The sequence below is a fragment of the Cetorhinus maximus genome, chromosome 7, assembly GCF_964194155.1.
Source record: "Cetorhinus maximus chromosome 7, sCetMax3.hap1.1, whole genome shotgun sequence".
In the NCBI taxonomy this organism is placed as follows: domain Eukaryota; kingdom Metazoa; phylum Chordata; class Chondrichthyes; order Lamniformes; family Cetorhinidae; genus Cetorhinus; species Cetorhinus maximus.
In genome coordinates, this window is record NC_135885.1 from 71,466,700 (window position 1) to 71,538,788 (window position 72,089).

The following is a 72,089-nucleotide window of genomic DNA, read 5'->3' on the forward strand; positions in this document are numbered from 1 at the left end:
CATACCAATTGAAAATATAGGTTATGCCAGTTGTTTAAAGTTTCCCTCGGGGTTTTAAATAACTCAGCCATTAAAAGCTACATAACAGTGGATTTACAAACTCTCCAAAAACTAAGGGTAGCACGTGGAGGTGGTGGGTCGAGGTTACTGCTTGGCAGAACAGAACGAGCCAGAGGCTTTGCAGCGATTGCTGGCTTCCCCCGTGTCCAGGGTGCAATTGACTGTACACATCAACGTACCAGCAGGTGAGCCCGGTGCCTTCATCAACAGGAAGGGCTTCCACTCCATGATCGTGCAGATAGTGTGTAATCACAGGATGCTGATTCTGCAAGTCCGTGCAAGGTACCTAGGCATCTCCCATGATGCTTACATCCTCAGAAATTCCCAGGTGCTGGGGCTCTTCAGTGCTCCAGCCCAGCTGGATGGATGGCTGCTGGGTGACAAGGGATATCCCCTCAAAAGGAGCAAGCATGGTGCTCGGCCATGAGGCTCATTGCATCGGTGACCGTCAGCGAGGACTCCTCCAGCATGGGCACCATGCCACGCATAGCCTCATGTATCTCTGTCAGGTCCTCCCACAGACCCTGCTGCCAGCGTTTGCTGCCTCACGGTCGACTCCAGAAGCACATCATCAGCCACTGACTGAGCTTGTGCCTGGTCCACTGCAGTCCACCGACTGCTGGCGCCATGGGCTCTCTTTGTCTCTGCTCGCACCTCAAGCGAGTATGAAGTGCCCTCACCGCTGTGCCCCGGGACACTAGCCGATGATCTAATTCCCACCAAGGGTTAGTATCTGCGCTGGTGCCTGCCTAGCAGAGAGGGTGTGACGCTCATGAGTCCAATTGTTCAGGGCCCTTAGGTATGAGAGGTGGCCCCTCTGCCTCCTCCTCCTGGCCCTGCTCCAGTGATGCTAAACAGAAGAACAAGGACATTTGATTAGTTAAAGTGGAGACAATGTCATTGTGCATCCCTGTCCCCTGGATTGTTATGCACTCATCCTGCCATAATCAATGGTCAACCCATATTGCAAACTTCAATCACTGAGCATTCAGCACTGCCATGGCTGCTGGAACACACACGGTGACCCCAGTGCTCAACAATCTTACCTCCCCGTGGCACCCCAACCTCACTGCCACCGGTGGACCTGGGCACATGGCGCCTCTCTAGATCCATCGCCTCCTGTTCGTAACTGGTGATGATGGCCAACTGGTCCTGGCCTCCGCCAGTCCGCATCCACTCGGCGGAATTGTGTGCAGTCTTCTCCTGAAAAGGAGAGAAGAGCATTGATTAGTCCAGCCTGTACCTGGGTTCCCATCATGTCCCTGCCACCCCAGCCAGAGTGGGACATTGCAGGGCTTCAGTGCTTCATCACCTCGCAGCTGCTGCACACTCACACCAAGAGGCCAGGGCTGACCACCCCCTTGGCCACATGCTGCCTCCATCACATTTGGCAGCACACAGTTTCACCTTGCAAAGCAAGAACACACAAGCACGTGGAACACCAAGGGCAGCAGATGGATGGGTGCCCCACCACCTGGAAGCTCCCCTCCCAGCATGTCAGCAGCCTGACTTTGATATGTTTCGCAGTTCCAGCACTGCGCCTAGGTGCAGATCCTTGAGGTTGTCCCCAAAACAGTACTGTGGGTGTCAGTCTAACACATGCCGCGGGTGCAGAACCCATCTCGGCACTACCCTCTCAGGGTGAACTAGGCACGGTTAATATCTGCTGGCCCACCCAGCGAAGGACACATGCTGTTAAGGATTCAATGCTGTAACTGAACTCAGAGTTGCGTGCGGGTGGGGTGCTGGGGGGAAAGCCTACCTGCTGTGTTAAGTGGCCTCTGTCAACATGGTATTCACCCTTCCTGAACGCAAGAGGTCGTTGAATTGCTTGCGGCACTGGACCCATGTGCATCATACCATGGGAGCTGACTATGTCTGCCACCTCTTCCCAAGCACAATTGGTCAGATTGGGGGGGGCTCTGCTTCCCATCCCTCGGAACGAGGACCTCCTACCGTGCTGCCATCTCCTCCAGGAGGGCACCTAGACTCATCAGAAAACTGAGGGGAATACTGCCCCCTTGCCCTACCCTCCTGCCTGGCCTGTTCTCCAGCAGTGCTCTGGGGAGTCCTTCTGCTGGCCATGATGAAGAGCCTTCGCAAGGTTGCCAGCACTCTATTTGAACAGGCTGCCGGGTCGCCATTGGACCCGGCTATCATTGCACTCCCACTGCTGCCCGCCCGCTCCCGCTAGCCTCGGGAGCTGTGCTTCACGCTGGGCGGCCTTAATTGGTGATCAGCTCCATGCCCACGAGAAAATTCTCCCCATAGACTTTAAACAGACATCAGGAAAATCACATTTGACCTTACAAATTCAAAATGAGGCTCCTTTTACTTTGGTTCCATTGCACAGTTGTTGTAGGCTTAAGGCTGGTTAAATTGTACATGCCTCTGATCTACACACACAAAACTCATCTTGGTTTATACCTAGCTTTCCTTTTGAATGTAAATTTTCCATTGTATTGCTAGGTTTATTAACTTTACCTCTCCTAACAATAATCCTTTCATTCCACCAATTTTATTAGTAACATAAACACATTACTTGGTGTCTCCTAGCTAGGTGCAAGATTTTACCCATTCTTTTGAATGGTTCATTCAACAAATGTAAATGTACTCTTTATTTCGTTTATCTAATTAATACCTGAAACTGCTATACATCAAAGCACCCAGATTGGTTGGCTTTAATCCAATTAAGCCACACACAGACATACACATAGGCACAGACCCTACAACAAGTCCAATTTAAAAATAATTTTCAATAACATTATTCCAATAACAGAAACATTATACACAGTCATATCTCTTCGTGACACAGTAATGATGCCTTCATTTTAAGAAAGTCTACCATGCCATCTTTATTTTCTAATATTAGAGAATCGAGGTTGGACCCTGGGAAAATGCTAGCGCCTTAGCTCATGATCTCTTTGCAACGTCTCCAGACACCAGAAGAGCACAGATTCACTCCATGACCCCAGTGCCAATATCGTTTATTATAGTCTCAGTTTTGGCTCAGTGGTAGCATTCTGACTTCAGATGAATGATTAAGGGTTCAAACCTCACTCCAGGCATACGAGCATATAATCTAGGCTGACACTTTAGTGCAGTAATCAGTCTCTGATTAAATGTTAATCTGAGGCAACGTCTGCCTTCTTAGATAAAAACCATGACATTATTCAAATAAGAGATGAAGAGTTCCTCTGGCCAACATTTATTCCACAATTAACATCACTAAAACCGATCAGTGAGTCAGCAGTCTTATTGTATTTCAAGGACATTGCCGCAAGCAAATTCACCACCATGTTTCCCTGCATTATATTAATGGCTAATGGTGTTTTGGGCATCCTTACATAGAAACATAAAAAATGGGAGCAAGAGTGGGCCATTTGGCCCCTCGAGCCTGCTCCGCCATTCATTATGATCATAGTTGACTCTCCATCTCAACACCATACTCTTGCTCTCTCCCCATACCCCTTGACACCTTTAGTGCCTAGAAATCTATCTATTTCTTTCTTAAATATGTTCAGTGACTTGGCCTCAACAGCCTTCTGTGGTGGAGAATTCCACAGGTTCACCACTCACTCTGAGTGAAGACATTTCTCCTCATCTCAGTCCTAAATGGTCTACCCTGTATCCTGAGACTGTGTCCCCTTGTTCTAGGCACCCAGCAGCCAGAGGAAATATCATCCCTGCATCGAGTCTGTTGAGCCCTGTCAGAATTTTATATGTTTCAATGAGATCCTCTCTCATTCGTCTGAATTCCAATGAATACAGGCCGGGTCAACACAGCCTCTCCTCATATGAAACCCTGCCATCCCAGGAATCAGTCTGGTGAACCTTTGCTGCACGTCCTCTATGGCAAGTATATCCTTTCTTAGGTAAGGAGACCAAAACTGCACACAACACTCCAGGTGTGATCTCACCAAGGCCCTGTACAGCTGCAGTACAACATCTTTGCTCCTGGACTCAAATCTCTTGCAATGAAGGCCAAAAGCTATTTGCCTTCCTAACTGCTTGCTGCACCTGCGTGCTTGCTTTCAGCGACTTGTGTACAAGGACACCCAGGTACCTTCGTACATCAACATTTCCCCCAATCTATCATTTAAATAATACTCTGCCATTCTGTTTTTCCCTACTGAAGTGGATAACTTCACACTTACCCACATTATACTGCATATGCCATGTATTTTCCCACTCACTCAAATTGTCTAAATCACCTTGAAGCCTCTTTACATCCTCCTCACCACTCACATTCCCACCTAGTTTTATCACATCCTTTATAATACTCTAGCATTTTCCCTACTATTGATGTTAGGATAACCAGTGTATAATTCACTGTTTTCACCCTCCCTCCTTTTTTAAATAGTGGGGTTACATTTGCCACCCTCCAATTTGCCAGGACTGTTCCAGAATCTATAAAATTTTGGAAGATGACAAGCAATGCATCCACTATTTCCAAGATCACCTCCTTTAGTACCCTGGGATGTAGATTATCAGGCCCCAGGGATTCATCGGCTCTCAGTCCCATTAATTTCTCCAGCACTTTTTTTTTTCTAATACGGATTTCCTTCAATTCCTGCTTCTCACTAGGCCCTTGGTTCCCTAGTATTCCTGAGAAGTTATTTGTGTCTTCCTTCATGAAGACAGAGCGAAAGTATTATTTTAATTTTTTTTTATTCGTTCACAGGATGTGGGCTTTGCTGGCTGGGCCAGCATTTATTGCCCATCCCTAGTTGCCCTTGAGAAGGTGGTGGTGAGCTGCCTTCTTGAAGCGTGGCAGTCCCTGTGGTATAGGTACACCAACAGTGCTGTTAGGAAGGGAGTTCCAGGATTTTGACCCAGCGACAGTGAAGGAATGGCAATACATTTCCAAGTCAGGATAGTGAGTGACTTGGAGGGGAACTTCCAGGTGGTGGTGTTCCCATCTGTCTGCCGCCCTTGTCCTTCTAGGTTTTAGTGGTCGTGGGTTTGGAAGGTGTTGTCTAAGGAGCCTTGGTGAATTCCTGCAGTGCATCTTGTAGATGATACACACTGCTGCTACTGTGAGTCGGTGGCGAGGGAGTAGATGTTGAGGGTGGTGGTTGGGGTGCCAATCAAGCAGGCTGATTTGTCCTGTATGGTGTCAAGCTTCTTGAGTGTTGTTGGAGCTACACTCATCCAGACAAGTATGGAGTATTCCATCTCACTTCCGACTTGTACCTTGCTGATGGTGGACTGACTTTGGGGAGTCAGGAGGCAAGTTACTCGTCGCACGATTCCTAGCATCTGACCTGCTTTTGTAGCCATAGTATTTATATGGCTAGTTCAGTTCAGTTTCTGGTAATGGTAACCCCTAGGATGTTGATAGTGGGGGACTCAGTGAGGGTAGTGTCATTGAACATCAAGGAGCGATGGTTGGATTCTCTTTTGTTGGAGATGGTCATTGCCTGATACTTGCGTGGCACGAATGTTATTTGCCACTTGTCAGCCCAAGCCTGCATGTTGTCCAGGTCTTGCTGCATTTGGACATGGGCTGCTTCAGCATCTGAGGAGTCGCAAATGGTGCCGAACATTGTGCAATCATCAGCGACATCCCCACTTCTGTCTTATGATGGAAGGAAGGTCATTGATGAAGCAGCTGACGATGGTTTGTCCTAGGACACTACCCTGAGGAACTCCTGCAGAGATGCCATGGAGCTGAGATGACTGACCTCCAACAACCACAGCCATCTTTCTTTGTGCTAGTTATGACTCCAACCAGCGGAGAGTTTCCCCCCTATTCCCATTGACTCCAGTTTTGTTAGGGCTCTTTGATGCCATGCTCAGTCAAATGCTGCCTTGATGACAAGGGCAGTCACTCTCACCTCACCTTGGGAGTTCAGCTGTTTTGTCCATGCTTGAACCAAGGCTGTAATGTGGTCAGGAGCTGAGTAGCCCTGGCAGAACCCAAACTGGGCATCAGTGAGTAGGTTATTGCTAAGCAAGTGCCACATGATAGCACTGTTGATGACCTCTTCCATTTCGTTACTGATATTGGAGAGCAGACTGATGGGGCGGTAATTGGCCGGGTTGGAATTGTCCTGCTTTTTGTGTACAGGACATACCTGGGCAATTTTCCACATAGCCAGGTAGATGCCAGTGTTGTAGCTGTACTGGAACAGCTTGGCTTGGGGCGGGGCAAGTTCTGGAGCACAAGCCTTCAGCACTATTGCCGGAATATTGTCAGGCCCCATAGCCTTTGCAGTGTCCAGTGCCTTCAGCCATTTCTTGATATCACGTGGAGTGAATCAAATTGGCTGAAGACTGGCATCTGTGATGCTGGGGACTTCCAGAGGAGGCAGATCTAGATCATCCACTCAGTACTTCTGCCTGAAGATTGTAGCAAATGCTTCAGCCTTATCTTTTGCACTAATGTGCTGGGCTCCTCCATCATTGAGGATGGGGATATTTGTTGAACACCTCCTCTAGTGAGTTGTTTAATTGTCCACCACCATTCACAACTGGATGTGGCAGGACTGCAGAGCTTAGATCTGATCCGTTGGTTGTGGGATCGCTTAGCTCTGTCTATCACTTGCTGCTTATGCTGTTTGGCACACAAGTAGATCTGTTTTATAGCTTCATCAGGTTGACACCTCATTTTTAGGTAAGCCTGGTGCTGCTCCTGGCATGCCCTCCTGCACTCTTCATTGTGCCAGGGTTGATCCCCTGGCTTGATGGTAATGGTAGAGTGGGGGATATGTCAGGCCATGAGGTTACAGATTGTGATTGAGTACAATTATGCTGCTGCGGATAGCCCACATGGATGCCCAGTCTTAAGTTGTTGGATCTGTTCAAAATCTATCCCATTTAGCATGGTGGTAGTACCACACAACACGATGGAGGGTATCCTCAATGTAAAGGCGGGATTTCGTTTCCACAATGACTGTGCGGTAGTCGCTCCTCCCGATACTGTCATGGACAGATGCATTTGCGGCAGGCAGGTTGGTGAGGATGAGGTCAAGTATGTTTTTCCCTTTTGTTGGTTCCCTCACCACCTACCGCAGACATAGTCTAACACCTATGTCATTTAGGACTCAGCCAGCTTGGTCATTAGTGGTGCTGCCAGGCCGCTCTTGGTGTTGGACATTGAAGTCCCCCACCCAGAGAACATTCTGCACCCTTGCCACTTTCAGTGCTTCCTCCAAGTGATGGTCAACATGGAGGAGCACTGATTCATCTGCTGAGGGAGGGCGGTACGTGGTAATCAGCAGGAGGTTTCCTTGCCCATGTTTGACCTGTTGCCATGAGACTTCACAGGGTCCAGAGTCGATGCTGAGGACTCCCAGAGCAACTCCCTCCCGACTGTATACCACTGTGCTGCCACCTCTGCTGGGTCTGTCCTGCCGGTGGGACAGGACATACCCAGGGATGGTGGAATCTGGGACATTATCTGTGAGCTATGATTCCGTGAGGATGGCTATGTCAGGCTGTTGCTTGACTAGTTCGTGAGACAGCTCTCCTAATTTTGGCACTAGACCCCAGATGTTAGTAAGGAGGACTTTGCAGGGTCGACAGGGCTGTGATTGTCATTGTAGTTTCTAGTGCCTTGGTTGATGCCGTGTAGTCCATCCGGTTTCATTCCTTTTTTGTGTCTTTGTAGCAGTTTGTTACAACTGAGTGGTTTGCTAGGCCATTTCAGAGGGCACTTTCAACTCAACCACATTGCTGTGGGTCTGGAGTCATATGTAGGCCAGACCAGGTAAGGATGACAGATTTCCTTCCCTAAAGGACGTTAGTGAATCAGATGGGTTTTTACAACAATCAACAGTGGTTTCATCAACATCATTGGACTTTTAATTCCAGGTTTTTATTGAAATGTTTTATTTAATTGCTTTGCCATTTCCTTGTTCTCCATTGTAAATTCTCCTGTTGTGGATTGTAAGGGACCTACATTTGTCATCACTAATCTTTCTTTTTACATACTTGTAGAGGCTTTTACAGTTCACTTTTATGTTCCTTTCAAGTTTAGTCTCACTCTATTTTTCCCCTCTTAATCAATCTCTTGGTCCTTCTTTGCTGAATTCTAAACTGCTCTCAGTCCTCAGGCTTGCTAATTTTTCTAGCAACTCTGTATGACTCCTCTTTGGATCTAATACTATCCTTAATTTATTTTGTTAGCCACGGTTGGGCTGCTTTTCCTGATGTGTTTTTGCACCAGAAAAGAATGTACAACTATTGCAATGCATTCATTCGTTCCTTAAATATTAGCCATTGCCTATCCACCATCATGCCTTTTAATGAAGTTCCCAAATCTATTGTAGCCAACTCACCCCTCATACCTCCACAGCTTCCTTTGTTTAGATTTAGGACCCTTGTTTTGGATTGGACTACTTCCCTTCCCATCCTAATAAAAAATTCTATCATATTATGGTCACTGTTCCCTAAAGGACCCCGCACAACAAGATTATTAATTAACCCATTCTTTTTGCACAATACCAAATCTAAGATATCTGTTCCCTAGTTGGTTCCTCGATGTACTGGTCTAAAAAAAAAATCTCATACACACTCCAGGAATTCATCCGCCACAGTGTTATTGCTAATTTGGTTTGCTCAGCCTGTATGTAGATTAAAGTCATTCATGATTACTGTAGCACCCTTGCTACATGTAATCTCTAATTTCCTGTTTTATGCCATCCCCCATATTAACATTACTGCTTGGAGGCCTATGGTCAACTTCCACCAATACTCTTCACCCCTGTTGCTTCTCAGCTCCACCCATAAATGGTGTTACATAAGTGCAAGTGCTTTCTTAACTGTAATAAGCCCCTGATTCAAATATTTGTTACTAAATTGCACCTTCTGTGTGCTTTATGCTTGGCCATTTAACCTGTTGCTACTTTACTGTGCAATCTTTATAAGAAGGCTGGCAGAGAGGCTCTTGTAATTATAAGAACATTGGGGTTGGTATGCCAACAGATATGTCAAGGAACCAGCCAAATCCATAACTTTCAGTGACACTACTTGGTCATGGGTTTACCATTTAAATTTAACACCTACTCCTCTCAGACAAACAGTCTCCCTGTGCCTGGAAACAGGAATGGTGGCTGTAGGATGTGGAGACAATTAAATACAACCCCAATGTCATTTTAAATCCCATCTGCACTATTCCCGCCAAACATTGGGGCAGGGTGGTTTAAAACGGCCCTTAAAACAATAGTTTAGCAGATTTAGCCAAATTTCATGAGTCAGGTGAGATGGCCTTAATTGCCATTCCATTGGCAAGTGCATCAACACTTCGGCTGCCTTTGAAGGCTGATCAAAATCCTAACAACTTTTGCCAAAACTTTAGACATAAAGGACCTGATGGTACCATTCACAGAAAAACAGTGAGGTGTCTTGGTTTGCCGGCTAGCGTCCCTCCTTCAACAAGCCAGAAACAGCCTAACTGGTAAATAATCTCTGCTCTTTGCTGATTTCGATGTGCACCAATTGTTGCTACATTTTGCTATTTCACAGTAGTGACTGTGTTTCCTTTTTTTGTGAAAACTTGAGAATCTGAAATGCACCATATAAATATTAGTTTTTTTAATTCTTTCTTTGAATATCTTTTTGTGATGAACAAAGTGTTGATATTATACGATTAGTGTTTAGCTCCTGAAATGGGGTTCAATCATTTTAATGACAGCATATCACGTATGGCATATATCAGATAATCACAGGTATAGTGTCTACATTGTTGCTGTCATTGCAAACAATTGTCCAGGTTTTGCAGTCAGCAGTGAAGGACGACGCATCACAACTACAGCTACAGCTACTCACAGATTTTCTGTGGGGTTTTGCAGTGGAATATTAAGATAATTAGTGTTTCTTTTCAGTGTGGCATCCTCTACCAGGGATATTTGGCATGTGTAACAAGGGCAAGCAACAGCGTGCCTCTTCAACCAATCAGATTGAAGAACCTTCATTGAGCCATACAGTCTAAACCACAAAGTATAAATTAGAATAGTTAATTCAATGTAAAATAATGTAATGTAAATAAAGGAAATAAAAGAAACAGGAATGAAAATTTTTTTTAAAAAGATTTTAATTCAAATATCCCATAATTAACTTCTGAAGGCATGAGACTCCACATTTCTAAAATTTAAAGGGCACCATGAGACGGATTCTTTCCTTATCCTTCATGCTGCATAAATATATGCTGTAAATTGCTTAAAATGAGGGAATAGTAGATCAACTAGAACCTCACAAATGTCAAGTGCAAAGGTCCATCTCCTTAATCACTGAAATTTAATGATAGCGGAATAAACAGAGCCAAAACCGGTACAGGAACTAGAATGAATTAGAGTCAAAATAAATACAGAAACAGAAATAAGGAGCAAGAAAGAAAGAGTGTTGATGAAGAGAGAAAGAGGGAGAGAGAAAAGAACCAAAGAGGAAAAATAAGAAGAAAATGTAAAAAATTCAAATTTAGAAGAAACATCTAGGAACAATTTGTTACCTGTGGAAGTGATACTCCATAGTTTTATGGTTCCCCTCCTTGGCCTCCAAGTTTGAGTGACATGTCAGAAGCATAAATCATGTAACTGTCTGGGTTATTGCAACATGAATTATCAGCCCTAAATGACTGAGTCAAGATTAATCCCTATTCGACATTTTGTAGCTACCCAATGAGTATTAATGATGAAGTTAATGGTGAGCTCCTCTTTTTGGAAAGCTAATTGTGGAGCAGTGCAAATCATCCAGCAATTTGTGGCAATTTGCAGCTCATGGTGTACCTTTTCCTTGTCACAACTTGCTGGATTTGGCATGACCTGTGAACTCACCATTATTTTCCAACAACTTTTGGCCAAGAGGTGTTTTCCTTTCTGTGTGGTCCGAATTTTATCCTTTTGGCAGCTTCGTATGATATTAATATCTTATTTTTCAGACTTTAGGTTTGGATTTGAACCTCCAAGCCATGATTCTGAATATTTACTTTGGCTCAGTCTAACGTAGTACAGTTGAAAATATGTTTGCCCACAAGGTAGTTGTTTTCTGTTACATTTTCATCTCAAGGTAATAAAAACCTTTTGTAAACTCTTCCCAGGCACAGAAACAAGGCTACTGCAATTGAAGCAAATAATGGAAAGCTTCTATTGACAACAAAATTGAGCAACAAAGGTCCAGTAACTGTGTTGTACCTTTTACTGCTTAATTATATTTTTACAGCAGTCAGGTTCATTGTCTTGCCCATTTATTTTGCTCCAGTAGCTTCTGTCTTTGGTATCTTACTTCAGCACTTTATATCTAATGTGGTTTGGCCTGATAACATTTCTAGATCAATAAAGTATCAGACATTGTTACAGTGAGTAATGACAAGTCATAAAGCTGTCCTTCTCCAACAATTAAAACAATTTTATTACAAAATAAAACCTTGTTTTTTTATTTGAGTTTCATTTGCATCACATTAAATCATTTGCTATTTTGTGCATGTGCTATTGAAACAATAAAAACTCTCTTTCTAAAACTACAAAAGACCAATGTGTCTGTCAGTCCAAAGCCAGCTGAGTTTGTATCATTTATTGCAGTAACTACAGAAAAAGTGTTAACTGCCATGGAGTCTGACAAAAACAAAATGTAAAATAGTATCATCACATTGCATGATGATGCCTGAAGAATTAGCATTGAATTAGGCTGCAGACACAAAGAGCATTGCTTCCTGTCTTCTGTAATTTTAAAAGTAATGAATAGTGAAAGTTTGGAAAAAGCACCATGGGTGAATCTTCTGTTTATTGATGCTTGAAGCAATCTTTCCAGCACAAAGGGGATTGTAGAATTAGAAAAGGGAAGCTTGATTTGTGAATAATTATTAATAGAATCACAGAATTGTTATGGTGCAGAAGGAGGCCATTCAGCCCATTGTATCTGCACCGGCTCTCTGAGCATTTTAACATAGTGCCAATCTCCTGGCTTTTTCCTGTAAACCTGCATGTTGTTTCTAGTTAGCCATCCAATGCCCTCTTGAATGCCTCAATCGAACCTATCACCACCACATTTCCAGGCAGTGCATTGCAAACCCTAACTACTCGCTGTGTGAAAAAGTTTTTTCTCACCTCGCATTTGCTTCTTTTGCAAAACACCTTATAACTGTGCCCTCTGATTCTCGATCCGTTTATGAGTGGGAACGGTTTTTCCCTATCTACTCTGTCCAGACCCCTCATGATTTTGAAAACTTCTATCAAGTCTCCTCTTAGCCTTCTCCTCTCCAAGGAAAACTACCAACTTCTCCAATCTTTCCTCATAACTGAAGTGTCTCATTCCTGAAACCATTCTTGTAAACCTCTTTTGCGTTCACATCCTTCCTATAGTATGGTACCCAGAACTGTACACAATACTCCAGCTGAGGTCTAACCAGTGTCTTGTATAAGTTCATCAAAACCTCCCTACTCTTATACTCTATGCCCCTATTAATGAAGCCTAGAATACTATATGCTTTAGAAATAGCTCTCCCTACCAGTCTTGCCACCTTTAATGACTTATGTACATATACACCCAGGTGTCTCTGCTCCTGCACACCCTTTAGAACAGTATCCTTTATTTTATAGAGTCTCTCCATGCTCTTTGTACTGAAGTGTATCATCTCACATTTCTCTGCATTGAACTTCATCTGCCACCTATCTGCCCACTCCACCAATGTAATGTGTCAATGTTCTTTTGAATATCTGCACTGTCCTCCTCACAGTTTACAATTCTGCCAGGTTTTGTGTCGTCTGCAAACTTTGAAATTGTCCCCTACACACGAATATATCAGGAGAAACAAGCGTCTCAATACTGACCCCTGGTGAACTCCTCTGCAAACCTTCTTCCAGCCCAAAAAATACCCATTAATCATTACTCTCTGCTTCCTATCCCTCAACCAATTTTGTATCCACATTATTACTGTCCCTTTTATTCCATGACCTATAACTTTCCTCATAAGTCTGTTGATTGGCACTGTACCGAACACCTTTTGGAAGTCCATATGCACCACATCATCAGCCTTGCCCTCATCAACCATCTCTGTTACTTCTTCAAAAAACTCCAGTAAGTTAGTTAGACATGATGTTCCGTTAACAAATTAATGCTGACACTTTCAAATCAATCCACATTTTTCCATGTGACTATTAATTCTATCCTGAATAATTGTTTCTAGAAGTATCCTCACCACCGAAGTTAAACTGAGTGCAGGGCAGATCTTTACAACCTTTTTTGAACAAGGGCGTAATGTTTGCAATTCTCCAGTCCTCCAGCACCTCCCCAGAATCCAGGACACATTAAAAGATTATTGCCAGTGCCCCTGCAATTTCCTTCTGCAATACAGAACTAATGCAGCATTATACAGTTGTAGATTCATATCGGGTAAGCTGTAAATACCTTCTCAAGTTCAGTGGCTTCAGTCAATTCTCTAAGCTGGCTGTACGTCTTACTTTTATAAATGACATCCCCTAGTTTACGTCTTACACATGACATCCTAGATGATTGTGACAAATTATCCCTCCTTATCCTTCTTAATTTGACTGCAGACTTTGACATGGTTGACCACACCATCCTCCTCCAATACCTATGCAACATCATCTAGCTGGGGGAGACTGCACTAACCTCATTCCATTCTAATCATAGCTAGTGAATCACTTGCAATGGCTTCTCTTCCCATTCGCCCACTGTTATCTCCATTGTCCTCCAAAGATTTGACCTTATCCCTCTCCTATTTCTCATCAACATGTTTCTACTCCATCATCCAAAACCACAACATAAATTTCCATATGTACACTGATGACATCCAGCTCTACCTCACCACCATTTCTGTTAGCCCCTCCACTCTCTCCATATGACTGCTTGTTCAACATCCAGTACTGGATGACCAGTAATTTCCTCCAATTAAATATTGGGAAGGTCCCCATCCTAAACTCTGCTCCCTAGCCACCAATTCCATCCTTCTCCATGGCAACAGTCTGAGGCTGAACCATACTGTCTGTAACTATGATAATTGACCAAGGCAAAAGCATCATGGATCAAACTTCTGTTTATTGATCCTTGCAGCAATATATCCAACGCAAAGGGGATTGTAGAATTATAAAAGGGAAATTTGATTTGTGAATAGTCATTAATAAAGAACTATTGCAGCATTATACCGTTGTAGACTCATGTCAAATAGGCTGTAAATACCTTCTCAAGTTCAGTGGATTCAGCCAATTTTTTAAGCTGTCTGTATGTCTTACTTTTGCAAATGATATAACGTCTTACACATAACATGAGCTTCTGACCATATATCTGTGCCATCACTCGCCTCCACAACACTATCAGGTTCTGTCCTGCCTCAGCTTATCTGCTGTTGAAACCTTCGTCTATGCCTCTGTTACCTCTAGATCGACCATTCTTATACATCCCTGGCCGTCCTCCCAAATTCTAAACTCTGTAAACTTGAGGTAATCCAAAACTCTGCTGCCTGTATTCTTATTTGCACTAAGCCCACTCACCTATCAGCTTCCCTGTGCTCAGTGGCCTACATTGACACCTTGTTAAGTAATGTCTTGATTTTAAAATTCTCATCTTTGTTTTCAAAACTTACCATGACCTGGCCCCTCCCTATCTCTGTAATCTCTTCCAGCCCGACAACCCCCTGAGATATCCGTGCTCCTCTGATTCTGGCCTCTTTAGAACTTAAAGTGCTCCACCATTGGTGGCCATGTTTTCAGCTGCCTGAGCACGAAGCCCTGGAATTTCCTGCCCAAAGCTTCCTGCTTCTCTACCTAACTTTCCTCTTTTAAGAAACTCCTTAAAACCTACCTCTTTGATCAATTATTTGATCATCTTCCACAATACCTCCTTAAGTGGTTCAATGCCCCTGTGAAGCACCACAGGACATTAAATCAAGTGAATGGTGTCACATAAATGTAAAACTGCTGTTGTAGTTATGGAAGTTGCTCACATTTGTATAATAGAAACAGTAACATGGCTATGGTTGTTGAAGGTCAGTAATCTCAGCTCGAGGACATCACTGCAGGAGTTCCTCAGGGTACTGTCCGCGGCCCAACCATCTTCAGCTGCTTCATCAACGACCTTCCTTCCATCATAAGATCAGAAGTGGGGATGTTCACTGACGATTGCACAATGTTCAGCACCATTCGCAACTCCTCAGATACTGAAGCAGTCCATGTCCAAATGCAGCAAGACCTGGACAATATGCAGACTTGGGCTGACAAGTGGCAAGTAAAATTTACTCCACACAAGTGTCAGACAATGATCACCTCCAACAAGAAAGAATCCAACCATCATCCCTTGATGTTCACTGGCATTACCATCACTGAATCCCCCACTATCAACATCCTGGTGGGGTTGCCATTGACCAGAAACTGAACTGGACTAGTGGCTACAAAAACAGGTCAGAGGCTAGGAACCATGTGACAAGTAACCCACCTCCTGACTCCCCAAAGCCTGTCCACCATCTACAAGACACAAGTCAGGAGTGTGATGGAATACTCCCCACTTGCCTGGATGAGTGCATCTCCCACAACACTCAAGAAGCTTGACACTGTCCAGGACAAAGCAGTCCACTTGATTGGCACCACATCCACAAACATTCACTCCTTCACCACCGACGCACAGTAGCAGCATTGTGGACCATCTACAAGATGCACTGCAGGGGTTTACCAAGGCTCCTGAGGCACACATTCCAAACCCACGACCAGTACCATCTAGAAGGACAAGGGCAGCAACTAGATGGGAACACCACCACCTGGAAGTTCCCCTCCAAGTCACTCACCATCCTGACTTGGAAATATATTGCCGTTCCTTCACTGTCGCTGGGTCAAAATCCTGGAACTCCCTTCCTAACAGCACTGTGGGTATACCTGCACCACATGGACTGCAGCAGTTCAAGAAGGCAGCTCACTACCACCTTCCCAAGGGCATTTATGGATGGGCAATAAACGCTGGCCCAGCCAGTGAAGCCCACATCCTATGAATGAATAAAAAAAACCCTGCTAGATGCCTAATTGAAAGGTTACATCTGGTCAGTTGTTTATAAGGTTCAACTGCAACTGCATCCTGGAAAATTAGACACTGCATCAGATCAGGCTGCACAGCCTACATTCCGCTAACGGATTCCATCTTTGCAAAAATGTCAAAGTAGACTTTCATAGTTTATATTCCATTTGGGACACCCAGTTGTCCACATGCACAGGTCAGGAAAATGTGGTGGAAGACCCAGGTTTTCAGATATTTAATGCTTGCCTGGGATTTTGAGCATTTTTCTTGACAGCTTAGTTTGCATCTGCAGTAGACATTGGCCAGCCTGTGGCTTGCAGGTGAGGTGAAAGGTAGCATTTCCAGCCTCCTGCCTTATTGGATGCACCCCCCTCCCCCCCAACATCCCCCAATCTCTTCTGACTTCAAGCTGCAGATGGTGTAAACATGCTCCTCATAATTACATAATTACACCCATTGCAAGGACAGGCATGTCATAGTCCTCCGCAATTCCATGGAGTTGGGCCAAGTTTTCAATGCGTTGTGGTGCACAGCACCTCAGAGGAGCTGTGAGCCATAGTCTGCATGAGGGGACCTTTTAAAGGATAAGTTCAAAAGGTCCTCCTCCTGTGCTCCCCCCCCCCCCACCCCACCATGCCAAGGTACGTGCCACCATCCCCTATGGCCCCTCATGCCCCCATGCCAAAGTCTGCCCCCACTCATCCACTCAGCCCCTCATGCACCCATGCCAATGCACTCCCATAGCACCTCATGCCCCATGCCAAGATATGACCCTGCTCATCCTCTATGTCTCCTTATTCTCTCATGCCAAGCTATAGCATTTCCATGCCCATTCACCCACTATACACTGTATTGAACCAATAAACAATCACTCATGATAACTTTCCAATTTCTTTAAAAAAAACTCCTATTTACTATAGACCAATAAAATTGTCAGTCATTCAGACTCTTTAAAGTTTCAATAGCTGAAACTGCAAGCACTTGAAACCTCTTTATCTTGTGTAAATATAAATATTCTGAAATTGACAACATGGATCAGAGAACCAGAGCTGTCAAACAAGGAATATTTGCCCTGGGGGTCAGGCTAATCGATTTCTGGGTTCTCAGCCAAGTCTCATTATGTATTCTTTACTGAGTGCCCAGACATCCATTAGAACACTAGAACACCTGAGCCCCAGGGAAAACATTGCTTGATTGGCAGCTTTGGTTCTCTGATCTCTTTTACCAATTGCACAATGTTTATTTACACAAGATAAAGAAGCTTTAAGTGCTTGCAGTTTCAGATATTGATTCTTGTATTGGGCTATAGTAAATAGGGGCTATTTTTTAAGGAAGTGGAAAGTTATGAATTAATGACTGCTCTTTTAAAGCTTTTATTGCACATCCTAATGTCACTATAGGATACATTGAGGGGGGTATAGGGGGTGGGTGAGGGGAATGAAGTGGCATGGATAGGGCATGGGAAGTGTGTGGAGAGTGAGTGGATGTGAGGACCTGTTTTTATTATAACTGGGACAATGTCCCACCACACCGAACTGGGCCTTTTAAACAGCCTGCCTCCACACCTGGCAGCCCATCTGGCTGCCTCCAAAACTTTTCCCAGGTTAGCTGGCCTGAGCCCAGCCTGCAGCAGCACACCGCACTGCCCCCGCACGCACCCCACCCCCCCACCCCCCACCCCCCACAACCAACCCTACAATGTAAACCCTATCCTTGCAGACAATTTCTCCTTAGGCGGGAGGGCCAAGCCTGGAATTTTCCTGACTCCTGCTACCTGCCTCGTTGATGAAAATTGAAGCCTATCACTCAATCTCACACTCAGAGCCATCAGCTCAGATACTAAGCCTACACGTATTTCACAGGGTGATTTAAATGCAGGATATGCAGGTAGTGAGACATCAAGCATAAGCAGGCTGCACCAGGGTAGTCACTGTCTAGGTGCAGTGGAAGCTCAGGCTTGTTCTTGCTGCCATGCAGCCTCAGACTGCTGCCATTATGGTTTCTAATACTCAAAGGGGCTTGTAAGGTCTCACAGCAGTCCAGCATTCTGTACTCCAACACATTGCTAGGATTGCTGAGGCACCATCTTGGGGAGTGGCAGTGACTTTGTGGAGCATGAACTTGTTGTACTCTCTCAGCATGACAGCATTCATCCTCCTAACACTGCCACTTTACCAGGGCCCTTGCTGTTGCCTGTCAGACAGCTAGCTCAGGTCACTGCCTCCCATGTTGAATTGTTGCAGTCCACAGACAGGCCATCTCAGCCCAGAGCTGCTCAAGGTCACCCTCAAAGTTCATCTCAGTTTGGCCCAGTGAATATCAGCAGCCTTTCACCAGCCATGCTGCAGCCACAGGTGTAGTACTGTATTGGAGCACTAGGATGGGAAAAGGTACATAGACACCAGGCACTAAAGGAATGCACAAGTCTTGACTATTGTATGCTATGTGGCATAGTTTGATTTATAAATTTTGTTCAGAATGTTTATTTTGTGTTAGCATTTATTTTTGCACAGTGGCCAAAGGGACACTGTGATGATCAGTAACAGAGGGAAGGGAAGACATGGGGCTGTTGGTGAACGGGGAATTGGGATTGTGTTCACTGATGCTGCAATTGTATGAGTTGTTCATGGAGAGCAGGCCCAGAAAGGGGCAGCCTAGGTTTTCTCCTCCCTTCCACTTTCTGCTTCTCTTCCTTCTCTTCTGCTCATCGTATAGCTGGTGGCAAGTGCTGTCTCTGCATAATGGTGAGGTATAGCAGCATACTGAAGTGAAGAGCTGTTTCCTTCAGATTAGATAAAGAGATCAGCCTCTCAGACCAAGCAGATGTGGATGGAAGTGACTAGCGAAGGAGTATGCTCCCTTGAATCCCAAGAGGTTCAGTGGCTTTGGAGGGCAGAAAAGTGAATGGCAGAACGCTTCTTGGTGCCAACTCCCACTCTGAATTCCTCAGTAGTCTCCTGCACAGCACTCCTCAGAACACACCTCGCAGCTCCACTCATTGCTTTCGCTCAACTTGTTGACATCTCACACCCATTTCTCAAATTGATCTTCCACAATTGGTGTCATTCTCTTCTCTCCACACAATTTATTTCTCACACTCATAATTCTTTACTTTCTCTCCTTTCAGGAGAACTGAGTGCAGAACTCCAAAGAGAGGCAAAAGACCAAGAGGTGACCCTCCAGTGATAGGCACCTCATCAGCCACTGGCATTGCATGCCACCTGTTCCACTGGGAAGGTAGTGTTGGTCCAGGAGGTGGTAAATGTCATAAAGACCTGCCATGAAAACCTGATCCTCATGAGGCGCTGGTGCTCAGACATGTGGAGAGAGCTGATCTTCTGCCTGTAGGCCCTATGTTGGGGACATCACCTCTTTCCAGCTGGATCTGAGTCTATCCCTTCTGTCCTGCACTGGGTATGTGGCTGAGGGGAAGGTGATGCTGCATGGTTGCTCCTGCAACTCCTAGTCCTGTAGGTGTTGATGTTGCTGTTCCTCATCAGAGGTCGAAGATAGATTTGAATAAATGGCTCCCATGCTGCAGTTAAGGCAGAGATCAAAGACGATCAAATCAAAGTTAATAAAGTCCAAGGTAGGTGCAATGACTTCTAAAAAGTTGGAAACCACCCTCGAAGCAATGAAATGATGCTCTCAGAGCAAGTGCTTTGAACACAGGTCTTTCACATAGGCAGGCCAGCACTATGTAGTTTTACTGCTTAAAGGCATTCCTGCTCATCAATTTTAGTGATAAATGATTCCCTTCTGTGCTGTGTCATGCCCCAGTGTATTAATATGAACTTTCAAACAATGCTTTTACAAAATGGACACAAACACGCTATTAAAATGGTCACTGCAAACCATGTGACCTTGGCATTTGAGCCAAAGACATTACCAAGTCTCAAGAGAATATCTAATTAAATATGGACATTGACAACCATCCAGGAAATTCACACATCTCTTTGTATAAGGCTGGATCAACACAAAAGGACTGCAGAATCTCTAGTTTGTCTGTCACCAGAGTTCAGCCTGAACAAAAGGAGAGATCAAAATTTAATTGGTGGCAGACGGGAGTGAATGGACCCCTATCAACCTTCCTTTGTATTACAATGGTTTTCCCCATCCAAACTAGACTGGGTGAATTTCAAAAGTGTTAAACCACAACACAGGATATTAGGATCAACATAAATACCGCCCCTTATTTGGAAAAGACTTTGAACTTGTGAAAGTCACATGTTGAGACAGCCACGATTTCTGCCTGCTTGTTAAAAATCAGCTCAAGCTGTTTGCAGTTACACCTGAAAGCCATTGAACCAACAGTTCAGTGGTCAGAAAGCCAGACCATGAATGAATTGTGCATCACCAAACATCCAAGGTAATTAATAGTAATATCTTGAAAGCAGGAGATCCCAACAGTGAGAAGGACTTTCCCAACCTGTTCCAACATCAAATTCATCTGAGAACCAACCTCTTAGAAACTCAACTACAAGAAACCTCATGGCCTACTGAGAATCTTTCGCTTTACAAGGCCCTGATGATCATTTTCCTCACTAGATACAGGCAAGATTCCAACGGATTGGGGGTCTGCGAACGTTATACCATTATTTTAGAAAGGTGCAAGGGATAGGCCAGAAAGTCATAGGCCAGTCAGTCTGACTTCAGTGGTGGGCAAATTATTGGAATTAATTCTGAGAGACAGGATAAACTGTCACTTAGAAGGCACAGGTTGATCAGGGACAGTCAGCATGGTTTAGTTAGGGGAAGATCATGTCTTGCTAACTTAATCAAATGTTTTGAGGAAGTAACAAGGAGGGTTGTTGAGGGTAGTGCAGTGGATGTTCTCTACATGGATTTTAGTAAGGCATTTGACAAGGTCCCACATGGCAAACTGGTCAGAAAAGTGAGATGCCATGGGATACAGGGAAAGATGGCAAGTTGGATCCAAAATTGGCTCAGTGACAGGAAACAAAGGGTAATGGTTGATGGATGTTTTTGCAAATGGAAAATGGTTTCCAGTGGTGTTCCACAGGGCTCAGTGTTGGGTTCCTTTCTGTTTGTGGTACGTATTAATGGTTTAGACTTAAATGTGGGAGGCAAGATTGGGAAATTTGGAGATGGCACAAAAATTGGCCGCATAGTTGATAGTGAAGAAGATATCTGTTGTCTCTAGAATGATGTCAATAGTTTGATTGAGTGGGCAGAAAAGCGGCAAATAGAATTCAATCCAGAGTAGTGTAAGGTAATGCATTTGGGGAGGGAAAACAAAGCAAGAGAATACTCAATAAACAGGAGGATGTTGAGAGGGGTAGAGGAAGTGAGAGGCCTTGGAGTGCATATCCACAGGTCCCTGAAGGTGGTAGGACAGGTGAAAAAGATGGTAAAGATAGCACATAGAATGCTTTCCTTTATTGGGCAAGGTATTGAATACAAAAACAGGGATGTAATGATGGAACTGTATAAAATGCTTAGGGTACGGGTCATCTGGAGTCACTCCACCTCTGTAATGAGAATCATATAGACTAAAGACAAATGTCCATCCATTGTTCCCTGGGCCCTCAGAGTTTACATTCCATTATGAACAAATTACACGTTTCCTTTAGATAGAGAGCAGTTACAAACAATGACAGGTCCTCTTCAACATGTTTTAACCCAAGTCCCACAGATACTAAAGCCATTAAGAACAAATGCAAACAACACTTCCTACCATAATGTCAAAACAGAAAGAAAAGTTTCCCTCTAATATAGATGTCCTGCCCTACACACATGGTTAATCAATTAAATCAATGTATGGGTTTTGTTTAAATATAGTGTCATCCAAAGTAAGCTACCTTTCAGCAATTTCTTCAAAGCTGATAAAAAAAAACTCTTAATTGCCCACAATGCAATTAGACAACATACAACTCTGGAACCTAGACTCTCAGGCAACTTAAAGTCATAAATCCATTAAATGTAGTTTCTTACAAGCAACAGCTGCCATCCTGTAAAGGGTTCCAAATGGCAGAAATTCAAATTGAACTATTTAAAAAGTGGTTAAAATAAAATCCATAGATTTTACTTCAGACCAACTGCAAACCCTAAAAATTAGTAGCATTATCAAAATCTTAAACGGGATTGATTACACATTATCTACAGTAAATTGGATGAGCAATTAGCCTGCACAGTGTTACAAAAGTCTACAGTTATTCACAGCCAGCTTTTATTTGCTGACCCAGTATCTGTAATCAAGGACAGTGCAATGCTGAATTCAAAACATTTTAGAATCAATTTATAAGAGTTTTTAATGATTAAAAATGCTATGTGGGTAACTAGAAAATATGAAATTAAAATTATTAAATGTTTGCATTTTTCTGGATTGAGCCAGAACCTTTTGAAGCCTGGAATCTGCCCCACCCCACATGTCCTACAATCAACCATCAGCAAAGAAGTTAGATGCATCATATTCGGACACCTTTACAAAAATTGAAGTGAAAAAAGACGATAGCCATCCACATGTCACAGAGAACAATGTGTTATTTTCTAACATGATGTGCCTGTTCTGTTATTGCCAATATGAAAAGCATTTGGAGAAAGGCTAAATTAGTCAAACATTCTCACTGTGAATAAATGTTGGAACTTCGCTGAAACTAATGGATCATCTAAGTTGAGGAAATATTTTATCTTTATTTTAAAACATACAAATCAATTCAGCTGGAATGCTAAATTAATTTTGGAGCTCCTCCTTATATACTGTACAAGTATTTATGTAAAAATGATGGATATATTTTAATTAGATTTTTTTCCTCTTAATCCCCATTTAATTTCCTAACTGCAACTGTATAGCTGTTCATTAAATGGCAAAGAAAAAATAGTCAAGATTACAAACCTAATTACCATTCCAAGTGGCGGATGAAATGGCTTCTGCTCTCAAGCCTTTATACACAGAAGGATGACATCAGAGGTCATGCGACTATGGCAAGTCACATTGCACAAAGGCACTTGTCCAAACATCCCTCATTTCATTAAGAAAAGCAGCCTGCATATATTATCATTTGCGGTTGGAAGTCATGCAGATACATGGTCTACAATGAAAATCATCACACATGTACAGATAGCTATTCATTCCAGTCTTCATCTGTCTCCACTTTTATCTGTCCCTACACTCACATTGCACGCTTATTCTTTAAAGCATTCAGGTTTTCTAATGGTACGCTTGTACGCATATTCTAATGGTACGCATATTGACTTTTGGTCTGGTGTCCGCTCGTTCCTGGGATGATGTTGCCTCTCCAGGGAATGTCACTGCCTTGGCAAATGTTGCTGCTGTGGTGATTGCTGTTGTTGATCGGTTGCCTTTGCTGGGGAACGGTTGACCTCTGGGACTGATGGTCATTCAGTTCCTTGTGGGGTTGGTGAACTCAAATCTTCCTCATCAGCTGTCTACTGTGAAGGATCAGCTTCTTCAGTTGCACGTATATGTCTGCGGTTACGATGATATATCTGGTCAATCACTTACACCGCGTACGATCGAGCTGACAACTTCTCTACTCGGGTCTCAAGTTGTCAAGTGGGCTGACTTTTGTTGAGAACATTGAGCGTCTGCATTCTGACCAGCTCTCCAACTCTCACCCCTGGCAATGATTCAGCAGCTTTATCAAAGTGAAATTTGGCTCTGTCATTTCACTCTGATTTTATCATGAACTCTTGTTACCACTTCTGTCTTCAGTGGTGTTTTAGCTATTGGAAGAGTAGTTTGGGTGCAGAGTGACATTAGTCACTGAACTGTGCTACTTTTCATGCCTTCAGTAAAGTGTATTTCTGCACTCTAGATTAGCCTGTGGCACATCTGTGCTGGACCTACTTGATTTTTTGATGATTGCTTTGGCAATTATCACTGCTGCCTGGTCAGACTCTACCATAACTGTCTTTCCCTCTCTCTCAAACAGGTACTGATTAAAATGCTCACAAGCAAAGACAATACTCAGGCACTCTTGCTCAATCTGTCTGTAGTGTCGTTAAGTTTGTGTTAATGCTATGGATGCAAATGCATTTGGTTGTCCTTGCGCCATGAGGGCTACTCCAAGTCCTGTCTCGCTGGTATCACACTGCAGGGTGACCTCATCATTATCATTGTGATACCTCAGCACTGGCATTGTCGTCACTAGTGATTTGATGGGAGTGAAAGCTGCTCATGCTCTGTGCCCCAATGCCATTGAACATCCTTCGCAGTGAGCTTGCGTAGAGGTTCACACTCTGATGACAAATTGGACAAGAACTTTGCTAGGCAGTTCACAAATCATTGCATCGTCTTCACATCTGTTATTTGCTGCATCTCTGCTACAGCCACAGCTTATCAGGATCAGGGCAAAGTCCTTTCGCCGTCAGTACGTGACCTATGTACTTGACTTCAGCCACCTTCAGTTGCAATTTTTTTGTTCAGCTTCAGGTTCATTTGGCGAGCTCTCTCCAGCAGTGTCACTAGATTCTGATAATGGTCTGTGATGGCTTCTTCCATTGTATCTCCACATCCATAGACTCACAGCTCATCCACAATTGCTTCCAATCTGGAGTATCACTGACTATCTCACGCTGTCTGCATTGATACTCTTCCAGAGCTGTAGAAATGCCAGATGACATGTGCAACCATCTGCACATCCCAAATGATGCCCAGAACATGGTCAGAAAACTTCTGCTTTCAACCAACTGCACTTGTCAGTATCCATCCTTCACATCTAGGATGGTAAGACCTTTGTCTTGGAAAGTTGCAGCAAAATATCTTCAATGGTTGGCATGGAGTAGTGAGATCTCTTCAAAGCTTTATTGATGTCCTTCGGATCCATGCGCACTATCAATTTTCCAGGTTGTTTCACTGCTACCATGCTGCTAATCCAGCCTGGAGGAGTTGTGACTTTCTTGACTCCTCCCATCTTTTCAAGTTCCTCCATCTTGTCTTTCAGGCTGGACATGAGGGCAGCTGGAACTCTCCTTGGAAGATGCTGAGTTAATCTCACACTCTCATCTACTGCAAGATGATGTTCACCAGGAAGACATCCAAGATCCATAAAAGCATCTTTGTGGCCCAGAGCTTCCATTTTCGGGGCAGTCATACTTAGGAGATAGCCCAGAAGATGCACCAATGGACCCACCAGAAACCCCTGTACAAGGACTGCATGGGAAATGCCTGGGGAGTTTGAGCTTCCAAAGGGCAATTACCCTGCACTGGGAACCATCTGATACTCTGAGTTAAATCAAAGACTTTGGATGGTTCTGACTCTCTTAGCAGAATGGTTACCCAGGAAAAGTTAGAAGGATTACAACCACTTCTAACTCCTGGGCAACTCTTACAACCACTTCTAACTCCTGGGCAACTATAGTAATGACGCCCCCCCCAGCAATCCCCCACTAGACCCCCAAACACACCCCACCCCCTGATTACCCCTCCCAACCCCCTATTCTACCCCAATTACTCCAACTCCTGACTATCAATCCCAACCCCCTAGACTACCTCTCAACTACCCCCAACACCCGACAACTCCTTCTAACCCCCTAGAGTACCCCCAACTACCCCACAAACTACCTCCTACTCTGAAGACTACTCCCTCAACTACACCCATCCCACTGACTACCCTCATGACCTCCTGACTACCCGCCCCACCCTTCTGATTACTCCCACACACGCCCGACGACCTCCCACCAACCCCTGACTGACCATCCTGCCCCCCCACCGAACATTTAATTCCACCCCCCGCCCTCCACCGCTCCTGACACCCCTAACCTTATACACTTATCTTCTCCCTGGCTTCTCAAAATAGCTAGGACCTTTCAACTTACCTGCATTAAGGAAGTTAATGCCATAACAAGGGGGTGTGGCTTCACTTCCCCCAACGCTGCTGCCCTGCATTGAAAAGTCACAGGAGCTTGTGCATTCCACATTTCTTAACAGGCCCAAGGCAGAAGGTCAGACAAGAACTGTGCAGCTCGTGACTAAGGTAAGTTTAAAGAATGGAGTGGCAATCAGACAGTGAGACAGTCAGACAGTTATTTCAGCTGAGATGAGAGGATTTTGTTTAGAATCCATTATTTGGAACTGCAAATCTTCTTTCTTCCTATTGCATTGGGCTCTCAGCTTAGTTTGTCCTAATGACCTGAGTTTTATTCTATAATACAACCTCAACATCACCTTCCTTGGCTTCGTTTTTGGGTCATTATCTTGAACTACGTCACACAGGTCTGTGAAGCTCATGATGTTGCACAGTGCATAGCACCAGTGTCTATCTGACACTTCAAATTAACCTGATGCTCTTCGTCTGCAGTCATCATTCCGATAGTCATAAACCAATTTTTTCCCCTCAAGACCTGAGGGTGCCAACTGTTTTAGGGTGGGGAGTGATTCATCAGGATCATTGTCCACCATCTCGCCAACAGCCATCTTTATATGATTGTTTTTCTTCTTTCCAGAAAACACTTGTATAAAAAATAATTCAGTTTCTTGCAATTAGAGCACTGCTTTCCTCATGCTGGACATATTTCCTTTTCTTTTATGTGGTGTCTTCCACATAATTTACAACCAGCACTGCAACCTTGATCTTTCTGCTGGCCCTTCTGTAAATGGCTCTTCCTTTTCTCCATTGTCATCGGAAGACCCGAACTGCCTCCCTGCATAGTGCAAAGCCTTGTCAGTTCACCTGTTAATACTCTTCAGCTGACGATTGACCACTTCAGAACTTCTGCACGTCAATAGCTTTCTTGAGAGTAAGTTTCTCTTCTCCTGGCAGATGTGCTCTCATGGCGGGATCTCTTGCTGCTAAGACAATCTATCTCTGATCAAGTCATCCTTCAGTTGGTCAAACTCACAAAATTCAGCTAGACGTCTCAATGCAGTCACATGCTGAGCAACATTCTCCCCCTCCTGAGCTTTGGTGTTGAACACATGAGTAGAGGGTTCAAAGTGGGTCTTCAATACCTCTAAAACTTTACAAGATTGGCGTTTCTGCTCCTTAGTGACATCTAGAATGCAATCCAAGTTGTAGTACTCTTTCCCCAGCACTGACAACAGAGTTGCTGCACCTATTTGTTCAGTTTTATTGTTTAATTCTTTGGTAATTTCATAATTCTACCATTGAGACTGGAAGAACTTCCAACTAACTTTCAAATCTCACTTTATTTCCATAGGAGCTGGAATATTCAAAGCCACACTAACTCACCCAACTGTCAATGTCCTGTACAAAGTTGTAGGTTGAAGGTTTAATTATTCTCTGCTGTTTCTTACAGCTGCTGGCTCTCTTACAGATATCAAAATCTACTCAATTTCAGCTGCACACTCCCAACACTATGTTCCAAGTGATGATGAAATGACTTCTGCTCTCAAGTTTTATACACAAAAGCATGACAGAGGCCACATGACTATGGCAAGTCACATTGCACAAAGGCATTTCTCCAAACAACTGCTACTCACTGACAGGTGGTCAGGATGGTCTTCTTATTTGCCAATCCAATTTTTCTCTCCAGTCTAAAAATTAAGTGCTTTGCTGTGCAACACGGCTCGATTAATACTATGAAGTATGCCCTGACAACTCACTCAAAGAAAATGGTGTTGTTTGAATGAGGATGGAGGCTGCCTTCAAACCCATAAGCATCCTCTGAGTAGAAGGTTCACTGCGTGTGTTTTCATGGAATGTTTTATCACAATTACTTTTTGCAAATGAAAGAACGTAAAAGTAGAACAAATGGTGCGATGAAAGTGGTAGAAGCTTCACTCAGTTTAGTTCAAGTAGTTTTCTGAAAGGGCAATGTTTGAAGGGTAAGAATGAAAGAAAGATTTACATGGGGTTAAACAAGTTGAATATCTAGGGGTGGTATGACAAACTTATTTGTTGCATGAAAGGTTCCTGCGCTATGTCCTGAGTCCAGCTGAGTGGTGACTGTAGAAAGCAGCACCTCATAGCTTGGTGTCAGCATAACAGTTGTGCACTAGACTTATTTAAATCCTACAAAGTGAGGAGGTTTCATAACCTAAGTCAAGCACTTGAATAACACTTCATAAATATAGTATCAATATAAAAATACCCCTTGCTCGACTCTATTACATTGATATTTTTGGTGTATTTGTTTATGGATTGCTGTTTTCTGCTATAATGCTGCTGTTGTTGGATAAAAGAAAGCAGAGAAACTTATTGGAGATTTTATGATAGTTTTTTAAAGTTAATCTTCATAAGTGATTTGTGTATAGTAATGGGTTAACATCAGAAACATACCTGATGCTGACGTAATAATGATGTCCGATCACATGACTGAGAAGTTAGAGAGATGGGAAGGAGGAGAAGCTTCAATATTGTGTAGAGATCCAAATGTGTGAATACTTGCTGTAAATAAAGAGTAATGGTTTTGAGAAACTAGAGACTTGAGCAGCATACTTTGGGAGGACAGACAATTCCCCAAACCCCCATCTAGACCCTGACAACACAACTAAACATGATGGCGGCGAGGAAAAGACCCAGCAGATCTTAAGAGAAAGATGCAGGACTGGCATGGAAAGAGATCCTCAAAGGAAGGGGAAAAGGAAAAAAAAAAATCACCAAGGTGTAGGAACATTGCAGGAGCAACAGATACAAGCTGAGAGACAGAGCCAATGGCTGGGCAGCAGTGAACACAGACCCAAAGTAGAAAGCAGCAGTACAGAAGCAGGAACAATTCCAGGGCTTAGCAGAAGCATAGAATCCACACTACCATTCCCAGAACCATTTCAGAGTGCAGAAGGCTTGCAACGGGCCCAGAACTGGGACAACTGGAGAAAAAGGCTCACAAGGTACAAAACTGCTTCAGAAATACTCAAAAAGATCAAAAAGACCAGGTCAGTACACTACTTTATGCAGTGGGATCTATCACTGATGACATGAAAGCAAAGCAGGGGGTTGATGAGACTTTTAAACTTCTTATGACAAAGTCCTGCAAGATTTGGACTCTTATTTCAGCATTTGTTGCAATTTAATAATAGAGTGCTAAATTGAATAAAATAAAGCAAAGAGCAGAGAAAGCATGAATTCTTTCATCAATGATCTCTATAAGCTGGCTGGGAACTGTGAGTATGGAACATTAAAGGATGAGTTTATTCACGATAGAATCACAGTCGGGGTCATAGAAGAATCAGTACCCTTGCAGACAAGAAAGGATTTAACACTAGTAAAAGCAATGCAGTTTGCAAGGCAAATGGAACTCGAAACAGAATCAGGCATTTCTTCGCGGGGAAGGAGAGGTCCCGTGGAGAAGATTGAGTGAGACCATTTGGTTTGTAGGCCATTAAAGAAAAGGTGGGCCTTGGCTTTGCCCTGCTAAAATGGAAAAAAAGCTGTCAACCATCATTTTGAAATGTCCTCGGTGTGGTGGAAATAAACCACACCAGTGAGAAGAATGTCCAGCAGTGGGGGCAAGGTGCCACAACTGTGGAAAAATAGGCCACTTCAAAACTGTTTGTTGCTTGGAAATGCTGACAACCTGGAAAAAGAGGGAGAAAATTTTAAGACAGAGCCACATACAAAAAGTTGAAGAACCTCAAGCAAATGAACTAAACTTCTTGGGGGAGGTAAATAAGTATTGAAAACAAATATTGGAGTATTAAACTTGAAGTGGATGGACACCCCACAGAGTTTAAATTAGACATGGGAGCAGCGTTTCATGTTTATCAGATGAAGTCAAATTGGTCAAAGAAATTACATTGCAGCCCTCATCTATCAAATTACAAGGCCTTGGTGGGACAACTTTAAAAGTCAAAGGCCAACACATGGAAAAGTGGAAAAATAATGATTGAGAAATTCTCGAAGCCCTCTATGTCACTAAAAAGTCAAGAGTGCTCCCTGCTAAGCAGAAAGGCATGTCTGAAACTGAAATTAATCTATAAAGTGGATGAAGTTGCTAATGAGAACCACAGCACCTTTCAAAATAAACTTCCAAAATTGTTTACAGGCCTAAAGAAGGACCGAGTACTATATCTCCCTACAAGCAGATGCTAAACCAATTTGCCTCTTTACACCAAGTAAGGTCCCTCACCTATTCTTGGACAAAGCCAAGGGTGAGATGGAAAAGATGCCAACAAAATGGTGTTCAGGAATGGTTACGGTCGCAAAGCCAAATGTCTCTGTAAGAATCTGCATGGATTTAACTAAGCAAATCAATGAAACATGAGATTCACTTTAGTCGATGAGATCCTTGCCAAACCAGCCAAGAGTACTTTATTTACCAAACTGGATGCAAACAATGGATTTTGGCAGTTGCCTCTGGACAAAGAATCCAGATTGCTGATCACAATTATAAAGCTATTCAGTTCTTAATGTTTCAATAGATTGCCCTTTGGAATAGTGGCTGCTCCAGATAGTTTCCAAATCACAATGTGACACACTCTAGAAGGCATAAAAGGAGTAATATGCCATATGGATGACATAGTCATACATGGCTCCACGAGAGAAGAGCCTGACAGTCTTAAAGGATGCAGGCCTAACACTAAAAGAAAAATGTGAGTTCACCAAGCCTATGATCAGGTTTCTAGTCCACATAGCACAAGCCACAGTTATTCCACAAAAAACAAAAGTAATCAGAAAATTTCCACAACCCAGGAACATAACTGAACTTCAAGGTTTCCTTGGGATGATGAACCAAGTAGGCAAACTCTTTTGAGTTATCAACAGTCACAGATTGCAACACTTTCGAGTACAATCACAGTTCTTGGTTTTCCAGGAGTGGGACATGAACCCACAACCCTCTGATTCAAAGGCGAGGGTGCTATGAGCTGAGCCACAGCTGACACCTCCAACCAAGTAGGCAAGTTCCTACCAAATTTAGCAGAGGTTAATGAGCCCTTGAGAAAGCTGTTGAGACTGGGTCAACATTGGTGCTGGAATGTGGACCACAAAATGCTTTTGAAAGGATTAAACAACATTTAATCTCTCCTGAAATATTGGCACATTATGATCCAGAATTACTAACTATAGTAGCACCAGATGCACTAAATCAGAGGATTTATACTTCGTTGAAAAGGTTGAAGTCACTCAGCACTTACCTGCTACTGCAAAAAGTTGCAGGAAATAAATGAAAAATGTGAGTTCAAACTTGTATTTCTTTCAAGCAAGAACTGTAAAGTAGGATAAGGTTAGATTTTTCTTTTTTCCTAGCACAGGCATGATGGACTGAATGGCCTCCTTCCATGCTGTAAATTTCCTATGTTTTACATAGTTTTGGAAGAGCTCTGTTCATTGCTGCAGCAGGTCTGCAACCTAGTTTGAAAGCACGCACAGTCTGCCTCTTTATGGAACTATCAGTGCTGAAGAGTTTACAACAATGAAATTCACTTGTTAAGAACATAAGAAATAGGAGCAGGAGAAGAGCATACCGCCCATCAAGCCTGCTCCATCTTTCAATATCCTCATCTTCACTGATCTTCAGCTTCCACCACACTCTCCCACCCGCTCCCCATACCCCTTGATTCCCTGAGAGACCAAAAACCTGTCCACCTCAGCCGTAAATGTATTCAACGATGAATCATCCACAGTCCTCTGGGGTAGAGAATTCCAAAGATTCACAACCCTTTGAGTGAAGAAATTTCTCCTTGGCTAGAATCTCCTGCTTTGCATGCAGAGGCGTGTGTCCCGACGTCACTGTGCGCCATTCTGATCTTCCGTTCGGCGGACAGGCACCGGAGTCGGCTGCGCGCTCGCGGAACTGTCAAAGGCCGTTCATAATCTAATTAAAGTAGTTGTCAGGGCTGCCCATCCAACCTTACAGTTGGTGGGCAGGCGAAGAGCCCAGGCGTCCTTCGCATTTTTCATGGAACCTCATCCAAGGGCAGGATGAGGTTTCACGAAGGGTTTATAACTTAAATAAAAAATGTTATTAAAATTCATAAACATGTCCCAGCTCATGTGATACTGTCACATGAGGGGACATGTCTGAATAATTTTTTTGTCTTTATTCAATTTTTCATGATGAAATTAAACTCCCTGAGGCAGCTCTGTGCCTCAGGGAGATTTCTGCGCTCTTTCGCGCACATGCATGAAAGAGCCCAGGCCCCGACTCTCCCCCCCACCTGCACAGGTAGTACTGAGCGCTTCTGGGTGTGCGTCACACTGGGCGGGCCTTAATTGGCCCGCCCACGTAAAATGGTGGCGCACAGCCGATTGCGGGTAGTGATTGGCTCCGCGCCCACTCCCGACCAGCCCGCCCAACGGGGAGAAAATTTTCCCCCTTATCTCAGTCCTAAGTGATTGTCCCCTTAGCCTGAAACTGTACCCTCTTGTTCTAGATTCCCCAGCTAAGAGAAACAACCTCTCAGTATCTACCCAGTCAAGCCATTTCAGAACCTTGAATGTTTCAATGAGGTCACCTCTTATTCTTTTAAACTCCAGACAGTAAAGACTCAATTTACTCAGCCCCTCATCATGGGACAACCCTCTCATCCCAGGAAGTAATCTAGTGATCTTTCACTGTACTGTCTCCAATACAAGTATATCCCTCCTTTAAATATGGGAGCCAAAATTGCACACTGTATTCTAGGTATGGTTCCACAAAAGCCCTATACAATTGTAGTAAGACTGGTGGCAAGTATAAAAATTTAGCAAGTCTGGTTAAGTTGATGGGAGCCTTTACAAATTGCCGGAGCCCACTTCATTCTTCATGCCTTTGTAATCAGCTAAAGAGAATAGTAGATGCCCCAGTATTTCCCGAGAGCCTTTGTAATGCTTGCATAGAATAACATAATCTAGTGTCTTGCAAACCATCATTTGGACTTCATTTATGTATTCTCCAGTAATGATACATTTTTGTTCGGTGATTTTGTACTAAAATTTTAGTCATTAGGAGAGCTGAAAATAATCACATAATTTTTAAATTAGATTACTCTAATCTTTAAAAGCGACTGGTGGAGCCAGCCAGTCATTCTTTTAATTTTCCTCTGTTGACTCTGTCAAATCTGTTCATAAATTTAAACATTTGTAGCACTTCCCAAGTAAAAACAAGGTTGAACCTTAGGTTCTCTTAATGCCGAATGGTCTGACCAGAACCACCCTTTTGGCCTCCTTTCCAAAAAATCAATGTCTTTATTAAAATCAGTACCAAAACTGGATACAATGTGATACAGTGTGCAGTTATGATTTTTTTTAAAATGGAAAAATTGTTTTTAAGATTACATTTTTAAAAATCCTTGGACTGAGTTTAAAGACTGTTTCAAAATGGCTCCAAGCTACCAGACAAAATTGTGGATTTCAGGCTAGGTCTCCTCTTCTGAGAGGACAAAAGGTAATCATTAATTTCATTATGGTTCATTGTGGTCTCATCCAGGAGTTAAGACATTTTTGTTGATGCCTCATTGTAAGAGTGTAAATTGTGCCTTGACCAGGAAAAAGCCTAAGAACCACAGGTGGGAGAATGACCATTTGAAGTGTCAGTCAATGCCCTATTTGGGAGATGACTTAGCCTTTTTATACAGCTTACATGATAACAGCAGCCATCTTAGCTCCCACAAAAAACATTGAAAAGGGCAGGAAGCTGAGAGATTCATAGAGTAAACATCTTCAGAGAAGTAGAGAAGAGCAACTCAGGGAGAGAGAAAACCAACAAACTGCTGTAATAAACCAGGCTAAAAAAGGGCCACAGAGCAGTTCCTTGAAAGAGAATAAAAGAAACTCCTCTGTCCCATTCCCCCAATGCTACCTGATATCATTTACTAAGCCATCTGTGAAAGCAACCCCAGGCAATTCGACAGTGGAAGCCATTGCAGCTGCAGAGACAACTCTACAGCCTCAAGATCTTTATTTCCGACAATGCAACACCTTGATTTCAAAACATATCTGGCCTGCTTTGAATAGGGACGAATCCTGATTGATGTTTATAAGCATTATATCTTCATTTTGTCTTCATTTGTAATTAATCTTTGTGGGTGTGTGTTAGTAACTTTGTCTTTTCTTAGGTAACTTCTAGAGCAATAGAGTGAAATGAATTAACCTTTTCTTTTTTAAGTAAAAAGGCTTTGCTGCTGGATTATTTTAAATTGAATTCCTCACTCCATGATGAGGAAATACACACAGACATACAAACACTTTGTTCACAGGCAACTTTGGGGAAACACCTTTGAAAACATCTGTGACAGGTGGCTATGTTTAATCTCACCGGTAAGGCACAGATTGCCATCACTGTCTTCCACTGACATCTATTGGATTTATTTTTATTTTATAATTATCTTCCTTAAAAACACTATTCTTTAATAATGATGTAATGCTTTCAATATACCAGTGCAGAATTTCCTGAAAACCAGGGGCACATGGTCCTGCAGCATCTGTGCTGTACTCCAATATTATGGCACAGACATTTCAGGGAATTATACTTTGAGTGATTGAAGCCCTTAATTACATTGCATCATAAACACTTGGGGCTTCTACGCCATCTCACAGAGACCTTCACTGAAACGATCATCATAGGTCTCTTCTCATCAAAATCAATGGCAATTGCGAATTAACTGAATTAACGTTACTTTGATTGTCACAGCCACTCAGGCTGTTGGAGAATGGTGTTGATCAGTTCCAGAAAGACTTTGGTAGGTTACAGAATGGTGCTGGAGGATTCAGAATCAGTAAAACATTCAATCACTCAGCAGACTGCCTGTATGAAAGAAAAATGTAGGTATCATGATCTTAATCTTAACCAGGTGCAGATGTGCAGGTTGCTGTGCTCAAGGTCTTACACACCAGCTCTATCACTGCACGTTGAGGAAGACCTTTGTTTTACAATAAACCTAAGCTTAATGCTGTCTCAACCTTAAAGGAATCCTTGAGGGTAACATTTTGAATTGTTCCAAAGATTTCATTTCCATCTTAGTTAAGTAATACAATAAACGTTTGACATCCAGGATTACCCACGCCCCAAGTAATACCTACTTTCTGACTGATACTATCTCTACATTAAATTTATTGAATCTTGTGCTACATATACTGCAACATCTAAGGAAATATGGCTAGGTCTCACACACAGTTCGGGAGACCATTCAATATACAAAAAGGCCTGGATTTATATATTTTAAGAATGTAGGCCAGTGTTTGTATTTCACAGAATCACAGAATTGTTACAGTGCAGAAGGAGGCCAGTCGGCTCATTGTGCCTGCACCAGCTCTCCAAATGAACACTATGACTCAGTGCCATTCTCCTGCCTTTTCCCCGTAATCCGGCACATTATTTCTATTTAAATAATCAAGTAGTGTCCTCTCGAATGCCTCGATTAAACCTGCCTCCACCATAACTTCAGACAGTGCATTCCAGACCTGATCCACTCGCCGTGTGAAAACGTTTTTTCTTACATTGCATTTGCTTCTTTTGCAAATCACTTTAAATCTGTGCCCTCCCATTCTCGATCCTTTTATGAGTGGGAACAGTTTCTCCTTACCTACTATTTCCAGCTCCTTCATAATTTTGAACACCTCTATCAAATCTCCTCTTAATCTTTTCCTCTCCAAGGAGAACAGTCCTAGCCTTTTCAATCTATCTTTAAAACTGAAATATCTCATCCCTGGAACCATTTTTGTAAACCTCTTCTGCACTCTCTGCAATGCATTCACATCCTTCCTAAAGTAAGGCACCCAGAACTGTACATAATACTCCAACTGAGTACTACTGTCCTATATAAATTCAGCATAACCTCCCTGCTCTTGTACTCTATGATACTATATGCTTTATTAACTGCTCTCTCCACCTGTCCTGCCACCTTTAATGACTTATGCACATTTACACCTAGGTCCCTCTGCTCCTGCACACCCTTTAGAGTTGCACCCCTTATTTTATATTGTCTCTCCATATTCTTCCTACCAAAATGAATCACCTCACACTTCTCTGTAATGAACTTCATCTGCCACCTATCTGCCCATTCCACCAACATGCCTAAGTCCTTTTGAAGTTCTACATTGTTCTTCTCACAGTTTACAATGCTTCCAAGTTTTGTATCATCTGCAAACTTTGAAATTGTCCCCTGCACACCAAGTTCTAGATCATTAATATGTATCAGGAAAAGCAAGAGTCCCAGTACTGCCCCTGGGGAACTCAACTACACACCTTCCTCCAGCCCGAAAAATATCCATCAACCACCACTCGCTGACTCCTATCACTCAGCCAATTTTGTATTCACGTTGCTACTGTCCCTTTTACTCCACAGACTATAACTTTTCTCACAAGTCTGTTGTGCGGCACTGTATCGAATGCCTTTTGGAAGTCCATGTACACTGCATCAACAGCATTGCCTTCATCAACCCTTTCTATTACCTCTTTAAAAAAACTCCAGCAAGTTAGTTAAATATGATTTCCTCTTAAGAAATGCACACTGGATCTTCCTAATCAACCCATATTTTACCATGTGACTATTAATTCTATACTGAATAATTGTTTCTAGAAGCTTCCCCACAATTGAAGTTAAACTGACAGGTCTGTAATTGCTGGGCTTATCCTTACAACCTCTTTTGAACAAGGGCACAATTCTCCAGTCCCCTGGCACCTCCCCAGAGTCTAGGGAAAGCTGAAAGATTATGGCCAGTGCCCCTACAATTTCTACTCTCATTTCTTTCAATATCCTTAGATACATCTCACCCGATCCTGGTGCCTTGTCAACTTTAGGCACCGACAGCTTATCCAATACCTCCCCCTTATCAATTTTGAACACTTCTACTGACAGAGTTTCCTCCCCTGTCACCATGGCCTGCGCAGCATCTGCTTCCTTGGTAAAGACAGATGCAAAGTATTAATTTAACACCTCAGCGATGTCCCCTGTGTAAATCCCCTTTTTGATCCCTAATCAGCCCTACTCCTCCTTTTACCATCCTCTTATTGTTTATGTGCCTATAGAAGACTTTGGAATTCCCCTTTATATTGGCTGCCAGCCTTTTCTCATAATTCCTCTTTGCTTCTCTTATTTGCTTCTTCACCGCTCCTCAGTGCCTTCTGTATTCAGTTTGGTTCTCAATTGGATTTTTTACCTGACACATGTCATAAGCACAGTTTTTATTCTTTATCTTAATTTCTATCTCCTTTTTCATCTAGGTAGCTTTGGATTTGTTTGTCTTACTTTTCCCTTTCGAGGGAATATACCTTAACTGTGCCTAAACCATTTCTTCTTTGAAGGCCCATTGTTCAGCTGCAGATTTTCCTGCCAACCTTTGATTCCAGTCTATCTGGCCCAGCTCTGTTCTTGCCCCATTGAAGTCAGCTCTCCCTCAATTAATTATTCTTCCTCTGGATTGCCCATTGTACTTTTCTACTGTCATCCTAAACCTTATGCTGCAATGATCACTGTCTCCTAAATGTTCCTCCACTGACACTTGATCTATTTGGCGCCCTTCATTTTCAAGAATCAGGTCAAGCAGTGCCTCCTTTCTTGTTGGATGGGCACATACTGCTGTAGAGAATTCTCCTGAACACACTCTAGGAGCTCTTTCCCCTCTCTGCCCAATACCCCTCTACACTACCACTATCCCAGACTATATTAAAGTCCCCATTATAACTGCTCTATAATGTTTGCACCTCTCTGTAATTTTCCTGCAGATTTGTTCCTCTACATTCTTCTCACGACTTAGTGCTCTATAGACTACACTGGGTAATATAATTGTACCCTTTTTGTTTCTTAGCTGTAGCCAAATTGATTCTGTCCCCTGGGACATCCTCTTTCTCCAGCACTGCAATGCTCTCCTTAACTTATACCATCATCCCTCCTCCTTTCCTTCCTTTCCTGTCTTTCCTGAACACCTTGTACCCAGGAATACTCAACACCTGCCCTTCCTTGAGCCAATTCTCTCTTATCGTCACAACATCATAATTCTTGCTGCATAGGTCTTGCTGCATATGGGCACAGACTGCTTCAGTATCTGAAGAGTTGCAACTAGTGCTGAACATTGTGCAATCATCAGTGAACATTCCCACTTCTGACCTTATGATGGAGGGAAGGTCATTGAAGATGGTTGGGCCTAGGACACTACCCTGAGGAACTCATGTAACAATGTCCTGGGACTGAGATGATTGACCTCCAACAACCACAACCATTTTCCTTTTTGCTAGTCATGATTCCAACCAGTGGAGAGCTTTCCCCTCGCTTCCAATTGACTTCAGTTTTCCTAGGGCTCCTTGATGCCATACTCAGTCAAATGCTACCTTGATGTCAATGATAGTTACTCTCACCTCACCTCTTGAGTTCAATTTTTTTTGTCCATGTTTGGTCCAGGGCCATAATGAGATCAGGAGTTCAGGAGCCCTTGTGGAATGAGTGTCAGAGAGCAGGTCATTGCTTTGTAAGCCCCATTTGATAGCAATGTCAATGGACCCTTCCATCACTTTGCTGATGATCGAGAGTAGACTGTTAGAGCAGTAATTGGCTAGATTGGATTTTTCATGCTTTTTGTGGACAGGACATACTTGAACAATTTTTACATTTTTGGGTAAGTGCCAGTATTATAGCTGTAATGTAGCTGTTGTAGCATGACTAGTTCTGGAGCACAAGTCTTCAGTACAATTGCCAGAATGTTGTCAGGGTCCATAGCCTTTACAATATCAGTGCCTTCAGCCATTTCTTGCTATCACGTGGAGTAAATCGAGTTGGTTGCAGGCTGCCATCTAAGATGCTGGGGACCTCAGAATGAGGCTGACATGGATCATCCACTTGGCACTTCTGGCTGAAGGTGGTTGCAAATGCTTCAGCCTTGTCTTTTACGTTGCTCCCCCAGCATTGAGGATGGGAATATTTGTGGAGCATCCTCCTTTGTTTAGTTGTTTAATTGTCCACCATCATTCATGACTGGTTGCAGCAGAACTTCAGAGCTTAGATCAGATCCGTTGATTTTGGAAACATATAGCTCTGTCTATTGCATGCTGCTTCTGCTGTTTGGCATGCAAGTATTGTTGTGTTATAGCTTCACCAGGTTGACACCTCATTTTTAGGCATGCCTGGTGCTGCTCCTGGCATGCCCTCCTGCACTCTTCATTGAACTAGAGTTGATCCCCTGGCTTGATAGTGGTGGTACAGTGGGGGATATGCCAGGCCATGAGGTTACAGATTGTGGTTGAGTACAATTCTGCTGCTTCTGATCACAGAACCTCATGAATGCTCAGTTTTGGGTTGCTAGATCTGTTAGAAATCAATCTCATTTGGCACGGTGTTTGTGCCACACAGCACGGTGCAGGGTAAGTTCAGTGTGAAGATGGGACTTCATCTCCGCAAGGCCTGTGCAGTGGTCACTCCTACCAATATGGTCATGAACAGATGCATCTGCAACAGGTAGTACACCCAATCTGGCAGCGATGTCCTGCAGGACTCAGCCAGCTTGGTCTGTGGTGGTGCTATGAAGCCACACTTGGTGATGGACATTGAAGTCCCCCAACCAGAGTACATACTGTGTCCTTGCCACTCTCAAGGCTTCTTCCAATTTGTGTTCAACATGGAGGAGTACTGATTCATCAGCTGAAAGAGGGTGGTTAATAGAATCAGCAGTAGGTTTCCTTGCACACTTTTGATTTGATGACATGAGATTCCATGTGGGCTAGAGTCAATGTTGAGGACTCCAAGGGTAACTCCCTCCTGACTGTATGCCACTGTGCTGCCACCTCTAGGTCTGTCCTGCTGGTGGGACAGGACATGTACAGGGATGGTGATGGTGGTGTTGGGACATTGTCTGTAAGGTATGACTCTGAGAGCATGACTATATCAGGCTCTTGGCTAGTCAGTGGGACAGCTCTCCCAATTTTGGCACAAGCTCCCAGAGGTTAGTAAGGGGAACCTTGCAGAGTTGATAGGGCTGGGTGTGCCGTTGTCGATTCCGGTGCCTAGTTCGATGCCGGGTGGTCCATTCGGTTTCATTCCTTATTGACTTAGTAGCAGTTTGATATAACTGAGAGGTTTGCTAGGCCATTTCAGAGGACATTTAAGAGTCAACCACATTGCTGTGGATCTGGAGTCACATGTAGGCCAGACCAGGTAAGGATGGTAGATTTCCTTCCCTAAAGGACATTAGTGAACCAGATGGATTTTTATGATGATGCTTCATGGTCACCAATACTGATACTAACTTTTCATTACAAAGTTATTAATTGAATTTAAATTCCACTAGCTGTCATGGTGGCTTTTGAACCTATGTCTCCAGAGCACTAACCTGGGCGCCTGGATCACTAGTCCAGTGACGTTACTACCATGCCACCACCTCCCCATTCTTTTAAAATGTTTCTTTTTACTTTCTTCTTTCTCTCCTAACCAAACCTTTCCTCCCTTTTCTTTATTTTTCTTTTGGTACCTGATTAACGTTGAATTCACCCCAACTAATTCACCCCCCTTCCCAATCCTTCATCTATTTATTTCTCAATCCTTAAAACTCATTAGTTAAGAAGATGCACTGTTGGTCCCGTCATACACCACGGTCCTGGATGCCCTGTTCTGCTTCCTCAACTGCTTTCAGCTTGTACTGCCAACATGTTACGGGGCAAAAGAAAAGTTGAAGGGTGTAAGAAAAATTCTAATGGAGCATGCTATGAGATGCCTACTCCAACAATTTTTAAACCAATAATTCTTTCACCCTTTGTCCAGTCCCAGTACACTAGATGCGCATTGGACATTAGCTGTGTTACTCTTGATTCATTGCTGTGCCGGTGTGGCCTATTCCAATCAGTTCACCCATAAATATTGATATTGAATTAGTCAATGGAGGATCAGGGGGCACAGCAGTCATTTGGGGAAAATACGTTATTCCAGAAAATTCATGACCGATGATCTGATGTAAGATATGGTACTTTTCAAAATATTATAGAATTCTTATGGAGTTAGTAGGCCTAGCACAAGGTCACCTGGCAGAAAAGTAGTTTCTCTTCTTTGTCTGGAAAAACACATCAGCAGTCCGTAGAACTGTCAAGGTCCCCTGGTTCAGACTTGCACGCTGACATTCCTCATTCAATAGGATGACACCTCATACCCTCTTATCTATACAAGTTCAGTAAAGCTGCTCAACACCAGCTTCTCAAGGGCACGAGTTAACAAATGGCACCAAGCGTAAGGTAAGCTAAAAGATGACCTCGGCTAAAGTGATGGACAAGGGGGAGGCGACCGTCTGACACCTTGGGCACCTGCCCTATGGCTAAAGCTATTCGAACAAATGATTGGCATGAGGTAAACAACCAGCCTCTAGAAATAAGGCTTATTAATGCACGTGTGTAGATAGGGGGCACTCCTCGTCAGGCAACTACTTTCCTTAGATGGAAGAAGACCAGGGGAGATGGAGGAAGGCCGGGAGAAGAATTTCCTAACACTTAGGATAGAGAGAAGAAGGCTGTCACCACAAGCTACAGAGATCAACATTCACTCTGCACCAGCCGTCATTCTGTCCTCTGGGATCAGCAAATCGCTCTCGCCTGTCTCGGATCGTATGCTTTTCCTATCTATTTAGCTTATGCATCATATCTAAACTGTTGCTTATTAAAAATCTTAATAAACTACTTAAAATCACCTATGAACCTGTGTTGCTATGTTCCTTATGAATTCTCGACCACCTATTTTGGGTGACTGTGCCTCCCAAACCTTAAATTTTACAATGAAGAATTGGGGCTTCTTTCATGAGAGCAAATAAAGTCAGAGGCCAAATAGAGGTGTTCAAATTCATGAGAGATTTTGATAAAGTAAGCCAGAAAAAGTAATTTCATGGGCTGATGATTGAGAGCCTACAGGACATTAATTTAAAATCACCACCAAAAGAATGAAGAGAGAGGTTAGAAATTTGCCCTGTCAAAAACAATAGGGGAAGCAGGCTCTTTAAAGGAGCCATCTGTTATGCATAACCCTTTCCACTATGAAATTTTAATTTTTATCCATTACTCCTTTAAAAGCTATTAGCAATTCTCTTACCATCACTATCTCTGATGAGGCACTCTAAGCCCCAACACAATATGGGGCAAGATTTTCGGCGCAGTGGGTGGGCCTGGGAGCAGCTGGGGAACTGTCCGCCGCCCACTATCGGCCTCTGGCCGCGATTTCACACTGGCTGGCCAATTAAAAGCACTAAAAAGCACAGCACTGCCAGGGTCGGGGTGGGAGGAGTTCAGACATCAGTGCAGGAACAGGGGAGCACACAATGAAAGCTCTCTGAAGGCAAAGAGCTGCCTCAGGGAGCTGAAGAATTTTAAATGCAAAAATAAACAGTATGAAATTCCAAAAAAAAATTCTACCCATAAGAATCACTCACCTAAATATACTGATGATAAAAATTCTGCCCAAACATTTTTCTTTAATTAATATCGGAAACCTTATCTCACCCTTGAATGAGGTTTTCTCAAAAATCCAAAGACCGGCAGGCCGATTCGCCCGCCTGACAACTGTAACGTTGGACGGGCAGAGATAAATCACCGCTAATTGAAACTTTAATGGCCTTAATAGGCTCTTAATTGTCGGCGGGCGCGCTGCCAACTCTCACTCAATAATTGGTATCCAATACCCCACAACACTCTCCTAACAGCACTGTAGGTATACCTACACCACATGGACTGCAGCAGTTCAAAAAGGCTCTCACCACCACCTTCTCAAGGGTAATGAGGGATGGGGAACAAACGTTGGCCCTGCCAGAGATGCCATGGACATCCCATGAACAAATAAAGGAATTGGTTACTGTGACTCCTCACAAAAAATCTTCCTTTATTTCCCTACTGACCAATGAGCCAGAGTTTTACGTCCCGCAGGCGGGCGCATGCCTGACCCAAATGGGCATGAAATTGCACGAGCTGATGTCAGGCATGTGTGACTTCATCAGACACTCGCGTGATATTTCACTCGGCGGCTGTGCCGACAATTAAGCCCATTAATGGCCCAATTGTCGGCGATTTTTCGTGGCCCGTCCAACCATACAGTTGGTGAATGGGCCAATTGGCCAGGCAGGCTTTACATTTTTGATGAAACCTCATCCAAGCGCAGGATGAAATCTCTGTTAGGATTTAAAATCAAAAGAAATATCCGGGGACAGCATTTTTATGAGGTCTATTTTCAGGTGGTTGATTGTGCTGTATGGACATTTTTTTTGCAGCATTTTGTGCTTTATTTTCTTATTTGGAGGTCTGCAGCTCTCTGAGGCAGCTGACTGCCTTCAGGAGCTCAGTGGAAGCGCTCAGTAGCACCCGCAGTAACGCTGGCACCCACCATCTTCCTGCCCCCAATGGCAGTGCTGGGCCCTTCTCCGGGCACAGTTCACAGTTCACACGTTAATTGGCCAGCCAGCGTAAGATCGCGGTCAGGGGTCAATCGCAGGCAGAAGCACATTTTGCGTCCGCTTCCAGGCCCGCCGGTTGCCCACACCTGACGAGGGGAAAATTCAGGCCATGGTGTTCCAAGTACCTCTTTTCATCCCATAATGAAATGTCACTTTACTTTTACATGTTATGTTTAATTGTACCTCCACAATTGTACCCCTGAACATTTAATTTAAATTTTCTATAACATATGTGTTTGAACATTTAAGCCTGGGTTTTGGAATTAATCTTATACTCAATATAAATTTCATTTGTGGCCTAACTTTCTGAAATAAACCTGCTTTGTGACAATTGACTCAAATGTTGTTATCCCAATGAAGTGGCATCCTTGGAAAGGACTAAAGCAATGAAATTTTTTCCTCCACTAACAGTCTTTTCTTAATATACATTTAATTAGATAAGGAGGATATTGCCAATGATCATTACTTAGGATGCAGGAAAGAATTTGATGGTGTGCATGCAAGATATTTAATTAAGACCTTAATTGCTTGACTCCTGGGAGAATTGCAAAATGTGAGTCAAAACAACATGCAGCACCCTCTTGACATCAATTACAAAAATTGTGTTAATTTACTATTGAGTTGCAGAGAGGCATAAAGGATGATTGCACATTGTTATTGGTTGCAATCATCGAAACATTAGCTGAGGTATTGAAATATAAATCATAATTCCTAAGAATAGGCGAAAGGAGACAAGTGTATAGGATATCTTAGAGGGTACCTTTACCCTCTCCTTTTCTCCTCATCTCTTCTAAATGTGCTGACTCATGGTACAGAACAATTACACAGTCACTAACAATACCCAGATACTATAATAAATTGGCCATTCTTCATGTATGAACCAAATAGTGAGTGTTGGCAGACTATTTAACTGCAGGAGTCATCACAGCCAAACCCTATCCAGTCCATGCCCAACATTCATGCCTGCACAGTTTCCAGCAAGTAGTTATTAGTAGGGCAAAGCATGGCTGGTTTGTTTCCTCCTCTTTAGCCTAAAGGCACCATGATTCGTTATATCTTCAATGCAACCTAGCGAAGATCACCTAATTCAATGTAGATGAGGAACTGAACTTGGTAGATCCCTAACTTGTACAGCTCAGTATCACAACAGGTGGTGGTATTATCCAAAGAGCTACTAGAGGAGTTCCATGGGCTGATATTTAAAATGAAATACCAATAACTGGCAATGAGATATTTTGCTGGGAAAATTCCTGTCTCTCTGGGTTATTAAAGTATGATTAATGCTAAGTTATACCTCTTTGAAGGAATGGAGTGTCATGTTTACTTTGAATGCAATATTCATATATCCTCTTTGCTTTGCAGTACTGTTTTTAAAATGAAACATTGTATCTATTACTTTCTCTTTTAAAAATTTACAGAATCAACACTCTAGCGCCAGCTGGTCCCACATCAGATCCCTGTACCTGATTCTATATGATGACAGTCACATTAAAGATCCTTTAATCACCAAGCTATAGGAATTTCAAGAAAATGTTTTTTCCTTGATAAGGTGGCAGATAGGTGGAATGAGCAGCCAGGGGATTGAATTAATTGCTGTTAATCTAAACATTTCAAAATGAACTAGATTGATATCTGTTTGGAAGCAGAATTGAGAATTAGAGATGTTTGATAACTCAGCATGATCTTTCACCAAAAGGGATTAGAGAACAAAATTGGTGATCGCTAAAGTTCAGGATCAACAGATGTTGGAGTAGCTTTGCAGATAAAATGCCAAAATAGCACAGCAATTGCGTAAATGAGAAATGAATATTTTTACCATTGCTACATTGCTGTTTAAGTAAGTTTACTGATACCAAGGCAATTGCACACCAAAAATGTCATCAGTCATCATCATATAGACTTCTGGTTCATATGGGGTCAGTGATACAACAGTGACACATAACTGAAGATCAGAGAGCTAATCTCTACAATGCCCTTGGCACACATTGCATCTTGTGTTGGGTAGGTAAGGAGTTAGGTCATCTCGTACCAGTTCTTAAAGGACTATTAATTCCCAATAAAAAGGCTGAAATGACTGGTTGAAAAGCATCAGGTAGAATGTTCTGGTCACTGAAGCAGCTTTGGGGATTCTGTTGCAAGAGATCCTGCAAAGAAGATTATTCTTTGGTAAAACCAAGGACACTTCTTGCGGATAATAGCAGCACCCAAGCAGACTGAATGGAGGCAGGTAGGAAAATGAAGGTTGTCTCACTTGTGCTGCAGAACTTGAAGTGATAACAAAATTGACTGGTTTTGGAATGGTTGCCAAGGTGTGTTTGGTCACATGTAGCTAATTATATAACACTGCCTTGCAATACATCTTAACAACAGTTCTTCCCCAGCTTAGTGTGGCATTGTGCAGGGTGAATTTATAGTAGTCGGCCAGCTGCTCATGTACTTTCCAAGTGTACAGGCATGGTAATTATTTCACCAAAGCAATCTGTGCAGCTGCCAACAAGCAACAAACATCAAGTATGTTGCCAACACAAGGTACCTGCACACTGCATGCATCGAATCACTTAATTTGGTTGCTGGCCTGAGCACTTACGTAACACTCATCTATGCTTGTATTCCTTAGTTAACATAAGTTCATATTGTTTTGCTTTCAGAAAAGGCCATCAATAACAGGAAGAAGCAGCACATACTCATCGGAGTAGTGGAGGTGACTTCACCTGTATTCCTTATGAAAGGGTTGAAAAATTCTCGGCCTGAATGTGATAGAGTAAGTGAAGAAAGGTGATGTCCGTTACTTTTCCCCAAGCTCATTGCCAATAATATCCTTGATTTTAATTCTTTAACTCTTTATTCATTCATCTTTCATTCCTCACACATAAGTATATACTTCCGTACAGCAAGCTAGAATGCCTTGCCATGTAACCTCTATTTCAAGGTATGATGCCAGCATTTTAAACTCAAGGTGCTTAACAGCAACAGGTGGCAAAGTCCATAATCTAGCCTGAACTGAGCACTTTACATCACCTAGCATCACCTCCTCCACAGGGACCAACTGAATGTACTTATGCAATGAGAGTGAGTGAGTGTAAGTCTTGGATCATTGGTAACACTCTTGCCTTTGAGGCAGCATGTTCTGGGTTCAAATCCTGCTCCAAGACTTAAGCACATTGTGTAGGTTGACACTTTAGTGTCACACTGTCAGAGGTGCTGGGTTGAATCTTGTGCTAAGGGTGAAGGTCATGGTAGCAACACTGGAAGCAAGTGCCATTTCCATTTGGTCATCGAGTAATCGGCCACACGGAATCTTGCAGTGGCTGGCCAATTAAGTGATGTGAGTGCTGGGCTCTGTCCAAGCCAGGACACAAGATAGGAAGGCGGGAGACAAGCTCAATGTCATCAGTCACCATAGCAGCTGCTGATGTCAGCCCTGCATTCGTTGGTGCCTGAACAAAGGATTCCTTCCTCCTGCTGCTCCCTGACTGCAGCCTCAACCCACCAAGGAGCTGACTGGAAGTCTACTGCAGGAATGGCAGCAGGAAGACCCATGTCGGCTGCACGTTCAGTGATACCACCCTGCAGGTTCTCCTCCAGGATGCCAATGGCAAGGTGAGAGGTCCTCTTCCTAAAGGATGGGAGGAGGAGAGGGACCCATCCGACCAAGTAAGTCTGGACAGAGATTACAGAGGAGGTCAACAGCAGTGGGTTCACCCTCTTCCCCACGTAAAGCAGGGTCCAGTCACAAGTGCATTAATAATCTCCTGTGCTCTGCTGAGGTGAGTACTCCATACTTCTTTCTCTTTGGATTTTGTAGTAATTATGGTTATATTTAGTGTGTAACATACCTTCAAGAATAATACTTGTTAGGGGAAATCACATGATCTGGAGTAACCAATAGGAGAGTAGCATGGGCTACCTCAGAGTCAGTGTAGAGATAGAGGTGGAGTTGAAAGCACATGTGTAGTTGCTGCTGAGTATATTGTAAATAAACTTGAAGTTTCCACCCAAGAAGTGTCTGCAGTTCAACTCTATCATTAATAGTACAACTTGGCTGCTCTACAACAAACTGGTGATGAGGGTAAACAGGATTGAACAGAAGAAATCAGGTTAAAAAAGAAATCGGCACTGTACCTCACCCAGTGATAGTATGTAGCAAGCTCCATTAGAATTGAAGTTATCCCCTCTCAAAATTCCACAATTTGGGAGAATTGGTTCTTTTGAAACAGCCACTGACAATTGGTCTCAATACATAGAACACCTCACATTCTTTTTTCAAGCGAATGAAATTGGGGGGAAGAGAAGAGGTGAGCAATCCTCTTGAGTACCTGTGGGAGCAAAACCTACAGTTTGATTAGAAGTTTGACAGCACCCAGTGCCCCAGGTTCAGAGAATTTCGATGAAATGGCGGACCTCGTGAGGGATCACTTTCAGCCCAAGCCCTCAGTCACAATGCAGAAGTTCAGGTTTAATTCACAAAATAGAGCCCCAGCTGAGACAATTGAATGCTCAGTGGCAAATTTGAAGCAGCTAATGGAACATTGTGAGTTCAGTACGACTCTGAATGACATACTCAGAGATTGTTTAGTTTGCAGTGTGTAAGAAGACTCTATTCGGTAAGGATTATTGTCTGAAGTGAATCTGGATTTCAAGAAGGCGCTAGAGATAGCACTGACCATGGAAAGCGCAGTAAGAGATTCAAAAGCAATACAGGGTGTGTAGAATGGCGTCGTCCTCCACTTTGGGTGGGAAACCTCAGCCGAAAGTGGTTCAAAAAAGCGAGACTCCACCGAGAAGCGGGAAACTGCTCGCGCTAGCCAAAGAATAAAGAAAAATAAATTAGCAGCAAAACTGAAGAATAATTTTAATAGACGTGGAAACATTTAATATTTTAGCAATTGGCAGTTTAATAAAACCAAACACCACTATTGTCATAGAAATGGACATATAATGAGACAGGGGAAAGAAAGATTCAAGCAGGTTTGTAAATAAAAGAAGAAGCCTAATGAAATCTACAATGTAGAAGCGCCTGAAACAACACATTCTGACGTTTATTCGTTTAATCTGAAAGTTGGAAAGACAGAACCAATATTTTTCACAGTGAGAGTAAATGGCAAACCTGTTAGAATGGAAGTGGACTTGGGAGCTTCCACTACAGTAATTGGGGAACATACCTTCAGGTATTTGAATAATGATGAACTTTAATTAAGTTTAGAAGAAACAGCCATGAAGCTAAAACCATGTATGGGTAAAGACATTCAAGTAAAAGGCATAAGCAGAGTAACTGTCCATTATGGGAGCAAATTGGCAAAGTTACCCGTGTTGGTATTGAGAGGCAGAGGACCAAGCCTTCTAGGGTGAAACTGGCTCACAGAAATCAACCTGGATTGGCCACTGGGATTTCAAAAGGAAGCTGGAAGCATTCCTGTTTTGGAAAAGGAGTGCGTAAGGACTCAACAACCTGAAGAAATGCAGGCTGTCTTAAGCCAAAACCTGAAAGAACAGCAAAAGAAATTCGAAGAAACCCCGCTTGATGACAGAGTCTGAGACAAGGTGAACAACATTTGCAGAGTAAAAGAAAACCTGTTGAAAGACCTTCACACACTACAAGATTGCCTCAGGTCAAAGTCTGTACCTCTGGAAAAGTAAGAAGAGAAACAGAAAGAACTCAGCACTTCCCTGAACAAACTGAAGAATGAGTTGGCAGAGAAGATACAACAATGTTCAATTTCCCAACAGGCAGCAAACAAATACAAAAAGGAGATGGAAGAGCTGAAGAATCAGCTACATGAAGCCAAAGAGGCTTTGGAAGCATAAGTCACAGAATTTTCCAAGAAGCTCAGATAATGAAATTTTGGGAGACTCAGCGACCGAGCTCAGACAAGTTGAGCTTGCATCTGAGAGAAGTCTGGCCAATGGTGAACTCAAAAAGAAGGCCGAGATTAAAGTCTGACTAGAAAGAAGAAGGCATGTAGAAAGAAGATGCAGAAATACTAATAGGGCTTTAATTCTGGCAGCATACAAATACACTTTTGTACACAGGCCTGGCAATCAAATTAGTTGTTTGCCTTTACAAGAAAATGATGAGTATGTCCCAGTTCCACAGGAACTTGTTTTACAGTTAAATTTCTTAGATTCCTTGCCAGTATGTGCTCAACAGGCCAGAGACTGGACAAGTCAGGACCCAATTCTATCTCAGGTACGAGAACAAGTGCCACATGGTTGGTCACAGGAGCCTGTATCTGATGAAATGAAACTGTACTTCAACAGAAGACATGAAATAACCAGCCAGGATGGCATCTTATTGTGGGGAGCACGAGTGATTGTTCCTCCAAAGGGAAGGGAGCCACCTTTAATTGAACTACACAATGCCCATCCAGGAATTTCCCGAATGAAGACCATAGCACGCAGATATCTGTGGTGGCCTGGAAAGGGTGGTGAAATAAAGAGTTTAGAAAAGCACTGTGTGCAATGTCAGCAACTGCAAAAGTTACCAGTGACAGCTTCATTACACCCATGGGAGTGGCCGGGTAGACCCTGGGTGCGGTTACACATTGACTATGTTGGATGCTGGAGACGCATGCAGGCCTGCATACCATCACCTTGTCCGTGACTTTTGTGGAGCAGTAGCAAGGTGAGAGGGAGACAAAAAGTCTGGAGTCTCCACCAGATCCTTGTACATTCCTGTTGACCTGAGAAGGACAAGTGTGCCTTTCAAGGGAGGAGGAGCGGCTGACTTCTGCTTCTGGGGGCTCCTCTCATCGTGTAGGCAGCGGCTCCTCAGTCCCTCTGCTAGAGACCCCAGCATTTCAAAAAGCCATTGTGATAAAGGAGGGTGCTGCACCTCTGCAGGAGACCCTTCGCATGCCCCAGCCCTCAGACAGCCAGGGGATGTCAGCCAAGGTCATCTCAAGCCATTGGGCAGCACGATCAGTGGCTTGCCACCACTCCAGCTTCTGGTGCAGGGAAAGCACCACATGGGAGCACTAGTAAGAAAGAAGGACACTTGGTTGCACTTGGGACTCACAGGTGATCACATTATGCTGATGTTAAGTCTCATTCCTGTTGTCCAGCTCAATAAATCTTTCACTCACTATTGCTGCTTCTCCTTTTAATTCTTGCTGCCCTGTGAGATTTCATCTACACCCTTGCTCTCTCAATAGGCTTGAAACGATGGACCAGGGTGTGTCTGTTCAACTCCTCAGCCTTGCCACTGTGCACTGTGCACCTGGGTGCTGAACGATAGAATGTAAAATGAAGGAGGTAACAGTCAGACTGATTAAAAGGCTCTATTGGAATGTTTCTGAAAGGGCATAAGGGTTAAGGAAATGGCTATGCATTAGGATGTCCCAAACCTCTCCGGTGTGTATCTCTTTTGCCTTGCCTGTGGTCCAAGGGTTTCCTCATCTTGCATCGCGTGGTCAGCTCCTCCACATTCTCATTGTTAGAGGAAGCTTCATGATCAACAATGTCCTTATTTTTCAACACCTCTCCTCTCTGCAACTCCACAGTGCACAGCAGACCACCATGATATGTGAGACACTGGCTGTGGCATGATAAAGGGCTCTACTGATTGATAAAGACACCCGAATCACATCTTCAAAAACCCCAACACCTGCTCAATGGTGGCTCGGGGTGGCAGGTCTTGTATCTCTCCTCTGTATGGGCTCCTCAGAGGTGTGAGTGACCATGTCCTCAGCGGGAAGCTCTTGTCTCAGAGTATCCATCCCTGAGGCGGACAGGAGTTGGAAAAGTTGTGACACCTGGGACTGCTGAAGTGTGTAGATGTAGTGTCTGCTTCCTGGGAAATGTGCACACAACTGAAGGAACCTCTTTTGGTGGTCAGACCAGTTGTACACTGAGTGAGTGAAAGCTCAATTGATAAACGTCATTGGCTGGTCCATGGGAACCTTGATGGCCACAGGCCGTGTAGTCTCATGCTGGCTCTCCCAATGCCCTCCTGAGAGGGTCAGCACTTAGCCTCCACTTCCTTGCCACTCATTTAATTTGATGGGGCAACAAAATCCCATGGTTCCTGTGCACCATTGATAAGATTAAAAATGCATCGTAAAATTGCAATTAATTGGCCTTTCAAGTACCTAAATTGGTGTCCTGCCACCTCAGTTTCCAAAGTCTGTCCTCCATGGTTCCCACCACTGATAAAACCCAAAAGCAACACGAAGATGCCGGACTTCTGGCCAAATATGGTCCGCTCCCATTTTACAGTACCCGCGCCCTCAGCCCCACCCCTTTCCCCCTACCTCCAAACTCATTCCCAATGGCCCAGTAAAATTCCAGTCACTTTCTTTCAAATGCAGCAATAAGATTATAATAATAATAACCAATGTCTCATGACACTACCTGCAAAAGGCCAGGGTGGTTCTCCTGGTCTCCGAACAAGTATTTATTTGTTAACAAAGATCACAAAATCTGAGATATGGACCCTTCTACAACTATATTTTTGTAGTTCAGCGTCAGTTGTTCATATAGAAATTTGAAAGTTTGGGTGTGTTGGAATCCACAATTGCATACGTGCAGTAGTGCAAGCCAATCTGACCAGAGTGCAAACCACATTGAATATGTGGTCACTCCAAGTCTTTCTGCAGCACAGCTTGTCTGAGGTGCTAAGCTTAGGTGCAGCTTCCATATGAATTCCCTGACTTGTGCTCTAAAGACTTTAGGGGCTAAATTTGATGTACTATTAAACATTGTCCATTGATTGAGGCAGTAAGCCAATTCCATGCTGTGTGCTCATTTCAATGATTTCAGTGCCAGCTAGCAATAATGCACCATTAATTGGCTGGATTCATCAGCAGGGGTCACTATCATAAATGACTAGCATCACTTAAAGCCAGTCTGTAGTGCTTACAGCTAGACCTCTTAAAAGGAAAAGTCCACTGTGGCTGAAGTAAACCCTGGTAGTTAAGCAGGAAGTTAATGTGACCTGGAAAATATTGAAGAATGGCACAACATGAGAGAGGGCAGGCTCCAAGGTTTTCATATGCTGCACTGGAAGCTTTGGTGGAGAATGTAGAGAGGAGGAGAGATGTCCGTTATCCATAGGGGGCCAGGAGGCATACACTTAGAAGATGGTGGGAGTGGATAGTCATGTGGTCAATACCAGAAGTCAAGCTCTGAGAGCCTGGATGCAGTGCAGCTACAAGTTTAAAGAATGCAAACAAGTGATTGGGGCAAGGCAATTCACCTCTAAATGCCATATCTAATGAATTGCAGTAGCCTCAGAAACTACTCAACTCACCATGCCCTCATTATTCACCTACCAACAACCTCTACCAATCAGGTCTTACCTGACATCCACATATTCCACCTCACCAATTATCAGTGCTTCAAGCCTCACACCCACGTCTCACAGCTTGCACACATTTCCAGCTATTCAACCTTGAAAACCACATAACCGCATTGCAGGACATTCATTGGCACATGTCCCTCTCTCTTGTAGGATAAGGTGGCACACAACAGAGGCAGCAGGAGCTGAGCAGAGGGAGACAGGGATGATTGTACATCCTAACCACCATGGAAGAGATGCCGCTGGCCATTATTGGGCCGACAATTCCTGAAACCAAAGCTGTGGTTCTGGAGTTGTAGCTCCAGGACTGAAACCACCAAAGATCATGGTATCCTCATAACTAATCCTCCTTCTCACATCCCACCTTCCCCTCCTCTCACTATCTCTTCTGATTTACAAGCTGCTGTTAGTGTCAGCATGCATCTCTTACTTTCCACCCCCTCCTCCTTCTCCCTTTCTGCACCACAACCTTAAACCTGTGCTTTTCTCCTTTCAGATTCGCAGGAAGTCCAATCTGGCCTGGCAGTGGAGAAAAAGAAGGAAACAGTGATGATGGAAACATGTCACTCCATTTCAAACTCACAGCCACTAGCTCAAATACTGACACTGCACATAATTTAGAGGCCAGCATACAGGCAGGGCCTGAATGTTGTGAGACATCAGACCCGAGTGGCCTGCAGCGAGGGCAGGGAGAAAGGTTAGCAAGGGTGCCGATTTGCCAGAGAACAAAGTCACATATCAGTTCCGCTGCAGAGGATTTAAATGAGGACTTTGATGGGGTAGTCTGCAGAAGTGTGCACACTGAAATACCTGGTGTATTGGGAAGCCTGCTACAAAGCTTGCAGTCAATGTCAAGAAGCAAGGAAGAATCTGGCACCAATTTGATACTGGGCCCTTTGTACGGAGTTTTGAATCTATCATTTCCAGCATGGGTAGTGATGGCCAACTCCATATACACATTTGTGGACCCAATCATGATGTAGCCCCTGATGGCTGATGTTGCAACTTGCATTGCAGCAAAAGCTGCAGCAACACAATATCTGACTGTGTAGTGGATGTTCAGACTGATGCCATGCAAGATTGGTCAGTTTGCTGCCATACAAGCTCAGACTGCTGCCATCATATATGTCAGTATTCAAAGAGGCTTGCAGGGTGACATGGCATTCCAGCAATCTGTCCTCCAGTAGATTACTGGGATTGGAGCTGTCACCCGGGGGTTCCATGGAGCACAAACCTGCTGTACTTTCTCAGGTTGACAGGCTTCATGCTCCCACGCCTGCCACGCTGCCAGTGTACTTGCCAGCCCAGATGGTGGCCACTCACGCTAAGACAGTGCAGTCCTCAGTCGGGCCTTTTAGGCCCAGAGCTATTCAAGGTCATTCTCCAAGGTCATCTGCTGAAAGATGGCAGGACTGGGCTGGCATAGGAGCACCAGAACAGGCAATGAAATACGGAAGACAGGCACTCAGGTGGTTAGTTTGTATGAAATATGGCACAATTTTATTTATAATGTTCATTTCTATAGTTTGGAATGTTTGTTTTATGGTGGCTTTTATTCTCCCATTGAGGCCAAGCAATTGCTGGGAGGATCATTGACAGAGGAATGATAAGATGTAAGACTGTGAGTGAATTATGACTGTTCTGACTCTGATATCACTCTTGGAAACATTGTTTATGGACAGTCCAGCCAGAAAGTAGCTGCCTAGGTTGCTAGGTTACATTAAGTACATAGGCAGCAGAGATGTGCATGATAAGAGAGAATATAGAGATTAGGAGAAAAGTCAAAACAAAACAACTAAGGAGGTGAAGAGGAACTATGAAATTAAATTATCAAGGAATATAAAACAAAATAATAAAGATTTTACAGACACATCAATAAAGCCTTCCTATGATGGGAATAGGACCATTAAGGGATAGACAGGATAATACCACATATAACAATAGAGAGATGACAGAAATATGAAATAATTATTTTGCTTCCTTCTTTATCAAGGAGATAGAACAGGTAGATTTAACATTGAATGATGAGGTGAGCAATGAGATAAGTGCATTTAAAATAAAAAAGAGGATGTATTGGCCAATGGGCAAATAATTGGCCAATGAAGTTCAACACAGATAAATATGAGGTAGTTCCTTTTGGTAGGAAGAATAGGGGAGTCACTTAGTGCTTGGGAGCTGTGAGTCTAGGTGGGATAGAGGAACAAAGGGATCTCAGAGTACAAATACACAAATCACTAGGTTATCAAGGCTTAGCAAGGCCATAAAAAGCAAACAAAGCACAATGCTTTCTTTCCAAAGGAATAAGATTGAAAAGTAGGGAAGTTATACTAAACCTGTGCCGAACCATGGTTAGACCACACTTGCAGTACTGTGTGCAGTTCTGGTAGCCATATCATAAAAAGGATATAGGGGCACGCAAGAGGGTGCAGAGAAGATTTACAAGGATGATTCCAGAAGTGCATGGAATAGACAGGTTGGGTCCTTTTTCTCTTGAAAAAAGAAAGCTGAGGGGTGACCTCATAATATTATTAAAAATCATGAAAGGTTTTGAGATAGAGAATACGGAGAGAATGCTTCCTCTTTTGGGGAAGAGCATCACTAAGTGCCATCAAATATAAGATAGTCACCACAAAATCAAAAAGGGAATTGAGAATGTGGGACTCGCTGCCACAGGGAGTGGTTGAAGTGAATAGTATAGATGCATTTGAGGGGAGGCTAGACAAGCATTTGAGAGAGAAGGAAACAGAGGATTGTGATGATAGATTTAAATGAGAAAAGATGGGAGGAGACTCAAGTGGAGCATAAACACTGGCAATGATGGGTTACGATGAGTAGTCTGTTTCTGCATTGCATATCCGATGTAAACCTATGTAATTCCTATCCTCGTGTTCCTACTCCTTCTCCTCTTTCTCCTGCTTAGCTTTTCAACCTATAACTTGTGTCAAGGGCTGTCCCCTTATGATGGTGACATTGTGCAACATGTAGCAGGCCACCATGAATCCCAACATCCACTCTGCCGAGCACTGCAGGGCTCTTCCAGAGTGATCCAGATAGCAGAAAACTTAGCCAGAGTTATCCATCCCTGTTGGCGTCAGGCGCCATGGCGGGCATGAGCGTACAAATAGTGGGAAGGCCAAAAATAGGTTTCACGGCCTTGTGAGAAAGTTTGCAATCATCCACTCCACCTGTCAATGGCGGGCCGTGTTTCCAGCTGCCACACGTCAGGAACATTATTTTGATACATCTGCATATAGTTATAAGCCCTGCTCACCAGAATCATGCCTCCATGCTGGATCATTCGGGCTCGTTGGCCTGATTGCACGCCGTGTTTCACAACAGCATTTAAAAGGCGTGCACCTGGCGTGCTGAACTTCAAGGGGAGCTCGTACGTGAGTGCACACTAACATTGCACAGCACTCGCGAGGCTCGCCTGTTCGACTTCAAGTTTGAGATGCCGCGCATTCAGGTGAGGGCACAGGCAAATTACTTATTCCCAGCTGCATGACAGTGCGGTGCTGGGGCAAGGGCTGCACTGTGGCTGGGGCGAGTTGGGAGGGGCAAGGCAGCACAGTTTGATGGCAGTGCACTAGCACATGTGGGGGGTGGTGGTGGGTGAGGGAAACAGCCATACTTTAGGTGCACCTTTTATAAAGTGACCATTCCTCTGCAGCTGAGACAGTTCAGGCACAGCCACATTGACATGGAGAGAGTCCGGCCTCTAGCTTATCTGCCCACTTAAGCAATGCAGAGGCATGAAAGAGCCACCAAGTGCTCCAGAACTTTTCACCTCTTGGGCACAGACTGCAAACTAATGAGCATTTTAGTGAACTGCAGAACAATTGGACAACTGGGCAAGTTGTCTCAATTCCACCCTCCCGTACTATCCCCATATCCCTTAACACCCGAAAATCTATCGACCTCTTTCTTAAATATATTCAAAGACCGAGCATCCACAGCCCTGTCGTGTAGAGAATTCCAAAGATTTGGAACACTTTGAGTGAAGTTCCTCCTTATTTCAATCCTAAATGGTCAAGCGCTAATTCTGAGACTATGACCGTGTGTTCTAGCTTCCTCAGCCAGGGGAAAAGGGTCTGAACATCCACGGAGTGGCAATCAGAGTCAGATTGCCACTCTGCTCCTAATTTCCTACTTGAAATCTAGACAATTCTTTCTTGCCTGACTTTCTGACTCAGGCCTGGAAAGAATTGTGTCGAGTAGCAGACCCTCAGTCATGGCCTGCACATAAGGAAGCAATGGCCCCTTTTTTTATAGCACTAGCTGCTGTAAAGCTGGTAAGTTGAAAGGTCCAGACACTTTCAAGCCAAGGAGAAGGTAGGTTTGTAAGGTGTTCGGGGGTTGTGGGTGCGGTGGTGTTGGCTGGTCAGTGGAGTGGTACGGTCAGTTAATTCGGGATTGAGGATTGATTGGTCAGAGGTTGGTCAGTGGGTGGGGGTCTGCATTCGGTAAGGGGTGGTGTTCGGGGGTCCCTTGTGAGTCAGGATGGTTAGGAGCATCCGGGGGTGGGGGGGCGTGTGGTTGTGGAGTCGAGGAATAGTCCTGGGTGTGTGGAGGGCTAGTGGGGCTATGGGGGGATTATGTGGGGGTCGGGGTGGGTATGGGAGTCCCATCAGGGGGTCAGCAGGTGTTGTAGGGAGTGGGGATATTCAGGGGTCCCATGGGGGGTTAAGGGAGGTCAGTATAATAGTTACCCAGAAGCTAGAAGTGGTTTTAATTGTTCTAACTTTTTCTGGGTAACTATTACTGTATGACAGTCGGGACCATCGGAAGGTTGCAATTTAAATCACATTTTTGGATGGTTCCCAATGTAGGGAACAGAAGTACAGCCTGCCAACCCAAGGATTACTTGTTTAGTCTTACTCTCTGTTTTCTGCCTATGGACAAAATCCATACTAATATATTACACCAATCCCCAAGTCCAAAGCCTCTTGTGTGACACCTTTCAAATGTTTTTTAAAAATCCAAGTACATTACATTCACTGGTTCTCCCGTATCCATCCTATAAGATAAATCCTCAAAATAAATCTCAAAGATATGTCTTTCATAATCTGTTGACTCTACTTAATCTTCTTATGATTTTCAAAGTATTCTGTTCCTATTTCCCTAATAGCAGATTATAGTATTTTGCCTCCTACTGATGTTAGGCTAACTGGCTTATAGTACCTTATTTTCACTTTTCCTCTTTTCTTAGACACTAGGGTTATATTTACCACCTTCTAATCCTTGCCGAACTGTTAAATTCTGAGGATCTCCGGGAGATCAAATCCAATTCGTTCACTATCTCTCTAGTTTCTTCTTTTAAAACACTTGGATGTAGATTATCAGGTCCGGGGATTTTTTGCCACTTAGTCCCATTAATTTCCCATCCTTTTTCTTTACTTATACTGATTTCTTTAAGTTCCTCATTCCTACTTAAACCCCTGGTTTCCCATTATTTCCAGAAATTTTTTTGTGTCACAAACCATTGCACATTGAGGGAGTGGAATCCATTTTGGATTCCATTTTGAGGAACTGTTTTTGAAAATGGCATCATCAGAACAGATGCAACGGAGGCGAAGGAACTGAGAGAATGGAATGGAGTCCTTACAGGAAGCGGGGTGTGAGGAGCTGTAGTCGAGGTAGCTGTGGGAGTCGGTAGGCTTGTAATGGATATTGGTGGACAGTCTATCACCAGAAATTGAGACAGAGAGGTCAAGGAAAGGAAGGGAAGTGTCAGAGATGGACCATGTGAAAATGATGGAGGGGTGGAAATTGGAAGCAAAATTAATAAATTTTTCCAAGTCCTGACGAGAGCATGAAGCAGCACCGAAGTAATCATTGATGTACCGGAGAAAGAGTTGTGGGAAGGGGCCGGAGTAGGACTGGAACAAGGAATGTTCTACATACCCCTTAAAGAGACAGGCATAGCTGGGGTCCATGCGGGTACCCATAGCCACATCTTTTATTTGGAGGAAGTGAGAGGAGTTAAAGGAGAAATTGTTCAGTGTGAGAACAAGTTCAGCCAGATGGAGGAGAGTAGTGGTGGATGGGGATTGTTCGGGCATCTGTTCGAAGAAGAAGCGGAGAGCCACCAGACCATCCTGGTGGGGGATGGAGGTGTAGAGGGATTGGACATCCAAGGTGAAGAGGAGGCAGTTGGGGCCAAGGAACCGGAAATTGTTGATGTGATGTAGGGTGTCAGAGGAATCACGGATGTAGGTGGGAAGGGACTGGACAGGGAGAGAGAAGGGAGTCAAGATAACGAGAAATGAGTTCCATGGGGCAGGAACAGGCTGACACGATCGGTCTGCTGGGACAGTCCTGTTTGTGGATTTTGGGTAGGAGGTAGAAGCGGGCCGTCCGAGGTTGGGCGACTATCAGGTTGGAAGCTGTGGAAGGAAGATCTCCAGAGGAGATGAGGTCAGTGACAGTCCTGGAAACATTGGCTTGATGTTCAGTGTGGGGTCATGGTCCAGGGAGAGGTAGGAGGAAGTGTCTGCGAGTTGACGCTCAGCCTCTGACAACAGCACCACCCTTGTCAGCGGGTTTGATGACAATGTTGGGGTTGGACCCGAGAGAACGGAGTGCAGTAAGTTCAGAGAGAGACAGTTTAGAATGGGTGAGAGGAGCAGAGAAATTGAGACGACTAATGTCACGCCGACAGTTCTCAATGAAAAGATCAAGAGAAGGTAAGAATCCAGAGGGAGGGGTCCAGGTGGATGTTGAACGGGGAGAGGACTCCTGCCCAAAGAAGTGAGCACGTAGACGAAGGCGGCGGAAGAAGAGTTCAGCATCATGCCGAGTCCAAAATTCATTGAGATGAGGGCATAAGGGTATGAAACTAAATCCTTTGCTGAGCACTGAACGTTCAGCGTCGGAGAGGGGAAGGTCAGGGGGTATGGTGAATACACGGCCGAGGCTGGGATTGGAAGATGGGATGGGGACAGAGGGTCAGGCAGGGGTGGAGGGTCCTGGATGGGTGTTATTGATGATGGAGCTTGCGTTCCTTAGCTCTTGAGAGAAAGAGAAAAAGTTTCTTGTTGAGGCGTCGGATGAGACGAAGAATAAAATGAAACTGGGGGCACGCGCAGCTTTGAAAAAGGGTGCAGCGGTGCTGCTGCACTTCCCCTCTCCTCACCGTCCAAGGGCCCAAACACTCCCTTCAAGTGAAGCAGCATTTCACTTGCACTTCCCACAACTTAGTCTACTGCATTCGTTGCTCCCAATGCGGTTTCCTCTACATTGGAGAGACCAAACGCAGACTGGGTAATCGCTTTGCAGAACACCTTCGGTCTGTCCGCAAGTATTACCCAGACCTCCCTGTCGCTTGCCATTTCAACACTCCACCCTGCTCTAATGCCCACATGTCTGTTCTTGGCTTGCTGCATTGTTCCAGTGAAGCTCAACGCAAACTGGAGGAACAGCACCTCATCTTCCAACTAGGCACTTTACAGCCTTCCGGACTGAATATTGAGTTCAACAATTTTAGATCATGAACTGTCTCCTCCATCCCCACCCCCTTTCCGTTTCTTCCCCCTCCTTTTGGTTTTTTCCAATAATTTATATAGATTTTTCTTTTCCCACCTATTTCCATTATTTTTAAATGTATTTCCACCCATTGTTTTATCTCTACCTTTTAGCCTTTTTAGTATTCCTTCACCCCACCCTACCCCCACTAGAGCTATCTGTACCTTGTTTGTCCAGCTTTCTACCCTTAATTAGCACATTCCTTTAGATAATATCACCACTTTCAACACCTTTTTGTCCTTTTGTCTGTGACATCTTTTGGTTGTCTCCACCTATCACTGGCTATTTACCTAGCTCTTCTTGTCCCAACACCACCACCCCCCCCTCCTTAAACCAGCTTATATTTCACCCCTTTCCTATTTTTACTTAGTTCTGTTGAAGGGTCATGAGGACTCGAAACGTCAACTGTGCTCTTCTCCACCGATGCTGCCAGACCTGCTGAGTTTTTCCAGGTATTTTTGTTTTTGTTTTGGATACCTAAAAATGAGGTGTCAACCTGGTGAAGCTATAACACAGGACTACTTCTGTGTCAAACAGCATTACTAGCAAGTGATAGACAGGGCTAAGCAATCCCACAACCAACAGATCAGATCTAGGCTCTGCACTCCTGCCACATCCGGTTCATCTCACATTTTCATCTACTTTTTTAAAATTCATTCACGGAATGTGGGCTTTGCTGGCTAGGCCAGCATTTATTGCCCATCCCTAATTGCCCTTGAGAAGGTGGTGGTGAGCTGCCTTCTTCAACTGCTACAGTTTATGTGGTGTAGGTACACCCACAGTGCGCTGAGGAAGGGAGTTACAGGATCTTGACCCAGCAACAGTGAAGGAACAGCAATATATTTCCAAGTCAGGATGGTGAGTGGCCTGGAGAGGACAATTAAACAACTCGCTGCAGGAGGAGGCTCCACAAATATCCCCATCCTCAATTATGGAGGAGCCCAGCACATCAGTGGAAAGGATAAGGCTGAAGCATTTGCGACAATCTTTAGCCAGAAGTGCCAAGTGGATGATCCATCTCGGCCTCCTCCAGAGGTCCCCAGCATCACAGATGCCAGTCTTCAGCCAATTGGATTCACTCCACATAATATCAAGAAATGGCTGAAGGTACTGGATATTGCAAAGGCTATGGGCCCTGACAATACTCATGCAATAGTACTGAAGACTTGTGCTCCAGGACTTGCTGCGCCCCTAGTCAAGCTGTTCCAGTACAGCTAAAACACTGGCATTTACTGGGCTATGTGGAAAATTGTCCAGGTATGTCCCATGCACAAAAAGCAGGACAAATCCAAACTGGCCAATTACCACCCAACAGTCTAGTCTCAATTGTCAGTAAAGTAATAGAAGGGGTCATCAACAGTGCTATCAAGTGGCACTTGCTTAGCAATAACCTGCTCACTGATGCCCATTTTGGGTTCCGCCAGCTCCTGACCTCAGTACAGCCTTGGTTCAAACATGGACAAAACAGCTAAACTCCAAAGGTTAGGTAACAATGAAGCCCTTGACATCAAGGCCACATTTGACCAAGTGTGGCATCAAGGGGCCCGAGCAAAACAGGAGTCACTGGGAATCGGGGGGGAAAACTCTCCACTAGTTGGAGTCATACCTAGCACAAAGGAAAATGGTTATGGTTGTTGGAGGTCAGTCATCTCAGCTCTAGGACATCACTGCAGGAGTTCCTCAGGGTAGTGTCAGCGGCCCAGCCATCTTTAGCAGCTTCATCAATGACCTTCCTTCCATCATAAGGTCAGAAGTGGGGATGTTCGCTGATGATTGCACAATGTTCAGCACCATTTGCGACTCCTCAGATGCTGAAGCAGCCCATGTCCAAATGCAGCAAGACTTGGACAATAATCAGGCTTGGGCTGACAAGTGGCAAGTAACATTTGTGCCACACAAGTGTCAGGCAATGACCATCTCCAACAAGAGAGAATCCAACCATTGTCCCTTGATGTTCAATGGCATTACCATCACTGAATCTCCCACTATCAACATCCTTGGGGCTTACCATTGACCAGAAACTGAACTGGACTCACCATATAAATACTGTGGCTACAAGAGCAGGTCAGAGGCTTAGAATCCTGCAACGAGTAACTAACCTCCTGACTCTCCAAAGCCTGTCCAGCATCTACAAGGCACAGGTCAAGAGTGTGATGGAATGCTCCCCACTTGCCTGGTTGAGTGCATCTCCCACAACACTCAAGAAGCTTAACACCATCCAAGACAAAGTAGCCTGCTTGATTGGCACCTCATCCACAAACATTCATTCCCTCATGCACTGATGCACAGTAGCATCAGTGTGCACCATCTACAAGATGCACTGCAGGAATTCACCAACGCTCCTTAGACAGCACCTTCCAAACCCATGACCACTACCATCTCGAAGGACAAGGGCAGCAGATAGATGGGAACACCACCACCTTCCTGTTCCACTCTGAGCCACTCAACATCCTGACTTGGAAATATATCGTTGTTCCTTCACTGTCGCTGGGTCAAGACCCTTCCTAAGAGAACTGTGGGTGTACCCACACCACATTGACTGCAGCAGTTCAAGAAGGCAGTTCACCACCACCACCTTCTCAAGAGCCATTAGGGATGGGCAATAAATGCTGGCCCAGCCAGCGGAGCCCACATCCCGTGAATTATTTTTTAAAAAGTAGATGAAAATGTGAGATCAACTCAGCATCTTCCAAGGAGAGTTCCAGCTGCCCCAGTGTCCAGCCTGAAAGACTAGGTGAAGGAACTTGAAAAGATGGGAGGAATTAAGGAAATGACAACTGCTACAGACTGGATTAGCAGCATGGTAGCAATGAAACAACCTGGAAATCTGTGCATAGGTCCAAAGGGCCTTAATAAAGCTTTGAAGAGATCTCACTACTCCATGCCAACCACTGAAGACATTTTGCCTCAACTTGCCAAGGCAAAGGTCTTACCACCCTAGATGTGAAGGATGGATACTGGCAAGTTGAAGTTGAACGAAAGCAACAGTTTCCTGACTATATTCTGGATGCCATTTGGGAGGTACAGGTGGTTTCACATGCCGTTTGGCATTTCTACTGCTCTGGAAGAGTTTCAACGCAGGCAGCACAAGAGAGTCAATGATCTTCCAGGGTTGGTAGCGATCATGGATGATCTGCTAGTCTATGGATGTGGAGATACAATGGAAGAAGCCATCACAGACTTTGATCAGAATTTAGTATACTGCTGGAGAGAGCTCACCAGATGAACCTGAACTTGAAGCTGAACAAAAAAAATCGCAACTGAAGATGACGGAAGTCAAGTGCATAGGTCACGCACCAACAGCAAAAGGAATTTGCTATGATCCTGATAAGGTGAGAACTGCAGCAAAGTTTCAGCAACCAACAGATGTGAAGGTGGTGCAATGATATGTTGGATTTCTGGCCCAATTTGTCACCAGAATGTGAACCTGTACGCAAGCTCATTGCAAAGGATGGTCAGTGCTATTGAAGCCATTAAGAAGCAGCTTTCACTCGCATTAAACAACAACTGACGACATTGCCAGTTCTGAGGTACTGTGATGTCAACGATGAAGTCACCCTGTCGTGTGATGCCAGTGAGACAGGACATGGAGCAACCCTCATGCAGCCAGGACAACCAGTTGCACCCAGAGCATTAACACAAACTGAACAATGCTCTGTACAGATTGGGGAAGTGTGCCGGGCTATTGTCTTTGCTTGTGACCATTTTAACGAATACCTCCTTGGGAGAGATGAAGTGATTGTAAAGTCTGACCACAAGCCACTTCAAAGCATCTTTGTCAAACCACTTGTATCTGCTCCAAAGCTTCTGCAAAGGATGTTACTTTATTTGCAGAGATATCATTTGGAAGTGAAAGTACAGCTGGGGAAGCAGATGATCTGCTAGTCTATGGCACGCTGTCAGGAGCGGCCCTTCCTTTGTACTAATGCCATCAACTCAGTTCAAAGTGTGAAATCTTCCCGATTCAACAAGAAGCAATGTTTATGTTCTGGAAGTTATCAATCCAGCAGAGACATTGAATCTGAATCTGAGGTAAGCGTCTTGCTCAGATCCAGCAAACTACACAAGAGATGCAACTCTCCCAATGCTACAGGAAATAGTAATGACAGGATGGCCTCATGGGCATACAGAGATGAAGTGATTTCCCAAGATGGCATCTTGTACAAGCGAACTAGAGTCATCATCCATAAGGAGATGAGAAAACAGATGCTGAAGTGCATCAATGCAAGCTATCAAGGAATTGAATCTAGTCTGAGGAAGGCAAGAGAGTGCTCTACTGGCCAAACATGAGCAATAAGATCCAGGACCATATCATCCAATGCAGTGCCTGTAATGAACATCAAGCTGAAGAGCCACTCATGACCCATAACATCCCAGATGAATCTTGGAGCAGACTACTTCACTGTCACTGGTAATGATTATCTCATGATCGTCAACTACCATTCAGACTACTGGGAGTTAGTCAAGCTGATGTTAACAGCCACCAGTGACCACGCAGAGTGCCTGAAAGCACACTTCAGTTGTCATGGCATTCCAGACATTGTGATGAGCAAAAATGGCCATCAGTTCACGAGTGAAGAAATAAGATGCTTCGTTAATGATTGAAAAATTTGCACCACACATCATCTCCACACCAACCCCAGTCAAATGGAAAGGCTGAGGCAGCAGTGAAAACCTCCAAAGAGTTGATCAAAAAGATTAAATGGACCCAGCACAGATGTATACCAGACAATCCTAAAGTAGAGAAACACACCTACTGAAGGTATGGAAAGTCATCCAGTTCAGCAACTAATGTCATGCTGCTTCCATCTACTCTTCCAATAGCTAAAACACTCCTGAAGCCAGAAATAGGAAGAGATAAGTGACAAAATCAGAGCGAAATGACAGAGCTAAATTCCACTTTGATAAAGCTGCCAAATCATTGCCAAAGCTGAGAGTTGGAGAGCTGGTCAGAGTGAAAACGTTCAATGTTCTCAACAAGCCAGCCTAATTGGTAACTTGAGACCTGAGTAGAGAAATTGTCAGCTCGATCATACATGGTGTAAGTGAATGACCAGATATATTATCGTAACCGCAGACATATACGTGCAACTGAAGAAGCTGACCCTTCACAGCAGACAGCTGATAAGGAAGATTTGAGTTCACCAACCCCACAAGGAACTGAATGACCATCAGTCCCAGAGGTCAACCATTCCCCAACAAAGGCAACAGATCAACAGCAACAATTTCCACAGTAGCAAGACTCACCACGGCAGCAACATTCCCCGGAGAGACTACATCACCTCAGGAACAAATAGACACCAGACGAACAGCCAATATCAATCCACACATGCACCATCAGAAGACCTGAACACTTTAAAGATAATGTGTGCGATACGTTTATAGGGACAGACAGAAGTATGACAGACTAGAATGAATGGTTTTCTGTACATACGTGATGATTTTCATTGTAGACCATGTGCCTGACTTGCAACTGTAAATGATAGTGCATGCAGGTTGTTTTCTTTATATGAAAAGGGCGGGGGGGGCTGTTTGGAGAAGTGCCATAGTGCACTATGCCTTGCCATAAGCTTGCCCTAGTCATGTGACCTCTGTCATCATTGTGTACAGAAACTTGAAAGCAGAAGCTATTTCATCCACAACTTGGAACAATTAGTGAATAAGCCTCAAAGTCAGCAAAAACTCCTTCAGCACCTGCCTCAAAGTGCAGAAATGCTTTCATTTTTTTTAAATTGCTACTGTGCACATAAAAATGCTATAATGTTCCATATATTCTTTTAGTCACAACTGACATATCAGTTTCATTATATGATAAAATTTTAAAAATTGCAATTCAGGGAAATTCAATATCCAAAGAGTTAAATCATATTCACCACTGAGCTTGCAAGATCCGAAGTGATTGGCAGCAGTCAGGTTAAAATGGTGCTGATCCACTGAGGCTCTGCTAAATTATGTATTATATTCCTCTTTAAATATACCTATATTTATCTGAGATGTTTAAGTTACAATAAATGCTTCATAATCTTCCCAAAGCTGTAATAAATTGTTTTAATGTAACATCTTGAATTGTAATAATCCTTATACTCTCCAGCATACAACTTGATTACACCAATGAACAAGGATCCATTGCATTAGCGTCGATTAAACCACTTCCCAATGACAGCAATATCAAAACCTGTCACTTACAATTTAATACCTTTTTACCAGCAGCTTTCCTTTGATACACATGTGACTGAAAAGTATTGTGTCCACTAAATATGATTTATTGCTGCAATCTGGTTGCAGTGTCAAGCTTCTTCCTAAATGTTTAATGTCAGACAAATTTATTTAGTAAATAATCTTTTCTCCCCCACTCCCTGGCCTCTACCCTCCCCTATAGCAAGGGAATAAAATATATTCATTTTGTGACCAGAAGGCTTGGGGAAAAGGATTTTAATGACAACGATATGTTTTGTATGTAGCTAGGGCCATGTATTGTCTGATGTGTCCTTTTCAAGTCCATTGGGGAGCTAGTTCTTAATAGAAATGCCGTGCTAACCTTGCATGTATGTGAAATTTTGGTACTCGTACATTATTCATTGCAACAGACTTTAAGTTGGGAAATAATTTAATGTCTCTGTAGTGAATAACTAAAATGAGTAATTTCTAATAAAATGAAAATTCTCTATCCTATTTTGTATTAGATAATTACAGGAAGAGCTAACTGGGCTCCTGAAGCACCTCATTGCACAGGAATGCCAATAAGTCATTTTATCTTCTTTTCAGTGTGCTACTGAATTATTTTATTTCAGTATTAAAATTAATGCGTAATTTGAATAAGCATGTAAAAATGTCCAGCGCCACCAGTTTTTGTTAATCTTTCAGGAAATATATACAGTTCCATCATGGACTGCAGGTCTCTTATTTCAACAAGTGGCAGAGTGCTTTTTTGCACACTTTCTGATGAAAAAGAATAAACAGAACCACAATGACCCCATTAAAATGTAAGACTATAAAATAACTTTATAGATCCTTACTCTGCTCATCTACAATTGGGCTACCATTCGCCCTTTACACGGAAATAAGGACATTAGAATATTTAGCATTCCACCATATACCTGCATTGAAAGATGATATTCTTATCCAGGTATTTATATACAGAGAATAGAAAACTGGTTATTTGAATATGCCAAGTAACTGAGTTAAAATTTCAGTGAGTAATTTTTAGTTCTGCAATATGATTGCCTATCTTTTTTATTTTGATTTTCATGTTTTATGTCATGGTGGACAATTTAACAGACAATGCCAGATATAGCTTTTCCAGAAAACTGTAGAGGATTCACCAAGATGCTCTTCTATCCAAATTCTGGGGCCTTTAAATGTTTCTATCGAATAGTTTCTGGTGATTTTTTTTCTTTCGCTTGGTATACTAATTATTGGCTTTTCCAGTGTTAGAGCCCTCTAATGGCTGGTGATGAGGTTGTAGCAGGGCCCATTTTCCTTTTGAAAGTTTCTCAATGTAAAACTACATCCTATTGGAGTCATCTCCATTATTGGTATACCATTCATCATTGAGTTTTTGAGCTTCTCTGTTTATATTTGTTCAAGTGACTATGGCTATAATAATCGGAGTCAAACACATTGGAGTATGAATTCATTATGGCCAGTAACACACAATGGATAATGATGAATTGTTTATCCCTTTTGCACTTTTTTCCATTGATTTCAATTGAAAAGAAAATCAGGCAGAATGTATAAGAGCACGCTGATTCACTATTGCCCATTTTAGCTACTGCCCAAGATGATTTTATACCCTACTGTTTCTAATCTGGTTTTGTTTAAGGTCACTTATGCACTGAAGCAACAACAGTTACATTTGACTTAGTATACCCTATATAACGTGCAAGAAAGCTGCCACTGTACCTGACAGGCTATATATTATTCAAGTAATTTTGCCACTTGTATTTTATGTGCATTTTGTTTTTATACTGTATGACTAGTTGTGGATATTATCCTTTGGGGCATTTTTAATAGCAGCAGAATGAGATTTTATTTTACACATCTTTCTGATTCTCATTTTTCACTCATAATATTGCTAGCTGCCAATTAATGTCCTTTTGGCCTTGGTTCATTGTATGGTTGCTACCAGTACTAGTCAGCAGAACTAGTCTTACATAAATTAAACAAGTTGGGTCTGTGTCAGATTTCCTTCTCTCCTTTCCTAAGATCCTCACTTCCCTTTTAAAACAAACATGTTATATATGATTATGACGCCATTTTATCTATCAATGGTTTAGATGCAATCAGAAAACAAATGGCTGCTAACTAGAAATATTGCCTTAAGCAAGCAAGCATAAATCACTAGTTCCATTATTAATATTCAACTTTAACAATTTTCCTTCCTGCTTCTCATGAAGATGTTGGCTTGCTCCAGTACTTCACCGAAATATTATTCACGTGTAAGTTTTGACAGTGAGTAGGTTTTCCAATGTGACAGATATTAAGCAATGAGTGGGCAGAACAATCACACTAACTGCCTGATTATGTGTGCAGAATACTAAAGAATGCTGATCTCATGTACAAGCACTGACTTACAACTTATAGTTATGGATGATGGATGAGTGGAAGGGTTCTGCTAGCCACATCTGCGGTACACTGCAGGAGATTTGTCAGGTTATGCAGTGTCCCTCAGATTGTGGAAGTCCATGAGATTTCTAGGGCAACACAGCCCCATAAAAAAAATTGTCCATCGCAATATATGTATCCTTTTTCACCTTGCTGAGTTACCAATTCCCATCACAGGATCATGCCCTGCACCCCCACTATCGCCACAATTCCCACCTCTGTAATGTCACCCAGATCTACTGCTGGGTCAGTCCATCTGCTGCTGAAACTGTCATCCAAGTCTTTGTCACCTTGAATATTCCAATGGTCTAATGAATGGCTTCCCATGCTCCACCTTCTAGAAACCAGCTCATCCAAACATCTGCTGCCTGTATCCTGTCTGTCAACAAGTCCTTTTCACCCATCAAACTATACTGTTCCCTGATCATATGGTGCATCAAATTTAAATTTCTCATGGTGTGATTATGGCATGGAAGGAGGCCATTTGGCCCATCAAGTCCAATCCGGCTCTCTAGATCAATCCAGTCAGTCCCATTCTCTTCTATCAGCCCTGAAAGTTTACTTCCTTTAAGTGTCAGTGCAATTTCCTTTGGAAAACATTGATTCTCTCTACTTCCACAGCCTTCATAGGCAGTGAGTTCCAGGTCATTACCACTCACTGTGTGAGGAAGTACTTCCTCATATCTCCCCTGCATCTCTTGCCAAAACTTTAATTCTATATCCCCTAGTCCTTGGACCATCAACTAATAGGAACAGCTTTTATTTTTCTACCTTTATCTGAACCTGTAATGATCTCGTACACCTTTTAAAGGCAGTCGTGAAGCACACCGTTTTGAAGTCATGTGGTCACAGTGATGTAAAACCAATTTTTGGCCTGCTCGCCATATTGTCCCCCCCTCCGCCTGATGACAACAGGACTGGAACATTCTGGCCTTAGCGTCAGCTTGGATAAAGAATAGGACAAAAAAAATGCTTGTTTTTCAGACTGGAGGATGGTAGACAATGGTATTCCCCATGGGTCAGTGCTTTCTTTGCTATAAATAAATACTTGACTATTGGAATACAGTGTAAAATTTCAAAATTTGCTGATGATACCAAATTTGGAGGAGAGGCAAACAACGAGGACAATAACATTCAATGCCGTCAAATGCTGCAGAACTTTTTACCCCTTAAGCGCGGACTACAAATTAATGTGTTTTAGGGGGCAGCAGAGCAATTGGCTGACTGGGCAAGTTGTAGAATCCCCTTGCGAAAAGTGGCCATGGTGCAGTCACTGGTGGAGGTGCTCACGGCCCCTTGCAATATCTTTATTAAGGTTTCAACCAGTTTCCATTATGGTTCAAATTAACCGCGCAGCCTTGCATTGTGGGTTTGGAGAATGCCTCAGCTGAGAGCACAGCATGCAGTCCAATGGGCAAAATTGTCGCCAATCAGTCAAGTGGAGCGGGGCGGATGTGGGTGGGGTTTCGGACAACAAATGAGCACATTACACACTGGCCATCCAAATGATGCCCAGCACTTTCCTGTATGCTTGAAGGAGCCTTCAGACTAAACTGAGAGAGAGGTTCTTAGTACACACATGCTAACAGGAGTAGAACATCAGCATCATGGAGCCTGGTAATTTAGCTGTATGCCTCATGGCTCACGGAGACCAGAGAAGAAGAAGAGAGTGGCGGAGCCACCTGAATCGGCAAAGGGAGGAGCACCTCGCCCAAGATGAAGGGACGGCAGGGCCGCTTTGCACACAGCTGAAGATCCACAGCAAGCTGTCACTCGTAGGCACCTCACTAGACCCAGGGTCTATAGGTGGCACCTGTCATTCCTGCAAATGACTGAGAACCAGTGTCGCCGAAGACTGCACATGTCTAGGGAACGGGTTGGTCACATATGTTATCTGCTGCAGGATTTGGCACCAAGAGGACATGGGCATCCGCTGCCAATGGCTATGGAGTGCCAGTGGCTCCTTACAGGGCTCAAAAGGTGACCTGTGAGGGATCTTGCAAGCCTCCATGCACAAGTGTATCCAGGAGGTCACGGACGCCAACTTTGCGAAGGCACAGAACTTTGTACAGCACGGCCAGGATCAGGAAAACCAGGAAGTAAGAGTGCAGGATTTGCAGTGATCTCTGGTTTTCCACAGGTGCAGGGTGCACATGGCATTTAGATCTCCGTGGCAACAAGCAGTCAACTACGGCAACCACAACTGCTTCCATTTGTTGAATAGTCACCAGGTGTGCGACCACCACAAACACATCCTGCAGGTCTGCACGCGATTCCTAGGGAGAGTCTACATCCTTAGCAGGTCTCAGATGCCTGACACCTTTCAGGTTCCAGAGAGGCTGCAGGGTTGGCTCCTTGGGGAGAAGGGCTACCCACACAGGACATGCAGCAGAGCGACAGTACAACAAGGCTCATGCCGCAACCTGGACTTTGGTGGAGCAAACAATAGGCATTTTGAAAATGAGGCTCAGATGCCTCGACAGCTCCAGTGGAGCACTGCAATAAGATCCCCAGAGGGTGCCGGGCATCATCGTTTTTGGCTGCGTGCTCCACTACCTGGCGTCACAAAGTGGGGAGGACCTGGCTGAGGAGGAGATGGAGCAGCTGCACGTATCCTCCAATGAGGCAGACATTGAAGGGGATGAGGTCCTTGAAGGCAAGGATGCCAGCCATGAGGCCATGACACTGGCCAGGTGAGGCAGGCATGCAAGGCATCACTCATAACTGCAGGATTCATGGAGGATGATGACGAGATGCAGTGAGAACATCCTGACATCCTCACCTTGCATCTGTGAATGTTTGACTCCTATGTGGCTGATGGCAGCGCACATACCCTCAGTGCTCAGGCTCCTGTCATGGAGGCACAGTGGAGGCCCTAAAAGTTGCTAGGTTCCAAGAAGATGATGATGATGACATGCAGTGAGGACATTCCATAGATCTTCACATTGCCTCTGGTCTGACTTCTGTCTGGCTGAAGGCAGCTCACTTACGCTCTGTGATCAGGGTCATATCATGGAGACGCAGCCATCAAAATTTTAAATGCACCTGATCCTTTGTCAGCCTTCAGCACCTGAGCCCTTCAGGAGCATAGCATCACCGGTCACGGATGCTGAAGAGATGGGGGCGGGGGTGTGGAGGGAAGTCCCATCTCAAAGGTGCTGAGAGCACACAGAAAGAATGATGGAGCTCTGACGTCTGCCCACAACACTCCAGCAACTGAGGTATGACTGAGTCCAGGTTTCTGGCCTCCAGCAGTTCTCCAAGTGTCGGAAACCTGGGAAGTCCCTGCCTCCACCTGCTGTGGATCAGACAGTGCGATGTGATCACCAGATTGTGACCCCGAGGCTACTTTAGAACCAGGTCCTAACGAGGTGTGTGTCTCTACACTAGTGGAGGATGTGGGTGAGCGCTGTGACAGGTCTTCAATGAGGTTGTCA